This window comes from Hibiscus syriacus, unplaced genomic scaffold (assembly GCF_006381635.1).
Source record: "Hibiscus syriacus cultivar Baekdansim isolate YM2019G1 unplaced genomic scaffold, ASM638163v2 tig00110911_pilon, whole genome shotgun sequence".
In the NCBI taxonomy this organism is placed as follows: Eukaryota; Viridiplantae; Streptophyta; class Magnoliopsida; order Malvales; family Malvaceae; genus Hibiscus; species Hibiscus syriacus.
Window position 1 is genome coordinate 545,412 of NW_024062910.1, and position 72,089 is coordinate 617,500.

The 72,089-nt window shown below is 33.8% G+C and overlaps 1 long non-coding RNA gene across 1 annotated transcript; it reads right to left on the reverse strand.

The window, feature by feature from the left end:
* Positions 1-113: 113 nt before the first annotated feature.
* Positions 114-1,051, reverse strand: LOC120146336. The gene is made up of 3 exons (XR_005518210.1): positions 894-1,051; positions 779-819; positions 114-275 (listed from the first exon to the last, which is right to left on the reverse strand). It is a non-coding gene; the product is annotated as an uncharacterized LOC120146336 (long non-coding RNA).
* Positions 1,052-72,089: the final 71,038 nt, after the last annotated feature.

Genomic DNA, 72,089 nt, shown 5'->3' on the forward strand with positions numbered 1-72,089 from the left:
TTTTATCAAAACCTAACTAATAATATATAAATACATAAATAGACTATTTTGTAATTATTTCAAGGTGACAAGGAGGGACATTCTCAATAAAATCGAACATGATTTGGCTGAGCAAGAGAAAAAAATTGATTCAACTTGAAACTTGAATTTTATTAAAAAAAAACTTGATCAATCTGTAGATGCTCGATTTTGTCCGGGGCTAGGCTTTAAGAAGAACCTAAACCAGCTGGATGCCCAATCCAATGATCTAGTAGAGCAAGCCACATGATGTTTCCCTTTAAAATAGAAATGGTTATGGGAAGTTAAGAAAACTGTAAAGGGATAAGGAGGGTCGGTTTTAAAAATAACCACTGGAAACTAAGGGGATATATCAGCAACCCATGACCATTATCAACGGTGGGGGGTGATAGGAAGAAAATATCAAGCATCAGAGAAAAAAAACGAAGAGGAATCATCACAGATTATCAATCATCACAAAAAATTACACAAAGGGGGGCAGTTTTTTTTAAAAAAAATTGGTTTTTAGAAAACCACTGTAAACGAAAAGAAAAGGGGGCCTGTTGGTTCTTTTTACAGGGAAGAAAAAACATTGTACAGGGGGGATTTTTCAAAGGAAACAGTGGAACTCCATTTTTCATTGAATCAAAGCAACGCATAGTATCAAAAGGGTATTTATTTTCAATTTCAGTTCTCAATTGCTTTAAATATTTTCTTGTATGTTCATATGCTTTGATCCAAAACCAATTCAAAATCATAAGGAGTTAGTTTAAACGCTTACCTTAGTTGTCTCGTTGTACCTCTTGGTCGTTCAAGTCTACACTGTCAAAATAAAAGGGTGTGTAGTTGAAATAAGTTCATTGTAAAATAAGAAGAAGAGGGTCTTGATAGTTCACCTTACAATATGTCGGGGTTTGGAGTCGAACTTATTGGCTTTAGAAGTTGGGGGTCGATTTGGTGAGTCTTAGTCTCGTATTTGTGGTCTAGAGAGAAAACTAAGGAATTTGAGTTGGTTTAGGACTTTATCGGTGAAGGAATGGCGGTCGTCGGGTGTGTAAATTATCTGGCCGAGAGGGGACGAGATGGAAAGTGGAAAGAGAAGAACGGAGAGGAAGATGGGAGCTAAGTACTGTGCACATGTTCCACGCGTGAGGCTTAATTTATTTATGTTTAATTTAGTTTAGGTTTAATTTGTTTAGGAATTATATTAAATAGTTTGGGTTCTGCGTGAGTTAGTGTAGCTGGTAGGTTAGTTTTCATTTTAAGTTTCATGTTAATTTTTTTGGTAAATTAGTATTTAGTCCTCATAGGTTTAGCTTTTATTTATACTTTAGTCACCTTTAGTTCTGCTTTCAATTCTGTCATTTGTAATTGTCCTGATTCGTTGTTTTCCAACTTTTGTTTTAGTTGTATTTTTAGGTTATTTATGTTAGATCCTCTATTTTATGTGTGTTTTTTTTAGTCCCTGGTTTATTTTTATTTGTATGTTGAATTTTACATTTATTTAATTTAGTCATTTTAATATGTATATATATTTTAAATTTAGTTTAGCATGTCATGTCTTTATTTTATTGAATCACATTTGGTACATTATAGGTTAATATACAAGATTTATAATTTTAATTTAGAAACATATGTGCATAATTTTTTGCATGTCACGTTGTATGATATTTTTAATTTTGTTTAGTTAATTTTGGCACGACATCCTTTTTTGCACAATTTGCATGGTAACCTCATTTGCATAACTCGACCTATTACATAATCGGACTAAGGGTAATATCCTTTTAATTTAAAATTGTCTTGAGTGGCCTGTCTTAACTAATTAGATGGCCGTTGTGACCATTTTAAGTTAAAAGTGTATCCCGAAAGTGAAACCAAAAAAATTGATTAGTCACCTAAAATTTGGGAACAAAAGAAAAGGAAATGTTCGTTTATTTAAATTTATCGAGAAAAGGTTGTTATAGTTTTTAAGATATGGTCTCGATATTTGTAAATAATCGAACATTATTATCTTTCAAAACTTGGTAATTTTAATTTAATTTATTTGAGTGCTTTTGAATGTTTTTTTTAAATTTTACATCTTTGTTTTATGGGATCAAAGTCACATTAAATTCGAATTTAAAGTTCATTGCAAAGACGTTAATTAATTAGGTACCGATTTTAGGGCGTTGTGGGGGTGTTAATCATTTCCTACACGTAACCGACTCTCGAACTCAGATTTTGGTAACGCAGACCTCAATTTATTGTTTTAATTAAAATTAATTTTTATTTAAAATGACAAAGCATTTTGTGTGCTCAATCACACCCTAATCAAGATTGGTGGCGACTCTTCAAACCTTATTTTTCGAGCGTAAGGAAATCAAAATTTTCGAAATGAGAGGTCTTTTAAATCGTATTTACTTTTTAAATTAAAAAGAGATAATTTAGAATTAATGTGGTTTTCACTTTCTCACCTTTTGAGAAAAAAATCATTTCGACACAATCTGACTAGATTAAGTCGAAACTCATCGAGTATAATATCTTTTATAACATGGTAAACCCAACCTAAAATATTTGATGGGTCCGTAAGTGTTACATACGAATCGTTAGAGTGACCCATAAGTCAAAACTTCAATTTCTTTATTCAGTTAAACAAGTTAGTAAACCAAAATAAATTTTAAAAACATAAATATTGTAACCTCTAGACCCGAACTAGAAATTACAATCGAATCATAAAGATCACATTGGTCTGAAGTGACCCTATAAAAACACATATTCAAAAAATCATTTTTGAAACTCTTATCAGATAAAGTAACATATATAAACTTATAGCAAAGTTAAAAGAAGGTTGAAAATCATTATTTAATATAAAATTGAGACCAAACGTCTTATTTGTCAAACTAGCCATATATTTGGATAATCTAAAAGGGAAAAACAAAAAGGTGTGAGCTATAGAGTTTAGTATGTCCTCTAAGTGTAATCAAGTATCAACATAAAACATAAATGTTTCAATCAACATGACATAACATACACATAATAGTCAAGTAAACTAATAAATCTAACTAATCATCATAGACACCATAACAAGAGGTTCTCATAACCTTGTGTCTCCTTACAACCATACAAGATGAGGACGTTACTCTCCGAAGAGGAATCCTAAACCTCCAAAGAAGAACTCAAAATAGAAAATATGATGAGGACTAACCCTCTAAGTGTAATCAAGTATCAACATAAAACATAAATGTTTCAATCAACATGACATAACATACACATAATAGTCAAGTAAACTAATAAATCTAACTAATCATCATCTGGACACCATAACAAGAGGTTCTCATACCTTGTGTCTCCTTACAACCATACAAGATGAGGACGTTACTCTCCGAAGAGGAATCCTAAACCTCCAAAGAGAACTCAAAATAGAAAATGATGAGGACTAACCCTCTGAAAATGATACCGAGTTAAACTCTAAAATGTAACTTAAAACAAAAAAATAAGATTTGGACCTTACCCTCCGAAAAGGAACCCGAATTAACATCTAAATAGGAACTCAAAACATGAATCTTCCATCATCATCTCAAACCGTTCCAAAGTACATAAATAAGACTTGATTCATACATAAGCATAACGTAATTTAGGAATTAAGTATTCAAACATATAAAACTAGAAAATATATCATGCTTTTAACCAGAAACATATAATAAATATTACATACATATGTTGTCACGCACTCAAGGTGATCCATGAAAAGTAAATCTACATGATTACATTAAAACATAAGTGTAGCATTAGTATAGGAACACAACTAGTAGCTAAACAATGCACTTTTCATGTTCGATAGTACTATGTCCTACATTGTGGGAACTAAGCACCAAGATATATAAGGAACCACTAATTCAATTAAGAATACTCATACGCGACAACGTACAAAGTTGAATTAGGCTGAATGGAAGTGGTACTGATCTGTTGGGAGCGGAATAAAATACAATCTAAAGTAATGTGAGATGCAAAATAAAGCTTTTGAGTTAGAATTTGACTAAACAAACTACATAAATGAACCCAACATGTTAAAATGCAAAATCAATTGTCCACAGAGAAAGCCAATGATCAACGATCAAAGTCAATGAAAAAATCATCAAAGTCAATGGTCAATTAGTTTGAGTCAAGTCAACGAGTCAAACCAAGCCGAGTTAGTTTTTGATGAATTCATTGGTCCATCAAGAAACTTTAGGCCAAGTGTGGCTTGTTTGGGCTTGGATTGAGTAAGAAATGTGATAAAAAAGGGTAATTTTTATTTGGGGCCAAAGGATGAGGACCATGGAAGTGATTTACCCCTAAAGTATTTTAAAGTTTATCTCCCATTATTTGCTCATGTCACACATTAAGAATAGGGAATTCTTTTTGTCTTCTTCTTTATCTTTCTCTCATTTATTCTCTCACACTTTCCTCTTATGATTTCGCCAAATGGGCAAGCTTTATAGTCTTCTATCCCTTGTTCGAGATTGAGTTGGTAAGAATCATAATCTCCACCCCTAAAGCTTTAATTCAAACCTTCCATCTCAAGGTTCGCCATGATAGCCATGGTGGGGGGTTTAGAGGGTTTTGAGTTTTAAGACTTTAGGATGTTTCTACTTCTTTTAAGTTCCTAAATGAGTTAGTAATTCATTATTTTCTTGTGATTAGTGAAAGAAGTTGGAGAAAGCTACAAATGCAAGAACAAGGAGAAGCTTGTGATTAGGTGAGCTTGAGGTGTTTTCCAGCAGCTTAGGATCAAGTAACACACCTCTAACTCATCTATAATGCTTATAGATCACTATGAGTAGGTTGTTTACTTGCATGAGTGCATGGGGGCATAATGGATGCATTTATGTTCAGGGGAAATATGATGTTTTGATGTTACTATTACATGAAAATGTCATAATGATCCCTCCTATACTCTCATAAGTTTGAAATAATGTTTGAAGGCCTTATAAGGGTTTTGGGTATGAGTTGAAATGACTTATTCATGAAAAATAGAGTTTTTTTAGGTATGGGATATGTACTAGATGAATAGTATCGATAATGTTCGTCTGAAAGGCTAAGTCAAGAGGTTTTGGTCAAGTAGTATTGATGTAATATTTATAAAGTATCGATACTATTCACTGGGTATCGGTACCAAAGGCATGGTATCCATACCAAGGGGTTGATTTCAAATTCTAAAATGCAAAATTGGTATTGATACTTAGAGCTATATCAATACCACCGAAGGGAAGTATCGATACTCTAGTTAAGGGTATCGATACTGAGGTGAATTTCCCAAACATCAAATTTAAATTTGGTATGGATACTCAAAGGAGTATAAATAACTTTAGAGAGAAGTACCGATTGTAACACCCATTTCCCGTATACATTACAGAATACGAGTCCAAAATGCTACATAATATTTCCAAACCATTCCTTATTTAGAAATTAGTAAAATTTTGTTTCTTTTAAAAATCCTTTAACTAATATTAATGATCATAAAGTATTTCATCTTAGTATCAGCTAAAATCTCTTTTACTAGAATATAAATCAGCAAAACATTATTCATAAACAGTAAAAATAAGTATCATTCATTTAAAACCAGATTTAAACATATAGTTCTAAGTATCATAAAAAGATGCCAACTAGTACTATCAATATTAAAAATGATGTTATACTAATTCTGGAACAGATTTAATCTTCAAAAGTTGATGTTGGGCCTAGCTCCTTACTCCAAACGCTTTTCTTTTCCTATGCGTAAAAATCATCACACACTAAGTATACACTTAGTGAGGCATTAAGTTCTATTAATACTAGTAACATTAATAAAATAATAATAGTACCGAAACATAATTATATCAAAATATAGCGTATGTATAAATTATAAAACATCATATAAGAATTTATCTATGATTCAAAGATTCATTATAAAATATTTAACATCAAACCAGAGTTCTCAAAAAACTTTATTTTCAATTCAAATCGACCAGACTATTTCACTTCCACTTCATTTTCAAATAAGCCTTCACTTTATTCATATCATAGCCTAATGTAAACCAATGAGAATGCAAGGTATGTAAATCAGACGAGCATATACATATAATGAACAAGTACTATAGAACACTATATCTATGTGCCAATAATAAGGAATACATCCCACCAACATCGCATATGTGCAGGAACCAATATCACTTACAAGCCATAAATGTATTTCGGGTTTACTTTAGCACCACCGTTACATAAGTAACGCCACATACGTGCTAATTAACATATAACTGATAGTAGCACCACCGTTACATAAGTGACGTCACATACGTGCTAAATGCTCCATCTCTATGGCATGCCAATTATACCTATTACTCTCAATGCATTTACAATGGGCATTTTCATCAAATTATATATCATTCGTTTATCAGGATCTCTTTAAGTATCAACAAGATCAAGTATCATATAACAGTACAGTGGGCAGTTCATACCCGAAATCATTTTAAAAAATCATTTAGTAAAATAACATAAAATATAGTAAATGATTTGAAATCATTTTTTCCTTTCAAATCATTTGAGGTTAACTTATCGCAAGTCTTCCTTATGTCATACTTATAATTGTGTAAGTAAAATGTTCTCACCTGATAATGGCTCACTAGAAATCCTATTATCGATATTCCTCTATTCTTGTACTTTTCCTTTGTTTTTGGGTCACTTTAAACTTGGTTTTTTATCATGATCTACACAAGAATTGTTTATACATCACATACATTTCATAGCGTAAATTAGTATCATACTAACATAGGCACAATCTAATAATAAAATTCATAAAACTTCTATTGATACTTATTCGATTCTATATACAATTCAAAACATCAATGTTACCATAACGCTTAAACATATAACTTCAATCCTCCCATCATTCATGTCAACTCATAGTTCAAATAATCATTTTAAATTCCGCCATTTAACCATTAAAATGAATTCTTTTAGAGTTCATCTCAACATTTTCAATTTATCAAAATGGTCCCATACCATTTTACTTTAAATCCAAGCATCCAAAACATAATCAAGCATTCTAATATACATTTAAACAATACTACAACTTCATACCAATTTCCATTTCAAACTCATATTTCCTTCTTTTTATAATTTGGTCCATTAACCTTTATAAGCTCCCAATTGGTCCAAACAACTTTCTAAAGCTTACATAATCATACATTCATCATGGTTAACTTCAAAATAAATTTCACAATTTTTCCCTATTTAATTCATCTTGGACGAATATAACAAGTCAATTAAGGCTTGATTCCAACTTGATTCAAGCATGAATTCAATTTCCAAACATCATTTCCACTCATTTACAATCAATTCCATATCAATATCAATTTAAACAACCAACTTCATCATAAACCCTAGTTTGGCCAAATATGATATATGAATTTCTAAATAGTTTCATTCATCATACAAGCATGGAAATGATTCTAGAACATCAATTCAATCATAATCAAACCTTAAATCATCAAAACCTTAAATCATCTTCATCCATCCAATTCAAGAACTTAAGGTTTTAAGCATGGAAAACATGAACTAATGGTACCAAATGATAGAGAATTTCATGGAGATCAATTTTGTATTTCATGATTTCATACAAATTTCTAAGAAATTAGCTTGAAAATAAAAAAATTTCTCCATACCTTGTGAAGCTCACGGCCAAAGGGAGAAAGATGAAGAAAATCCTTGATTTTTTCTTAACAAAAATATAAGCTTAATTTTTTCATCTTTTAATTATACAATAAACTAAAATTCATTTAATGTTAATGACCATTTTAACCTTAAAATCTAAAGCTACACATCTTTCTACATGTCAATTTGTTCATCTAATGGTAAAAAGTAAATCAATAAGTTAGTAGTTACTAACTTTGCCCTTGGAAATTTCCAAAATTGCAATCTTGCCATTTTGCATCTAACGGTCCAAATTAAACATGGAAAATCAACTCAAATATAATCCATAATAAATCCTTAAAATTGAAAGTTATGGAAATAAAATTATTAACCTTCCTTTATCATCCCTAAAAATATCTCAAAAATCCGATTCGATCCGATTATCCAGATTTTTCTCAAACTTTATCGCTTTATAACTTTTAATACAAAATTCGTACGAAAAATCTGAAACTTACGAAAACTTCATTCTTGGGGGTAAACTATTCATTTAGGGACCAAATTGAATTTTTATTTAATTTTGGATCTAAATTCATAAAGTATAAAAACTAGAGGACCTATGATGTAATTATACCATTTTTTAAAAATGTTGGGTTAAAAAACCCCAAAACCAAAAACTTTCTAATTTTAGAAAGTTTAAACCCCTTTCTCTCTCTTTAACTTTTCCTCTTTTAGAAAAAATTCTTCAATCGACGTTTCATCACTGACCGTTGCTCCATTTTCAACACCTCTCATACCATCGTGTTCCTTGCATTGTCCCGAATCCACAAGTATCCACCTTGTCTTTGTTGCCATCGGCATGTAAGGGGTAAGGAAGAACAAGTTTTCAACATTTTGAAATCAAGCTCTTTACAGTTCACCGTTCTGAACTGAGCTTGATAGGTGTCTCAAAACTCCTTAAATCGAGCATAATTTTTTTTTAAAATTCTGACTCCCGAAAAGCGTCACCTCTACACGTGGGGCTTATCCCTGCCTGGTAGGCTTCTAGAAATGGGTCGACTCGACCTGCTTGTGGACTCGTCTACCCAAGTTGCCTACCTGATCTGACCCGACCCGCTTTACCTACTCAGCCCAACCCAAATTGGTATAATCTGAATCAAGTTGAACCAATCCAATCTGAACCGAAGCGGTCTAATCCAAACTGAAACGGTCAACCGTTGACCACCATTGACTTTTTTCAAAAACCTCAATCTCTATGTTTTCCGACATCTTTAGTTTGATTATGTCTGTTTTGCCAAATTTAGATCTGAAAGCCCTGAATCGATCCCGTTAGCCCAAAAATGCTTAGTATTTTTAGCATTTTTGCTTATTTATTTGAGATTTGAATATGGATTAGATTCAAAAATATATTTTTATGAAGATACTTCTGTTTCTCCCGATCGAGGGTCGATTAGATTCGGTGATTCTCGTCCATCAGATCTGTACTATCCACGTTCTTCGAGAGTTACTCATAAGTTTTTGAAAATTATTTAAATAGAGGTTATTATTATTCATATTATGATTCTGATATAGATTTTTCGATTCGTAGGATCTAGCATTGCCACTGATCATGATCGGCAGACCAAATAGTAGGCTTCCTTATCGGACTACTCAGACGGGTACAAGTGTGTTTTCTGATGGTGTTACATTACTATTTTAAACTACATATCTGAATTGTTTTGGATTTCTAATGATATTAAATATTTTAAAACATTATACATGATTTTCTGAATACTGTTTATCTAATATCTGTGAGTTACTGTATATTTATGATATGATCTTTGGTTACTGTATTTTTGTATCTGATTTCTGAATATGGAATATTTTTATGTTTCAATGAATTGAACTACCATTTTAACTCAAAAACATACATATTTATTACTATCATGGGGGTATTATTGGAGGAAGTATCTCAGGCCTAGTTTATGACTTAAGACCTTACCACATGCTTCTCTGCTTTGTGCACAAGATAAGTCCTTACTGCATGTCCTTATGTTATACGTATAAGGCTATTATTGGGTGTACATGTGGGTGTATGGTTCTAGGAAACCTACACATTCTTGTGATCGGATGGGGGTAGTGTTTATATTTTTAAAATATGTTTGATGAACTGATTTGTACTAAAGTATTTTATTTGTATGTTTTTATACACCATAAGAAGCACACTGGGCTTTTTAGCTCATTCTATAAATTTTAACCTTTCCAGATAGTAGCAAACAACAGAGTAGTAGACTTGGCATCAGGAGGACCAACTACTCCTCATTTTTGTACCACTGTATTTCCTTATATGCCTTTTTTTTATACTCTTGTGACACGTGATTTTACTATTGTTTTGATATATATGTATTACTGATATTTCATTATGTATATGTTTTATATAGTTTTTTCGATATATGTATATATATGTTTATCGTATGAACCTTTATGATGGTTAGTTTTATATTATACTGCTTTCTGGATTTTAATGTTGTTTTAAATATGAAAAGAACTTCTGAATACGACATGTAGCTGCCTAGATTTGGTCATAACGTCCAGGTCAGGTATAGGGGGTTACACTTGGTGGTATCAGAGCTTTCGATTTTAAACCCTCAGACAGTGGATGAGTCATAAATCTTGATTTTCAAGATATTTTTGATATTTTGCAAAAATTGTGTCACCTTACTTTATGAGTTTTAAATATATTTGAGATTCTTGATATCAGTCTAAATTAGTTTCAGATTTTTTCTGTAGAGCCTTGTAGATTTATTTGATGAGTACTGCTAAAGGTCGTAGGCTAAGATGTGGCCATGATCAAGGGCGGGCGACTCGACTTTCTGTTATGATAGATGATACGATGTTACCTCGATATCATCTTGTTTCGCATGTACATTATTCTATTTCCAAAAATGATCCGATTACACCTACGAATGACCCTCCTGTAACTGAGGACGAGGATATTGATTTGGATGAAGATGCCATTAATAGAGCTGTATTTCATATGTTTTGAAGAGCTGCTAGAGTCCCTAGTAATATGTCTGCGATCGAGATTTCGATGTCTTTGGTAGCTGTTGGAGTAGTTCTGTTCGAGGGCATTATTGGTCGACCTCCGACAGACGTTAAGTATTTGATGGAGGACACATAGAGGACTATGGATGAGATGGATTTGAGGTTTGAGAAGAAGTTAAAGGGGGTCATAGCCATGATGAAGAAAGAGAGTTATAGATGGTGCCAATCAATTTCCAATGGTAGTTTAGAGACTCAATTGACCAGAGATGTTTTCAAGGAACGTTTTTGGAGTCGCTGTCGGAGAGATATCTGCAGGAACGACGCCAAGAGTTTCAAAATTTAGAGCTGGGTGATATGTTTGTTATGGATTATGAGATTAAGTTCATCGGATTGAGTGGCCATGCTACTCGACTTGTTGACGCTGAGTTGGATCAATGTTTGAGATTCGATAATGGACTCATGTATGAGAGCAGGAGTCGAGTTGCTACGCAGTAGGAGAAGAACTTTGATGCCTTGGTTGAGATAGCCAAGACCGTTGAGAAGATAAAGCAAGTGGGTATGGAGTGCATGAGGTAGAGATTAAGAACGAGATTGATTCAGAAGGCCTCCTGGTTCTATTGACTCTTCTATATGCCCAGTAAGAGAGGTAGGGGGTAAGTCTTTTCAGAGAGGTGGTACGATTGTCAGGCATGTGGTATCAGGTTCTTCAGTTGTTTCACCTTCTAGTCAAGGTGGTTCTTTTGGGTTACAACCTTTGCCGACTTGTGAGCATTATGGGAGACATCACTTTGGTGAGTGCAGGAAGAATTTGGGTACATGTTTTATATGTGTTTTTGGTGACCATCTCTTGAGTGATTATCCATAGCCAACACCTACATTTTAAACTCCGGATCGTAGTCAAAGTATAGTTCAGACTAGAATAAGGGGTCATACTCAGGAGAGAGTATATGGATTGGCTATTAGAGGATAACTTTCTCAAAGTAGGGGTCTAGCCAGGTCTGATGCCAGACAACCTGGGCTGGTTTACACTACTAAACATCGACATGATTGCGATGAGCTTGATGTTATTGCATGTACTATTACTATTCATTCAGTTCTATACTTTGCATTATTTGATAATGGTTCTACCTATTCTTACTTATCACATCTATATCTGGGGGTCTTAATATTCTGGTTGAGAATACCAAGAGTTCGGTGACAGTTCAGAGTCTCGTATGTCAATCTATAGTTGGACAATATTAATAGAGGATGTTACATAGAGGTCTATAGGGAGATCATTTTGACCAACCTGATGGAGTTACCTCTGGAGGAGTTTGACTTGATTACTGGCATGGACTGGTTGAACAAGCATTGAGTTAATCTCGATTGTGATACCAAAAGAGTTGTTCTGAAGACTCTTGTTAACCGAAAGATTATGATGATTATGGAATATCGTGGTTTCTTCACGAATGTTTTGTTTGCTTTGGCAGCTGAGAGGATAATCAAAAAGGCTTCTGAGGTGTTTTTTTGCTTATATTCTGGATACTAGGTGTTCTCGATCTGACATTAAAGGAATTCATACCGTTAGGGAGTTTCCTGATGTATTCCCTAAAGAGTTGCTTAGATTGCCACTGGATAGAGAAGTTGAGTTTGAGATTGAAGTCTATATCGGTTCTACCCTGATTTCAATAGATCCTTATCGTATGACCCCTAAGGAACTTAAGGAACCGAAAGTCTAACTCGAAAGTCTAACTCGATGAGTTGTTCGATAAAGGATTTATTCCCCAATTTTTAATCGTAGGTAGCCCCTATTCTCTTTGTTAAGAAGAAATATAGGACATTGAGACTTTATTGATTATAGGAAACTAAATAACCTATGATGCCATTTGTGTTAAATAATACCCCTATTTTTTATGGATCTGATGAATCGGATGTTTCGAACCTATCTGGACCAGTTCATGGTTATGTTCATTGACGACCTATTATTGTATTCTCAAACTGAAGTAGAGCATGATAAGCACTTGAGATTGTTCTGCAGACTTTGAGGGAACACAAGTTATATGCCAAGTTGAGCAAGTGTGAGTTGGCTCAGTGAAGTGACCTTTCTAGGGCATATCATTTCTATTGAGGGTATTCGGGTGGATCTGAGTAAAGTGGAGGCTATTCTGATCTGGAAGAAACCCAAGAAATTCTTAGAGATCTGTAGTTTCTTAAGGTTAGTTGGTTATTACTGTCGTTTCATCGAGGGGTTATCTAGTATTAGAACCTCTCTGACAAAACTGTTGAGGAAGGATGTTACATTTGTCTGGTCTGAGAACAAAGAGCTAGCTTTAAGAACTAAATATTGTTCTGCCTCAACCCCAATATCGATTTAGCCTGAGTCTAGGAAGGATTTTCTGTCTATAGTGATGCTTCTCACTCTAGATTAGGATGTGTTTGATGAAATATGGGAAGGTTGTCTCTTTGGCGTCACATTAATTAAAGTCGAATGAGTGTAATTATCATACTTATGATTTGGAGTTAGGTTCTATAGTCTTTGCTTTGAAGATCTGAAAACACTATCTCTATAGAGAAAAGTGTTATATATATACCGATCATAAGAGTCTAAAGTATCTGCTTACTTAGAAGAGTTGAATTTGAGACAAGGTTGCTGGTTAGAGCTTCTAAAGGACATGATTGTGAGATAGAACATCATCCGGGTAAGGCCAATGTGGTGGCTGACTCCTTGAGTTGTAAGCGATATATGATTTGAGAGCTTGTTTGCTAGCTTTAGTTTGTTTGATAATGGCAGTATGTTGGCAAAGTTACATGTTAAACCAACTTTGGCCTATGAGATTAAGGGAAACATCTCCGTCATATCTCATTGCTTACCATTATGAGTAGGTTGAGCAGGGATCGAGTTCAGAGTATATTTTTTATCATGATGGTATTCTGTGCTTTCATGACCGTTACTGTGTCCTTAAAGATGATGAGTTGCGATGGGCTATTCTTCAACAGGCTCATAGAGTCCTTATGCTATGTATCCTGGCGGGGAGAATTTTTTCAAGAATCTCAAGAAATGTTATTATTAGGTTGGTATGAAGAGGGATATTTCAGATTTTGTGGTGAAGTGTCTGACTTTTAGCATGTTAAAGCAGAGTATCAATATTCATCTAGACTGTTAAAGTCTATTAAGATCCTGAGTGGAATTAGGAGCGTATTATGATGGACTTCGTTACCGGTCTTCCTTTACTCCTTTCAAAAAGGAGTTTATTTGGTGATTTTTGATTGACTCACCAAGTTAACTCACTTTATTCTTGTTCGAGTTAATTATTCTCTGGACAAGATGGCTAGATTGTATATCTCTGAGATCGTTAGACTCCATGGTGTCATTGTCTACTTCGACTGAGATCTGAGGTTCAGTTCTAGGTTATGGAATGCTCTACATGACGCTCTGGGTACTCGCTTGAATTTTAGTACATTTTTCCACCCGCAGACTGATAGTCATCAGAGTGTGATTCAAGTGCTGGAGGATATGTTAGGGGGTTATGTGATGATTTTCGTGGTAGTTGGAAAGATTTCTTGCCCTTAGTCGAGTTTGCTTATAATAATAGTTATCAGCAAGTATTACATGGCGCCATATGAGGCTCTATATGGGCATCGATGTCGTACTCATATCTATTGGATAGAGTTGCATGATAGGAAGACTTTGGGTCTAGAGTTAGTATGACATACTGAGGATACTGTCAAAGTGATCCGTGATTGCCTGAGATAGGCGTTTGATAGGCAAAAATCCTATGCAGATCAGAGGAGAAATATTAAGTTAGAGGTTGGAGATCAATTTTTTCTGTAGGTGTCTCCGTAGAAGGTGCTAAATTTGGAGCAATGGTAAGTTAAGTCCGAGATTATTGGTCGTATCATATTCTGAAGAGTCAGACCTATTGCTTGTCGGCTTGAGTTTCCTCCCAGTTCAGTCGTATTCATGATGTTTTCCATGTATCGATGTTGAGGCGATATCGTCCATATCCAAATCACATAATTCAGGTCAATGACGTAAGTTGAAACTTGATTTGTCATTATGAGGAGGGGCTTGTTTAGATTATAGATCAGGATGAGAGAGTCTTCGGAACAAGTGTATTTCAATGGTTAAAGTTCAGTGGAGTAACTGTGGCCCATATAGCTACCTGAGAGACATTGGAGTCGATGAATACTCAGTTTCCACATCTGTTTACACCAGGTAAATTTTGAGGACAATTTTCTTTTAAGGGGAGAGTTGTCACACCCCGATTTAGGGCCTAAATTTTTATAAAAATTAATTTTAGGGACTAAATTAAAATTTTAATTAAATTTGAGGACCAAAGTGAATTTTTAATTATTCAGATCTAAATTTAGAAAGTATAAAAAACTGAAGGGCCTATGGGTGTAATTATACCATTTTTCAAAAATATTGGGATTAAAAAACCTCATAACCATAAACTTTCCATTCCTGAAAAGTTTAAACCCCTTTTATCTTTTTTTTCCAACTTTTCCTTTTTTTGCAAGAATTCTTCAATCGAGGTTTTGTCGCCAACCGTTGCTCCATTTTTTACACCTCCTATATCATCGTGTTCCTTACATCATCCTGAGTCCACTATGTTCACTTTTTCTCCATTGTTGTCAGCATGTGAATGGGTGGGACAGAACAAATTTTGACGTTACAAAATTGAGCTCTCTACTGTTCACCATTGTGAACCAAACTTGATAAGTATCTAAAACTCATAACCCACTCAACGTAATCCAAATCGGCCAAACCGAACTGAATCAAACCGATCCAACACGAATTGAATTGGGTCAACCGTTGACCAACCGCTGACTGTTGACCACTATTGACTTTCTCTGAAAACCTCCATCTTGAGCTCTCTGTCGTTCACCGTTGTGAACCGAGGTTGGTAAGTGTCTCAAAACTCCTGACCCGCTTGATTCGTTCAACCCAACCCAAATTTGCCTAACCAAATCAAACTGAACTAATCCAGCCCGAACCGAACCAGGTCAACCATTGATCGTTGATCGACCGTTGATTATTGACTACCGTTGACTTCTTCTAAAAACCTCCAACTGAATTTTTTGACATATTGATTCTAATTTTGTGATGTTTTGTCAACTTTTGACCCAAAAGCCTTGAATCGATCCCGTTAACTCGAAAATTTTTAGTATTATTTTAGCATTTTTTCTTATTTATTTGAGATTTGAATATGAAATTGAATTGAGAATATATTTTTATGAAGGAACTTGTGTTTCTCCCGACCAGGGTCGATTAGATCCGTGCTTCCTGTCCTTCAAAACTGCATGATTTATGTTCTTTGAGAGTTACTCGTAGGTTTCCGTAAATTATTCAAATAGAGGTTATTATTCATTTAGGATTCTGATATATATTTTTTGATTCAGGGATCTAGTGTTGCCACTAATCGTGATCGACAGACCTAGTAGTAGGCTTACTTATCAGACTACTAAGATGACTACATATGTGTTTCCTGATAGTGTTACATTATTGTTTTAAACTATATATCTGAAATGTTTTAGATTTCTAATGATACTAATACTTTTACGACATGATACCTGATTTTTTTAATAATATTTATATGATATCTGATTTACCGTATATTTCTGTTATGATCTTTAGTTACTGTATTTCTGTATCCAAATTCTGAATGGATTATTTTCATGTTTTAATGAATTAAACTATCATTTTCATTCGAATACATACATATTTATTATTTCATGGGAGTATTATTGGAGGAAGTATCTTAGGCCTAGTCTATGACTTGTAAGACCTTACTGCATGCTCCTATATTTTGTGCACAGTGTAAGTCTTACACCAGGTCCCTATGCTATACATACAAGGCCTTTACCAAGTGTGTATGTGGGTGTATGTTTGGGGAACCTACACATTATGGTGATCGGGTGGGGTAGTGTATATTTTTAAATCATGTTTGATGAACTAATTTTCCTAAATTTTATCTGTATGTTTTTTATACACCACAATAAGCACACTGACCTTTTTAGCTAATTTGTAATCTTAACATTTCATATAGTAGCAGACAGTAGACTAGCAGACATGGCATTAGGATTACTGACTACTTCTCATTTTTGTACCACTATATAGACCTATATGCCCTTTTTGTTATACTTTGGTGACACGTGATTTTGCTACTGTTTTGATATATTTGTATTATCGTTTTGTTATGTAAAAGTTTTATACGGGTTTGTTCGATATGTGTATATATATGTTTTCATATGAACTTTTATGATGGTTAATTTCATATTATATTGTTATATAGATTTTAACAATGTTTTAAATATGAAAAGAACTTCTGAATATTATATATGACTGCCTAGATTTGGTAATAACTAGGCCGTGTCTAGGGGGTTACAGAATCTTATCCATTTCATGAGGTAGCACTATCTGATAAGCTACTGGTATAAATCTTTTCAAAATCTCATATGGACCAATGAATATAAGACTTACCTTTCCTTTTCATCTAAATCGTAAAATGTTTTTCCAATGTGGCACTTTAAGGAACACCTTGTCACCGACCTGATATTCCATTTCCTTCCTCTTTAAATCTGAATAAGATTTGTCGATCGGATGCAATCTTAACATTCTCATTTATAATCTTTACTTTATCTTCCACTTCATTAATCATATTAGGTCCAATTATGTATAAATCCTTAAGTTCATACCAATTTAAGGGCGTTTGACATTTCCTTCCATATAAGGCTTTATAAAGAGCCATCTTGATACTTGACTGATAACTATTTATAAGCGAACTCTTCTAAAGGCAGATACTTTTCCCATGATCCTTTAAATTCAATTATGCATGCCCTTAACATATCTTCCAAAATCATAATAGTTCTCTCTGACTACCCCTCTGTCTAAGGTGGAAATCAGTACTAAAGTTAAGTAGAGTTCCCAAGACTTTATGCAAAGACTTCCAAAATCTATGCATAGGGTAGTCATACACGAATGTGACATGTACTCCATGTAGTTGAACATCTTCTTATTACAATTCAACATACTTATCCATAGGGTAGTCAACTCGAACTGAGATAAAGTGTGTTAACTTAGTTAATCTTTTCAAAATCACCAAATTGAATCTTTTTTATTGGGTGTCAAAAGTAGACCTATTACGAAGTCCATAGTAACTCTTTCCCATTTCTACTGAGGAATAGAAATATGTTGCAATAATCAGGATGTCACTTGATGTTTTCTTTCACTGCTGAAATGTCAAGAATTTAGAAACTCGGTTATAACCCTTTTCATACCTGGACATCAATATCGACTTTCTAAGTCATGATATATCTTCTCAGCTCTCCAATTAGCACGCTATACTCTTTTAATGATAGTCGTACATCTAAAGCTCTTAAGGAAGAAAATGTATTTTGACTTAAAGCATCAACTACAATGTTAGCCTTTCCTGGATGATAATCAATGATTACATCATAATCTTTAAGAACTCAATCCATATTCTTTGTCTCAAGTTCAACTCTATTTGCATCAATAGATACTTTAGACTTTATAATCGGTGTAGATGTAACATCTTTCACCATATAGGTAATGATGCCATATTTTCAAGGAAAACATCACTACTGCCAATTTCAATCATAGTAGGATAATTTCTTTCATGAGTCTTAAGTTTCCTTAAGCATAAGCCACTACATTTCCTTCTTGCAACAATACGCATCCCAACATTATGAGATGCATCGCTATGTACCACAAATCTTTTCCCGATTCTGGTTGTACTATAACTTGAGCTTCTGTTAAAATCTTCTTTAGCATCTTGAAGCTTTCTTAGAACTTTTCAGTCCAAATGAACGGAAAATATTTCCTTAATAGCTTGGTAAGTGGAGAGGCAATCATAGAGAAGTTATTCACGAACCTTTGATAATAACTAGCAAGTCCCAAGAAACTTTGAACTTCAGAAGCATTCTTTGAAATTCTCCACTCAACAATATCTTATACTTTCTTGGGATCTACTCTTATTCCCTATGTTGAAATAACATGGCTAAGAAAAGCAACTTCCGACAATCAGAATTCTCACTTTGACAGCTTGGCATAAATCTTTTTATTTCTAAGAGTCTGAATAACAATGTGAAGATGAGCATCGTGATCTTCCCTTGTCTTGGAGTAGACTAGAATATCATCAATAAATACAACTATAGTTTGGTCCAAATATGGTTGAAATACTCGATTCATCAAATCCATAATGTTGTAAGAGCATTTGTTAATCCAAACGGCATCCCCATAAACGTAATGGCCATATCGAGTCCAAAAGCCATTTTAGGGATATACTCCTCTTTTATATTTAACTGATGGTAACCTGATTGAATATCGATCTTAGAAACACTGATGTGCCTTTAAACTGATCAAAGAGATCGTCAATCCTTGGAAGAGGTATTTATTCTTCATTCACCTTATTCAATTGACTATGTATAGACCTACCTATTTTTCACATACAATACAGGTGCACCCCACGATGACACACTCGGTCTTATAAAACCCCATGCTCATAATTATCTCAAATTCCTCGAAAGGTAATTCCATTAAATTTTTCGGAAACTTAATTCCCTGAATAATTAACGGGCAATCTCTACAAATACGATTTATCTAAGCACTCTAGCTAAAGGGTTAGTTGCTATATATTCTCTAGTTGAATTCCTCTTTCTTTAATTAACTAGTTCTTATGTAATAGTGCATAGATCCAGGATCAATTAAAACAAATAAAAGTTTGCAAAAAATAAAATAAATGTGCATACGATGATTTTGGGTCATCTTGGTCTTCATCAATTTTGATATTGTATACTTTAGTGGTGTACGAAAATCTGGAAGAGAATATTCTGATGGTCCACTCTTAGCCTTTCCTTTTTCTTTCTGAGAAACAGTGGTAGATCTCTCAGTCTGAATTGGTTATTCAATAATCATGGGTCAATCTCGTATAAATGACCAATCTTTCCACAATGAAGTATGCCCACGTAACAACTTGATATAATTCTGGATATGATCTACCGCAGATATCACATAATTGAGATTCATTTTGGGATGATCTACCAGTACCAACAACAAATGTCTAAGATTGCTTTGACTTCACAAAATTTGCTCCTCTACAATTTGATGCAGTAGATTCAATATATTCACATACCAGGGATCTGAACTTCGACCTCGCTTATATTGAGATGGAGCTGAAAATGCTCATGATCTTTTTGTTGATTGAATTCTCTGTTCAACCATCTTCTCAGTCTGAACTCCTCAATTGCTTGGCTCGATTCACTACTTGGAAAATAGACATATTCAAGGCTAACATAAAATCCTTAGTTTCTCGGTCATAATCCTTCAATAAACCAATCACATCGAGTCTTCTCATCATGGATCAACTCTACTGTAAATGGCTCAACTTGTTGAACTCACACTAATATTCATAAATAGTTTGGTTTCTTGCTTTAGATTAAGGAATTGCTACTTTATCTATCAAATAAATTGATCTCCAATGTACTTGTTCTTACATTCTTCTTGAAAGAATTACCATGTCACCTATTCAGGAAAAGAATGCATTGTAGATTTCATCCACCATATACGAGCCTGACCTCAGAGAAAAAACACAGCTCCACCTAATTTCTCTGTATCAGTGTAGTGGAAACCATCTAACATAATCTTCATATCATTTAACCAAAGATCTACTTCCACTAGCCCCTAGTCAGACTCACCTTTGAATTCAAGAGCTCCCAGACTTTTTAATTCTTTAGTAATCAACACTCGAGGAGCCAGAGGAGCAGGCAGTTGCAAACGTGACAGAATTGCATTCAAAATTTGAAAGAATATCCCTTGATCTTGCACATGTACTCCTTGTTGTGTCGGTGCTCCACCTTATTTGGATTGAACAAGAGGCTCATGATTAACTTCGTTACTATCAAGTTCCTTTCAGTACCTCTTGTTCGTCACTCATCGCGATCCCTCAGCCTTAGACATCTAAAAAACATATTCAATTTATATTACTAAGGAGCAACATCAATCAAATCGCAATCATTTTTCCATTCAAAACATTACTCAATTTAGGCCTAGAATCAGCTAAACATGTAACTCTGATACCAATAATTGTAATACTCATTTCCCATATACGTTACTGAATATGAGTTCAAGATGCTACATAATATTTCCAAAATAGTTCTTATTCAGAAATTAGTAAAATTGTTATTTGTTTTAAAAATCCTTAACTATTATCAAAGATCATAAAGTATTTCATCTTAGTATCAACTAAAATCTCTTTACTAGAATATAAATTAGCAAAACCATTATTCATAAACTAATAATAAGTATCATCTATTTAAAACTAGATTTAAACATATCTAGTTCTAAGTATCATAACCACATAGTATACATGCCAACTAGTACTATCAATCAAAAAGATGTCATACTGATTCTGGAGAAGATCTGATCTTAAAAAGTCGATGATGGGCCTAGCTCCTTACTCCAAATGCTTTTCTTTTCCTACGCGTGGAAATCATCACACGCTAGTATACTCAGTGAGCATTAAGTTTACTAATACTAATAATATTATTAAAATAATAACAGTAACAAAACATAATTATATCAAATATAGGGTATGTATAATTAAAAAACATCATATAAGAATTTATCTATGATTCAAAGATCGTTATAAAAAATTTAACATCAAACCAGAGTTCTCAATAAAACTTATTTTCAATTCAAATTGATCAGACTATTCACTTCCACTTCATTTCAAATAAGACTTTCAATTTATTCATGTCATAGCCCAATGTAAACCAATGAGAATGCAAGGTATGCGTGTCAGAAGAGCATATACATATAATGCACAAGTACTGTATAACACAATCAATGTGCCAATAATAAGGAATACATCGCACCAACAACACATACATGTATGTATTAATATCACTCACGTGCCATAAATGTATTCCGGATGTACTTTAGAACCACCGTTAACGTCAAATACGTGCTAAGTACCATATAACTGATAGTAGAACCACTGTTACATAAGTAACTCATATATGTTCTAAGTAATATGCAACTTCTAGTAACACTACCATCGCATAAGACACATCACATATGTGCTAAATGCCACCTTTATGGCATGCAAATTATATCTATGACTCTCAATGCATTTATAATGGGCATTTTCATCAAATTATATATCATTCATTTATTAGATATCTTCAAGTATAACCAAGATCAAGTATCATATAACAACACAATGGGAAATTCATACCCGAAATCATTTAAAAATCATTCAGTAAAATAAACATAAAATATAGTAAACGATTTGAAATCATTTTTCCTTTTAAATCATTAGAGGTTGATTATCGCATGTCTTCCTCATGTCATTATAACAGTGTAAGTAAAATGCACTAATCTGATAATTCCTTACTAGAAATCCTATTATCGATATTCATCTATTCTTGTAGTTATTACTTGTTTTTGAGTCGCTTTGAGCTTTCTTTTTATCATGATCTACATAATCATCATTTATACATCACATATATTTCAAAGCATAAATTAATATCCTACTAACATAGGTACAATCTAATAATAAAATTCATAAAACTTCTATTGATACTTATTCAATTCTATATCCACTTCAAAATCAATGTTAACTATAACACTTAAACATATAACTTCAATCCTCCCATCATTCATGTCAACTCATTGTTCAAATAATCATTTTAAATTCAACCATTTAACCATTAAAATGAACTTTTAGAGTTCACCTCAACATTTTCAATTTATTCAAAATGATCCCTTGCCATTTTACTTCAAATCCAAGCATCCAAAAACATAACCAAGCCTTCTAATAATATATTTAAACATTACTCTACAAGTTCATACCAATTTCCATTTCAAACTCACATTTCCTTATTTTTACAATTTGACCCCTTAACCTTTAAGCTTCCAAATTGGTCCAAACAACTTCTAAGGCTTGCATAATCATCCATTCGTCATGTCTAACTTCAAAATTTATCACCATTTTTCCCTATTTAATTCATCTTGGCCGACTAAAACAAGTCACCTAAGGCTTGTTTTCCAACTTGATTCAAGCATGAATTTAACTTCCAAGCATCATTTCCACCCATTTACAATCAATTCCATATCAATTTCAATTTAAACAACCAACTTCTTCATAAACCCTAGGGTGGTCGAATATGATATATGAATTTCTAAATAGTTTCATTCACCATACAAGCATGGAAATGATTCTCCAACATTAACTAATTCATAATCAATCCTTAAATCATCAAAACCTAACATCCCTTCATCCATCCAATTCAACAACTTAAGGTTTTAAGCATGGAACACATGAACTAATGATATCAAATGATAGAGAATTTCATGGAGATCAATTTTGTATTTCATGCTTTCATACAACTTTATAAGAAATTAGCTTGAAAATCAAAAAGAAATATTTTTCCATACCTTGTGATGCTCACGACCAAAGGGAAAAAGATTGAAGAAAATTCTTGATTTTTTTCGTAACAAAAATCTAAGCTTAATTTGCCGTCTTTTAATATAAAATGAATTAAAAATTCCTTTAATGCTAAATAACTATTTTACCCTTGAAATCTAAAGATCCACTTCTTTCCACATGTCAATTTTCATCTAATGGTAAAAAATAAACAAATAAGTTAGTAGTTACGAACTTTACCCTTGAAAATTTCCAAAATTACAATCTTGCCATTTTTCACCAAATGGACTAAATTGAACATGAAATCAACTTAAATCCAATGATCCATATTAAATCCTTTAAATATAAGTCATGGAAATGAAATTATTAACCTTGCTTATCATCCCTCCAAATATCTCAAAAATCTGATTCGATTATCTGAATTTTTTCTCAAATTTTATCGCTTTATAGCTTTTAATTCAAAATCCATACAAAAAATATTAAACCCATGAAAACTTAATTCTAGGGGGTAAACTATTCATTAAAAGGACCAGATTACATAACTTTTGAAATTTACAACTTGGCCCCTAAACATTTTCCTAACTTTATACTTTGTCACTAAACTTTCAAAATTTTCATTTTGGCCGCTTGTCAAAATTTGGGACATTACAATTTCTCCCCTCTTAATAAAATTTATCCTCAAATTTGAATACGAACCTGATACGATAAGTTGAGGAAACTACTTCCCCATATCTTCTTTTCTTTTCCATGTAGCTTCTTTGACTTTATGATTTCTCTAAAGAACTTTAACTAAATGAATCATCTTCTTCCTAAGTTATTTGAATCCATGTTCTAGTATCTTCACTGATTCTTCCTCGTAAGTTAGATCCAATTGAATTTTGATTTCCTCCAGAGTTATGACATGCGAAGGATCTTAACGATATCTTCGAAGCATCGATACGTAAAACATATTGTCACACCCTGATTTAGGGACTAATTTTTTTAAATTAATTCCAGAGACTAAATTGAATTTTTAATTAAATTTAGGGACCAAAGTGAATTTTTAATTAAATTTGAATCAAATTTTATAAAGTATAAAAAACTAGAGGACATATGGTATAATTATACCATTTTTCAAAAATGTTGGGTTTAAAAACCCAAAAATAAAAAACTTTCTTTTTCTGGAAAGTTTAAACCCCTTCTCTTTATCCCTTTAACCTTTCCTCTCTAAGCAGGAATTCTTCAATCGACATTTCATTGCTGATCGTTGCTTTGTTTTCAACACCTCTCATACCATCGTGTTCCTTGCGTTGTCTCGAGTCCATCAATGTCCATCTTGTCTCCGTTGCAGTCGGTGTGTGAAAGGTGAGGATGAACAATTTTTTAACATTGCGAAATCGAGCTCTCCGCTGTTCACCGTTGTGAACCGACCTTGGTAAGTGTCTCAAAACTCCTTAAATCGAGCATATAAATTTATTCAAAATTTTTATGACTCTTTAAGGCCCCACATGTGCCCCCACGCGCCGCCCCTACACGTGGGCCTTGTCCATCGCCTGGTGGGCTTCTAGAAACGGGTCGAATCGACTCGCTTATCGACCCATCTACTCGACCCATATGACCCGCTCAGCCCAACCCAAATCGACCCAACGGAACCGAACCAAATTGATCCAATGTGAATCAAATCGAACCTGTCTAATCTAAACCGATGCGGTATAATCTGAACCGAAATAAGTCAACCATTTACCGTTGACCGACCATTGACTGTTGACCGACCGTTGACTATTGACAACTGTTGAATTTTTTTAAAAACCTTGAACTTTATGTTTTTCGATGCCTTGAGTATGATGGTCCGTTTTGCCAAATTCTGAAGCCCTGAATGTGTGTTAACCCAGAAATGCTTAGTATTTTTAGCATTTTTGCTTATTTATTTGAGATTTAATATGAAATTGATTCAAGAATATATTTGTATATAGATACTTGTGCTTCTACCGACCAAGGATTGATTAGATCTGGTGCTTCCCGTCTATCAGATCTTCACGATCCGTGTTCTTCGAAAGTTACTCATAAGTTTTCGTAAATTGTTTAAATAGTGGTTATTATTATTCATATTAGGATTCTAATATATATTATCTTATTCGTAGGATCTAGCATTGTCGCTGATCATGATCAAGACTCAGTAGTCGACTTCCTTATCGGATTTCTCAGACAGGTACAGGTGTGTTTCTTGATGGGTGTTACATTATTTTAAAACCTATCTGAATTGTTTTAGATTTCTAATGATATTAAATATTTTACGACATGATACTTGATTTTATTAATAATGTTTATCTGATATCTGATTTACCGTATATTTTTATATGATATTGGTTATTATATTTTTGTATCTGATTTCTGAATATTGAATATTGTCATGTATTAATGAATTAAAACTATCATTTTCACTCAAATACATACATGTTATTACTATCATGGGGGTTTTATTGGAGGAAGTATCTCAGGCCTAGTTTATGACATGTAAGACCTTACCGTAGGCTCCTCTGCATTGTGCACAAGGTAAGTCCTTACCGCAGTCCTTATGTTGTACGTATAAGGCCCTTATTAGGTGTATATGTGGGGTGTATGGTTCTGGGGAACCTACACATTCTGGTGATTGGATGAGGGTAGTGTTCATATTTTAAAACATGTTTGATGAACTGATTTTACTTAAGTATTTATTCATATGTTTTTATACACCGCAAGGAGCAACACTGGGATTTTTAGCTCATTCTGTAAATATTAACCTTTTCAGATAATAACAAAATAGACTAGCAGACTTGGCATCAGGAGGACCGACCACTCCTCATTTTTTACCATTGTATATTTCTATATGCATTTTTATACTTTGGTGACACATGATTGCTACTATTTTGATATATCTGTATTACTGGTATTTTGTTCTATTTATGTTTTATATGATTTTTTATATATGTATATATATGTTTATCATATGAACCTTTATATGGTTAGTTTCATATATATTGTTATATAGATTTTAACATTGTTTTAAATATGAAAAGAACTTCTGAATATGATACGAGACCACCTAAATTTTGTCATAATATCTAGGTCGGGTCTAGGGGGTTACAATTTGTGGTATTAGAGCTTTCAGTTTTAAACACTCGACGGTGGATGAGTCCTAAATCTGGATTTTCAAGATATTTTCGATATTTTCAAAAATTGTGTCACCTTCTTTGTGAGTTTTAAATATTCGAGATTTTGGATGTCAGTCTAACTTAGGTTCAAATTAGTTAGTAGAGCCTTGGATTTATCCGATGAGTGTTACTAGAGGTCGTAGGCCAAGCCTTGGTCCTGATTGAGGGTGAGCAACTCGATCTTCTATTACGATAGACGATCTGATGTCACCTCGAGATCCTCTTGTTCCGCATGTAGATTCGTCTTTTCCAGAGATGATATGGTTACATCTACAAGAGACCCTCCCGTCACTAAGGATGAGGACATTGATTTGGATGAGGATGCCATTAATAGATTTGTATGTCATATGTTCCAAAGATGCTAGAGTCACTGGTATATGTCTTTGGTCGAGATTTTGATGTCTTTGGTAGCTGTTGGGAGTAGTTCCGTTCGAGGGCATTATTGGTGGACTCCGACTAACACAAAGTTGGTTGGGGATACAGAGAGGATTATAGATGAAATGGATTTAGCCTGAGAAGAAGTTAAAATGGGCCACATCCATGCTAAAGAATAGAGTTATAGATGGTGTGGTTGATTTACGATAGCAGTTCAGGGAATCAGTTGACTTGGGATCTTTTTTAAGGCACGATTTTGGATCCGCTACATCGAAGAGAGATACCTGCATGAGCGTGCCAAGAGTTAAGAATTTGGAGTAGGGGATGTTTGTTATGGATTATGAGATTGAGTTCATCAGATTGACTCTATGTTATTGGACTTGGGATTTTTTAAGGCAACGTTTTTGGATCCGCTACATCGAAGAGAGATACCTGCATGAGCGATGCCAAGAGTTAAGAATTGGAGTAGGGGATGTTGTTATGGATTATGAGATTGAGTTCATCAGATTGACTCGCTATGTTATTGGACTATTGGCACTGAGTTGGATCGGTGTTTGAGATTAGAGAATAGACTCAGGTATGAGATCAAGAGTCAGGTTGCTACCAGCGAGAGAGGAACTTTGATACTTTGGTAGAGGTCCAAGATCACTGAGAAGATAGAGCGAGTGGGTAAAGAGTGCACAAAAGATTGATCAAGGTCTAGACCGATTCACGAGGCTTTTGGTTCTATTGACTCTTCTATATGCCCCAGCAAGAGAGGCAAGGGGTGAGTCTTTTCAGAGGGTGGTGCAGTTCCAAGCCTGTGGTGTCAGTTCTTCAGTTGTTTTTATCTTTTAGTTAAGGTGGTTCTTTTGGGTTGCAACCTTTGCTGACTTATGAGTATTATGGAGACTTCACTTTGGTGAGTTCAGGAAGAGGTTGGGTGCATGTTTTAGATATGGTTCTGGTGACCATCTCTTGAGGGATTATACATAGCCATCTCTTACAGTTCAGACACCACTCGTACTCTCGCTTGTGCTCATAGTACAGTTCAGACTCTGGCAGGGGGTCATAATCAGGAGAGAGTATCAACAAGATCAAGTATATATAACAGTACAGTGGGCAGTTCATACTCAAAATCATTTAAATATTCATTCAGTAAATAACATAAAATATAATAAATGATTTAAAATCATTTTCCTTTCAAATCATTTAAGGTTGACTTATTCCAAGTCTTCCCATGTCATACCTATAATAGTGTAAGTAAAATGCACTCACCAAATAATGCCTTACTAGAATCCTATTATCGAGATTCCTCTATTCTTACTTTTTCCTTTTTTTGAGTCTCTTGAGCTAGCTTTTATAACGATCTACACAAGCATCATTTACATCACATGCATTTCAAAGCGTAAATTAGTATCTACTAACATAGGCATAATCTAATAATAAATTAATAAAAATTATTGATACTTATTCGATGCTATATCCACTTCAAAACGTCAATGTTCACCATAGCACTCAAACATATAACTTCAATCCTCCCATCATTCATATCAACTCATAGTTCAAATAATTATTTAAATTCCATATTTTTAACCATTAAAATGAATTCTTTTAGAGTCAACTCAACATTCCAATTATCAAATGTCCCCTTGCCATTTTACTTCAAATCCAAGCATCCAAAAGCATAATCAAACATTCTAATAATATATTTAAACATTACTCTACAACCTCATACAATTTCCATTTCAAAATCACATTTCCTTCTTTTTACAATTTGGCCCATTAACCTGTACAATCTTCCAAATTGGTCCAAACAACTTTATAATTCTTGCATAATCATCCATTCATCATGTCTAACTTTAAAATAATTTTTCACAAAATTTTCCCTATTTAATTCATTTGGCCTATTATAACAAGTCACCTAAGGCTTGATTTCCAACTTGATCAAGCATGAATTCAACTTCCAAAAAGCATCCAAAAGCATAATCAAACATTCTAATAATATATTTAAACATTACTCTACAACCTCATACCAATTTCCATTTCAAAATCACATTTCCTTCTTTTTACAATTTGGCCCATTAACCTTTACAATCTTCCAAATTGGTCCAAACAACTTTATAATTCTTGCATAATCATCCATTCATCATGTCTAACTTTAAAATAATTTTTCACAAAATTTTCCCTATTTAATTCATCTTGGCCTATTATAACAAGTCACCTAAGGCTTGATTTCCAACTTGATTCAAGCATGAATTCAACTTCCAAATATCATTTCCACTCATTTACAATCAATTCCATATCAATTTCAATTTAAACAACCAACTTCATCATACCCTAGGTTGACCAAATATGATATATAAATTTCTAAATAGTTTCATTCCACATACAAGCATGGAAATGATTCTCCAATATCAACACATCATAATAAAGCCTTAAATCATCAAAACTAACATCCCCATCATCCATCCAATTCAAGAAATTAATGTTTTAAGCATGGAAAACATGATATATATATATATATATATATATATATAATATATAAATTCTAAATAGTTTCATTCCTCATACAAGCATGGAAATGATTGTCCAATATCAACAACATCATAATAAAGCATTAAATCATCAAAACTAACATCCCCTTCATCCATCCAATTCAAGAACTTAATGTTTTAAGCATGGAAACATGAACTAATGGTACCAAATGATAGAGGATTTCATGGAGATCAATATTGTATTTGATGATTTCATCCAAATTACAAAGAAATTTGCTTGAAAATCAAAAAAAATTTTTTCTCCATACCTTGTGAAGCTTACGACCAAAGGGAGAAAGATAAAGAATTTTTTTATTTTTCCTTAACAAAAATCTAAGCTTAATTTGCCATCTTTTAATTATAAAATGAATTAAAAATTTATTTAAAGTTAAATAACCATTTTTCCCTTGAAATATATAGCTACAAATCTTGCAACATGTCAATTTGTTCATCTAATGGTCAAAAGTAAACCAATAAGTTAGTAGTTATTAACTTTTCTCTTGGAAATTTCTAAAATAACAATCTTGCCATTTTTCATCCAACAGTCCAAATTAAACACGAAAAATCAACTTAAATCCAATGATGCATATTAAATAATTTAAATTTAAGTCGTGGAAATGAAATTATTAACCTTGCTTTACATCCTTCAAAATATCTCAAAAATGATTTTATCTGATTATCCGGATTTTTCTCAAACTTTATCGCTTTATAGCTTTTAATACAGTCCGTACAAAAAATCTGAAATCCAAGTAAATTTCATTCTTGGTGGTAACCTATTCATTTACGGGATGGATTATGTAACTTTTTAAAATTACACTTTATAAAATTACACTTTAGTCCTTGAACTTTTTCCAAGTTTATACTTTGGTCACTAAACTTTCAAAAGTTTCATTATGGTCACTAGTTAAGAAATTTAGATATTACATCGATACTCCATTAGGGGGATCAATACAAGAAGTTTATTTTAAAACATCAAGATGATAAATTGTATCAGTACTCGGGATAGGTATCGATACTCAAGGGTTGGTATCGATACTATATGGTCAAGTATTGATACCATCGAAAAGAAAAAGGTTAGGAGCTTTGTTTTTCCTAGGGATCAAGTGAGAGGTCTAAAGGCGTGAAATCCTATGTATAAATCCTTGCAAGTGGAAATATCAAATAATTGTATGATAGACTTGTGCCTTTGTTTGATGCTCGATGATCGATGAGGACACCCGAGTTACTTGTATATGACGATCGTCTAGTTATTTGAGGAATATCTAAATATATCAAATTTAGTTCTCTGATGCTCCATGACCCAGATGTTGAATATGATGAAAACAATTTCGTTTCTTTGTATATCACTCAGAAAATCTACAAGAATAAGTATTTTAACTAGACTCCAATACAAAGAGTTTTACTCTTAAAAAGAGTTCTATAACTATACAAGACTAACCTATTTAAAATTTAAACTGAGGATAAAAATAATGTAAACTAATTAGATTTATCTATAGGAAATAACAATTCCAGCAACATTATCTTATTTATAGCTCACATTATCTCTTAAGCTGGGAGTATACATTGTATAATCCCTGTTTGAATGTGAATTCATCAAAATTACTCTTGGCAGTGCTTTAGTAAGCACATCAGCTAGTTGTTCCTTGGTAGAAAATAATATATATATGCAATTCCACAATTGACTTTTCTGAGATAAAATTCCTATCAATTTCCACATGTTTAGTTCTGTCATGATGAACAAGATTCTTAGCAGTCATGATAATAGCTTGATTGTCAATCAAATCTAAATTTTCCATCTTGACTTAGCTTCAACTCCTAAAGTATCCTTAGCAACTACATTCCCTCACACATTCCAAGTGCTAAAGCTATATATTCGACTTTAGCACTACTTCTAGAAACAACAGATTGTTTCTTCTTTTCCATGTTACCAAATTTCCCCACACAAATGTACAGTAACCACTGGTAGACCTATTCCAGTTAGCTCCCCATCCCGACTTGCATTCGTAAATACCTTCATTGTTTTGTCTTTAGATTTTCTAAAAATTAGGCCATGACTAGGGGTTAATTTCAAATACCTTAGGATTTATGGGCAGTCTTAATGCTCTTCTCTAGGATTACATGTGTGGCTAACAACATTAATAGGAAAAGCTATATTCAGTTGAGTTAATGAAAGTATATAAACTTTCCAACCAACCTTTGAAATTGTTCATTGTTCACTAGAGGTCTCATTCTCCTTCTTAAACTTTAAGCTTGTTTCTATTGGGGTTTTAGTAGGCTTCTAACCCATCATTTCAGTCTAAGAAAAAAGATCTATAACATATTTCCTTTGGTATTACAAGCCCCTTGCTCGACTTTGCTACCTCTATACCTAAGAAATATCTCAAATTTCCCAAGTATTTGATTTCAAATTCATTGTTTAGAAGCCTTTTTAACCTGTCAATCTCACTAACATTATAATCAACAACTACAATGTCATCACATACACATAAAAATAACCCTTTGTTGGTTAGGAGATATTTTAATAAATGTATGATCTTCTTGGCATTTCTTATAGTTTACAATAACATTGTAAGCCCTAAAATTGTCTTCAAACATGGAGGAACCTTTATGTACACCTCTTCTTCTAAACATCCATTTAAGAAGGCACTTTTGATTTCCAGTTGATGAAGATCCCAATCTTTATTAATGGCCTATCTTAGTAAAACTCTCATTGTATTAAGCTTAGCTACCGGTTCAAAATTCTCCTTGTAGTCGATTCTAAAAGTTCGAGTAAAATATTTCCACAAGCCTAGCTTTATACCTTTTAATGCTACCATTCGGGTTATATTTAACAACAAACACCCATTTACAGTCTACGGGCTTTTACCCTTACGGTAAATTTGTCAATACACATGTCATTCTTTCTAGTGCTCCAATTTCTTCCTCGACAACCTTCTTCATTTAGGATCTTGTAGAGTCTCTTCGATGGTTGTTGGGATTTGCACTTTCAATTGGTTGTAAAAGCTTTAAAAGATAGCAAAAAATTTACATAAGCAACAAATATTTGAATATGATGCTTAGTACACTCTCTTACACACTTCCTCTTAGCAATAGATGACTCATCATAATTAAACCATTTATATGATCTGTGAAGATTCAGTACCTCCATATTTTCTATAGGCAAATGACTCCGTATCAATTCCCAGCAAATATCTATAGTAAAGTGGCATATGAAATATATTGTTCCTTGTTATAACACTTAGAGTCTTGGTAGATGGTGAGTATTTGAGGAGCTAGTGAAAGATAAAGGGTTTGTAGGAGACATGACAAAAGGATTTGTAGGAATAATTGTAATATCCCCAAAATTCATCTAGTGACCAAAATGTAAATTTTGAAAGTTTAGTGGCCAAAGTATAAGCTTAGGACCAACATGTAATTTTAAACGTTATGTAATCTGGTCCAGTAAATGAATAATTTACACCCAAATGACATTTTTTTTGGGATTCAGATTTTCGTGCGGATTTTGTATTAAAGCTATAAAGCGATAAAGTTTCGGGGAAATCGGATAATCGGATCGAATTGAATTTTGAGTACTTTGAAGGATGTTAAGGCAAGGGTAATATCATTCCATGTCTTAATATTGGTAATTTACAATTTAATTAATTTTTATTTTCTTTATTTAATAAAGAAAGATGAAAAAAATCAAGAGATTTCTTCATCTTCTCCAAGCCTGTCCGTGAGATCCATGAAGGTAAGAAAAAAATCGTTTTGATTTTTCAAGAATTACTGTAGTAGTTTTTATACAAATGCCGCTATAAACTAGTAATTTAGTGGCCTTTTTATATAACACGTCTATATACTCATACTTTTGTGGCGGTTTTATACAAACGCTGCTATAAACTCGTACTTTAGTGGTGTTTTTTACACAAATGCCGCTATAGACTCATACTTTAGTGGCATTTTTATACAAACGCCGCTATAGACTCGTACTTTAGTGGCATTTTTATACAAATGCCGCTATAGACTCGTACTTTGTGGTGTTTGTGTTTAGAAACGTCGCTATAGACCATACTTTAGTGGCGTTTACATAAAAAAATACCGCTACTGAACACTACTTTACATATCGGGATCCAAATTCTAATTTTATTCGTACCTGATCTTCCTTTGAATATGTAAGAAATCTGACTCGCATCACGCCGTCGTCACCAGTCCGATCACCAACTGGCGACCATCAGGTATGTCACCGATTTCTTTCCTTCCATATTATATTTGTCGCTTCTTTAATATCCTGGTGCAAGCGGTCTTCAATGGTGATGTTTCTTTTCTGGAATTGAAATGTGAAGAATGCAAATTATGGGAATTTCATGCTGTAATTACCCATTTGGGATTTGCTGAAACTTTCTATTTTTTTTTTATCAATCTTGTCTTCATAATATATCCCTATAGATTAATTATCGAGTCTGTTTTCTGCTATCTTTAAGGAATACAAAATTGTTGGTTTGATTCTATAAATGAGAATTAAGAGTTTAAGTGTCCCTTTTTGTTGCCTTTTATTTATTTTTTGGGTAGAAATCAGAATTTACTTTGTTAGACAGAGTTGTTTCAATTTGATAGTTGGCTAATGTGTAAATGTTGTCGTTGTTGGTGACCTTTTTTATGTTATACAATGTGATTTTCCTCTTTCTTTTCCAGGCGTATGCTTTGTTCTCATTCGACACTGTCCAAGAACACGTATAGAAAGATCAATAGGTGGTGGCAGAATTGTTATGGCTGTAACTGGTTCGGCTTGTCGATTGGTGGGCAGGAGTTAAGGTGTTAATGAGCTCCTTTATTTTGTTGTTTAAAGTCATGTTCTTAATCACTTAATGTTCTTTTTTGGGCATTTTATAATTTATCCTTAATACTACAAATGTCGTGAACAAATAATTATCCTTAATACTAATAGAAGTGTTGTAATTACAAAGACTCGTGTGCTTAAAATGTAATGTAATAAAGGAAATAAATTGAGAGAAATAAAAGAAGGAAAGAGATGAGGCGAGGGGTTAGGTATAAATAGGGTTCCATTACAAACGAGTGAATTTTGGTTATTATGAAATCTCTAATTTCTTTTTTTTCTGTTGTAAATGAATGAAATTTCTTGAAACAAAACCCTAATTCCATTGATTCAGTTTGGGCCTCGAAATACATCTCCCATCCATTTTATCTCTTCGCATCCAACTCTCTCATCCTTTTATCTTTCGATCTCTATCGTTCGATCCATCTTCTTCCCTTTCCATTCAACCCATGTATCTCCCATTCTTCTCATTCCCCTCTTTCATTTCTGTCTTTTTCAACTTTTTTATATCAGTAATTCAGTTTAGGATTTTTTGTGTGATTGATCATGTCGGAGGATCTTCTCTTTGTATGTTTAAAATTTCTATCGAATCTGCATTCTTCCGTCGAAAGAATCGTGTTTTTCTTCCGCTCTTAGGGTTGTTTTAGTGATTTCTCGATTGAATTGGATTCTTCGAATGCTTGTTCTTGATTAAGGGAATTAGATTCGGTTGAAATGTGTTGTCTGGATGTATGTGTTATTATTCAGGGAAATAGAATACAATATTTTTTATCTTCTCTTTTAACCTGAAACTCGGGCTTTTCAGAAATATTTTTCAAAAGCTAGAGGCGTCGATTATAGTGTCTTTTCTGGTAACTTTGGTTGCGGCAAAGAATTGGTTTTTATGTGATTAAATCTAGAAAACACGGGGTGCTAGTCTTCTCTTTATCTATGAATTCTTTCTAGTTTGAGTGGATTTAACTTATCCCTTGTGACATAATATTTTTTTGCTTTTCTCCCCTTTCTGGATTTAAGAATTAATCTTTTATAGGAAGATTGCTATGTCATGTGATTCATACAGAATCAATTATCTGTATCATGTGTTGGGCTGATTAGCAAGAGTTAGGAACTAGCTGTAAGAGTTAGGTTGGTGGAGTAATCTTGAAAATCATTTCATAATTTTTTTTATCTAAATAGAGATCATATTATGCCAAACAACGAATTTAAAATTAGTGAAGATCAAAGATAAAAAATTCGCGACATAGCAAACAAACAAACAGACACACAAAAATATGCATATTGCTGAGACTGTGTTATGATGAGAGTAACCTATTGTATAAGTTGGAGCAATTGCCAGAATACATTCGTTAGAAGAAACCATGGCCGTAAGGGTTTTCTGAAACCATATTCACTCATTGTGTAGTTCTCAAATTTTATTTTTTACATGCCTTCTTTAACTTAGTACCAGTTATACACTTGTGGTCTATGAACAAGATTATAAATTTCAATCATATCAGGCTAGGGTCCTTGAATCAATTTACTTGTTGGAGATTTGGATATCACCACTTTTATTCGTGAAAACTACAAATTGTGCGAATCAAAATCAAAATGAGATAACCACTGCTCTTGTTGTGTATTGTCTACTTAAATCTTCCACACATATTTGATTTTGTTAATGAGCTACTTAGATGAAACTATCACTAATACTAGACAATTTCAATGGGTTTGGGAGGACGTGGATGAAGATATTTATGAGAATTGATATGACATAATAATATAGTAAGATTTTATATCTTAATTTATTTTTTATAATATTATAACTTATAACATGTCCTTCAATATATTAATTAATAGTAATATTTTCACTAGAATTGTTTTTTGTTTATTACAGATATCATGCCCAGGAGAAAATTAAGTGATATGCGGATTGTTCGAGCTTCTCAAGAGGAGGAAAAAACAAATAATGAGGAATTGACTAGTGTTGGTTCTTCGGAAGTTCCAATGACTGTTGAAAAAGTTGTAGAAATTTAAGGTAATGTTAGATATTTTCTTTAATTGCTGGTTAGTTTTGAAAACTTACATTGAATTATTTCTTATTTAGTTTAAATGGTCGAACACGCAAGACTAGAGGACATACAACATTGAAGGAATTATACAAACTTCCTCCTGGGAATAATGCGAAAGTTTTAAGAAACGATGTCGGTCAACCTATTGGCCTATAAGCACATCTTCTATCTGGTTACTTAGGCATGGTGTGAAATGCCAAATAGTAACAAAAATTAGGCTTTGGATTTTGTTAAGGTAATAATGTCATTATAATAGATAATTCATAACAGTTCAATAGTAATTTATATTTACTTTGAACACTTATTATTTGTAGGAGAAATTTTCTTTAGAGGCCTCAGACGATTATTTGAAGATAGTGTTAGGGAAGAAATTGAGAGACCACAAGAGTTCTTTAAAAAAGAAATACTTCAAGAATGATCTCAGACTTGAAGAGAAGTTACAAACTGTCGCACCTGGAATGCTCAGGTATCAATGGGAAGATTCAGTTAGGTTTTGGAGTTCAAAGAAAAGACATGTATGATGTATTTTTCAGAAATAATATGTCATTATAATATTGACTTTATAAGTACAAATTTAAAATTGTAGAACCGAGAGTATGTTGGTGTTGCTAGCAGACAAAAACAAAAGTTTATTCACACAGCTGGATCGAAGAGCTTTGCTTGTATAGCTAATGATGAGGTATTATTGATTATTCACATAGTGATTTACAGTTGGCAGCATATAGTAACAAAAATTATTTATATGATTAATTAATTTTTACAAGACTGAATTTTAATTCAACATTGTAGGAAAATACATCTAGTTGTAAAGTTGGACGAATAAAGCTCTATGACATGACACATACAAAAAGGATGACACTCCTATAACTGATGAAGCTGTAGAAATTACGGTACATTTATTAGACACTAGATTTGAATTATGTTATATTTATATATATAGTATTAAATTCTTATTTAAAATAATTATTGAATTGATTATTAGGAAAAATTGAGAGATCAAAGGGCGGAGTATGAAGTTACGACTTCGAGTCATGGTATTGTTAATGTGGATAAATCGAAAATCAAGTTATCAATGAAGTTTTGGGTCCGAAAAGATATGGTCGGGTTCGCTGTCAAGGATCATTCGTTACTCCCATAAAATATTTTGGATCCAGTTCATCTCAGTACATGTCTTCACAGAGTCAGTATTCTCAATTAGAAATTAGTCGTTTAAAAGAACAGTTAGCTGAAATAGATCAAAAAGTTGCTCAAATGGAAGATGAATATAAAGCGAGGGAAGCAAAGAGATAAGCAAAATATCATAAAAAATGTGAAGATTTTAAAAATCAACTTGAAGTTATGATGCAGGTAATACAAAAAAAAATCAACCCTAGAGTTTGTAATACCCCAATTTAGGGGGTTAAAATTAAGAAATTATAAAGTATTAGATTTAATTGGTATATTGGATGAAAATTAAGGATTAAATTGAAAAATCGTATAGTTTGCAAACCATTTTAAGAAGTACAGGAAGTTCAATGGCTAAACTCATAGTTTAACCATTTTTCTTTATGAGAGAATTTATAAACTCTCTCCCCGTATTGCAGATGGCATTTTTCCCAGTTTTCCTCCGCCTTTGAACTCCATCTACTCGCCGTCCGACCTCCGATTGACGAACTAAAACCACCATCGTGTTTGTTGTCGACCGATGAACAAAACCCCTCAAACCTTTCGTTATGAATCGTCGTCGTTCGTCGTTAATTTCAGTCGGAAGTATCGTCAGTTTTAACTCAATTTCAGTTAGTTTTTCATCAATTCACGACGATCCAACCATCCGTTTTTGACACCTCCCGCATCATCGTGTTCCTTGCATCATTTCGAGTCCACCGTGTCCTCCGTTTCTCTGTCGTCGCCGGCGAGTGGAGGGGTGAGAGAGTCAAAGTTTTCGATGTTTTGGAATCAAGCTCTCCGCCGTTCAAAATTGTGAACTGAGCTTGGTAAGTGTCTCAAAATGCCTTAAAATAATTTTTAGGATTTTTTCCGGGAATTTTATGACACCGTATCACTGTTCACGCGTAGTACGCGCCGCCACTGCACGTAGGGGGTGCTAATTTTGTAATTAATTTCTATTAGGGTGATATTTGTGTAAAATCCGGGTGCTAGTTTTGTAAATATTTTTTTAAAGGTGGCTAAATTTGTAATTAATTTTTGTTAGGGTGATATTTTTGTAAAACGATCGACTGTTGCCGTTAACCTGCATTAACCATTGACAGGCGTTGACCACTGTTGACCAGGACTTTGACCGGCGTTGACCAAAACTTTGACCGGCGTTGACCAGGCATTGAACGACCTTTGACTTTGACCGGGTATATCTATTCTGATGTTTTTCGACGTCTTGAAGTCATTTTTTGGGTCTGTTTCGCCAAATTCAAACTCGGTAAGCTATTTTTGACTGATTTATCACCCGATTCGATCCGTTTTTCGTAATTAAACTCCGTTTTGTATATAATTTCTATTGATATGAATATGAGGAACTATTGAAAGTTGATTTCATGATCGAGGGCGTTTAAATAGAATTTAATGGTTGATCAGTATGGCACAAAAATCGAGGTAATACATTACTACCTCTTTATGCTTTATAGAACATGTTGGTATTGGTAAATGCATGAATGGAAATGTTTGGTCTCATATGTGTAATTAATGAAGTTCTACACGCGATACGAATGTGGTAGAAAGTAGGTAACTGAATATGGCTCAGATAACTATTATAAGAATTGGAGGACAGTTGGAATTAAATTACAAGTTCTTGAATTAAGTGATAAAGGAATCAACCATGGATATGTATATTATAATTTATCTCATTAAAGGTACTTGGATGATAAATTATGAGAATATTTTGATTAAGTAAAATTACGAAAATACCCCTATGTTGTAAAATAATAAGAATTGTTCCTGGAAGTTGATTAATAACTCTGAAAAGACTTATCGATCTGGTGAAACTACTGATGTGTAAAGAAATGCTAGTTTTGCTTAGAAAATTTGGATAACCGTTTTTTTAACCGCAAGAGGATTTCAGCAAGATTCTAGAAGTCTGTTAAGGAATCATTTCAAGATTAGAGAATATTATGAAATTAATTTAACCATAGGATTTTTAAATTATAGTTATTTTCTTAAAGAGTTAATACCAAAACTATTTGGTTAAGAAATTACGAAAATGCTCTTGAAAGGTAAAAATAGTCCGAGTTGACCTGGAATGAGAAAGTACTTTAAGGATTTGTACTTAACTAGATAAATTACGGATTTAATTGCTAAGATCATGTCTTTGTACAGAAAAATTCATGATATTCCGTTTGTAAAATCTGAGAAGACACTTAACCCAAAAATATCCGAGTTATGAGTAAATACCTAAAGAACAATTTATCGGGGGTGTTCTTTTGTCAGAATTATTCGAAAGGACTGAAATAAATGATAAGTTTGAATTTGATAATAAAATCGGACTAAAGGAAATGATTGTAATACATTGATCTATAAAATGACCAGAATATCCTTGGAATGGAAATGACTCAAGAATATCACCAAGCTCAGGAATGATTGGATATCCTCGAGCTCTGAAATGAATGGAATAGAACTGAACAACAAAATGACCAAAATACCCTTATGGCCTAGACTAAGTAGATCTTTTGGATTATTTAAGGAATCCAAGTAAATATGGGTGTTGTAATACTCTTAAAGTTATGGAACACAACTTAAGTGAGCCGATCAACCATAATGACATGTCAGTACCTGAATGATATATATATCACATGAATGAGTGTACGTCTACTCAAGTTTGGCTCGATGATAATTTTGGAAGTATTCAGCTCAGCTCAACTCTAAATCACATTCAACACTAAGGATTGGATATTTGTTCGACAAATCAACCACAAAGACCAAATTGAATTGAATAGATGTACAATATGTATCCGAAATTCAGAAACGTCTGAATTACACTGGAAAACCCCGAAATAACTAGAATAGACTTGACTACTAAACGAATTAAGTAACCTCAAGGACTAAGGATTAAATGAGTGATTTGGATGAGTCTGGAAACGTTAATGAACATACATGATGTAATGTTCTTATGGATCATGATCTACAAATCAAGCACGTCAGTATTTCATGATATAGTGGAAGCGTGAACATGAAATAAAGGCATTGGAAGATTTATTCAGCGATGATTCCGAAGATAATATATGGACTAGAATTTGTGGTATTAAAGTGTAAATACCCTGTAAGGACAATGAATTGATCAGTCGACAAGCATTAATTCTGGAGATATTCATTTGAAGTTGTTTGATAATGAAATCAATCGACATAGACTGTAAATGTCCTGAACCTTTATTTTTTCCTTATCAGCTCAAGTCATATTCTGAATAACTGATGATTATGTCAGTTATTGAACTCTTCCAATAGTGATTATAAATTCCGATATTCTATCGGTATACTGAAGATTCGTGTTCCTCTACCTGTTAAGATTATCCAATATCTTTGAATAATATCTGTAAATTCTGGTGTGTTCCCTACTCACATGAATATTTTATCTGATTTTCGATTTGAATTCTGATCTGATACTTGACATGGATTCTGATCTGACATGGATTCTGATCTGATACTTGACTTGGATTCTAATCTGATACTTGACCTGGATTTTGATATGATACTTGACATGAATAATGTTTTGATTTTTGATATTCGTTTACGGACAGAACATGTTTTATTGGGGGTATTGTTGGAGGAAGAATACTTGCAGGTTCCTCTGCTTTGTGCTCACAGACTTACTGGACGTGACGGGGTCGTATGGTTGTAGGGAACCTACACATTTTGTACGTGACGGATGGGGGCATATGTATATATGTTTTAAAAGAATCTGTATCTTTTTACTGGTTTTACGGGAACAAATTAGATAACCTATTCTGATCTCCTGAACTTAGTAATCCGAAATATTTCTCTGATCTAAAAGCTTATTTTCCGTTACGCCTGAAATATCAGTAGGATCCCCGCTCAGCCTAAAAATCTGTAGATATCTAAACCAGTAAGGTAATATATGTTTATCTGTATCTGAATGTTCTTCAGCATCATCTGGTAGTTCTGTATTACTAAGCTTTCCGAAGCTCACTCTATTACTCACCATTGCAGGTTAAAAGAATTGTACCAGTGTAGCTATCGATATCAATAAGGGAGTTCTTTCGGCGTTGCTTACAGAGAATGATACATGTGATTAGGGGGCATGTATTTGTATTTTGTTTTATAAACGAGTCTGAAAATATGTTTTATTTCTAAATACTATTAAATGATTTTATGAGTTACATGTTTTGATAAAAAGTTTTAAATTTTCCGTTATTTTTACAGTGGGTCACTCTGGTGGCCCTAATATGACACTCCAGATCGGATCAGGTTACTCTTATTGGTCTGAGGGGGTAACATTTAGTGGTATGAGAGCTATGGTTCAGTCAAATTTTTTTTCAAGATAGACCGACTGGTCAAACTTCAAAAGATGTCTGATCAGTACATGCCCCTAGACGACAATTGTACCTCTCTGAGTCGGAACTCCATGGCTGACTCCCTATCTGTAACGAGTAAACCGAAGTTTCTATCCGTTAATGCTACACTTGTAAAAAAACGAATACCAGTAACATCACGAGTCATTTGAGAGTTATTCATCTGAGAGATTTTGACTCGACTCCGAAAATGAAATTGGGATATGCTACTGCTCTATGAGCCTATTCTCATGACCAAAACTGAATTGATTACTCAAGGAAATTTTCGTTCAGAATTGAAATGAGGGAGAGTTATGATAAGAATGTGTACTCAACTGGTTAAGAATTAGTGGAGGATCAGTATTTCTAAAAAAACTACTTGAAGATATGGAACAATTGATAGAATTTTTCATTTTTTGCAATTCTGTGACTTGAATGAATTTCGAGGATGAAATTCTTTTAAGGAGGGGAGAATTGTAACACCCTAATTTAGGGGTTACAATTAAGAAATTATAAATTACTGGATTTAATTGGTATATTGGATGAAAATTGAGGATTAAATTAAAAAATCGTATAATTTGCAGACCATTTTAAGAAGTGTAGGAAGTTCAGTGGCTAAACTCATAGTTTAACCATTTTTCTTTAGGAGAGAATTATAAACTCTCTCCCCGTGTTGCAGATGGCATTTTTCCCAGTTTTCCTCCTCTATCAACCCTACTTTGAACTCCGATCTACTCGTCGTCCGACCTCCAATCGACGAACCAAAACCACCATCGTGTTCGTTTTCGATCGATGAACAAAACCCCTCAAACCTTTCGTCGTGAATCATCGTCGTTCGTCGTTAATTTCAATCGGAACTATCATCGGTTTTAACTCAATTTCAGTTAGTTTTTCATCGATTCATGATGATCTGACCATCCGTTTTAGACACCTCCCGCATCATCATGTTCCTTGCATCTTTCTGAGTCCACCAGTGTCCTCCATTTCTCCGTCGTCGCCGACGAGTGGAGGGGTGAGAAAGTCAAAGTTTTTGATGTTTTAGAATTGAGCACTCTGCCGTTCCAAATTGTGAACCGAGCTTGGTAAGTGTCTCAAAATGCCTTAAAATAATTTTTAGGATTTTTTTCGGGACTTTTCTGACACCGTATCACTATGCGCCGCCACTGTGCATAGGGATGCTAATTTTGTAATTAATTTTTGTTAGGGTGATATTTGTGTAAAATTTGAGTGCTAGTTTTGTAAATATTTTTGAATGTGGCTAAATTTGTAATTAATTTTTGTTAGGGTGATATTTGTGTAAAACGATCGACTGTTGACCGTTTACCGACGTTGACCAGGCATTGAACAATCTTTGAATTTGACCGGGTATACCTATTCTGACGTTTTTCGATGTCCTGAATTTGTTTTTGGGGTCCGTTTTGCCAAATTCAAACCCGGTAAGCTATTTTTGACTGATTTATCACCCGATTCAATCAATTTTTCGTAATTAAGCTCTGTTTTTATGTAATTTCTGTTGATATGCATCTAAGGAATTACTGGAAGTTGATTTCAAGATCGAGGGCGTTCAAATGGAATTTAATGGTTGATCAGTATGGCACAAAAAATGAGGTAATACATTACTACCTCTTTATGCTTTATAGAACATGTTCGTATTGGTAAATGCATGAATGGAAATGTTTGGTCTCATATGTGTAATTAATGAACTTCTACACTCGATACGAATGCGGTAGAAAGTAGGTAACTGAATATGGCTCAGATGATTATTTTAAGAATTGGACGACAGTTGGAATTAAATTAAAAGTTCTGGAATTAAGTGATAAAGGAATCAACCATGGATATGTAGATTATAAATTTATCTCATTAAAGGTACTTGGATGATAAATTATGAGAATATTTCGATTAAGTAAAATTATGAAAATACCCCTATGTTGTAAAAAGATAAGAATTATTTCTGGAAGTTGATTAATTACTCTGAAAAGACTTATTGATCTGGTGAAACTACTGATGTGCATAAGAATGCTAGTTTTGCTTAGAAAATTTGGATAACCGTTTTTTAACCCCAAGAGGATTTGGGCAAGATTCTAGAAGTCTGTTAAGGAATCATTTCAAGATTAGAGAATGTTTTGAAAGAAAATTAACCATAGGATCTTTAAATTAGAATTATTTTCATAAAGAGTTAATACCAAAACTATTTGGTTAAGAAATTATGAAAATGCCCTTGAAAGGTAAAAATAGTCAGAGTTGACCCGGAATGAGAAAGTACTTTGAGGATTTGTACTTAACCCGATAAATTACGGATTTAATTTTTAAGATCCTGTCTTTGTACAGAAAAATTCATGATATTCTGTTTGTAAAATCTGAGAAGACACTTGACCCGAAAATATCTTAGTTATGAGTAAATACCTGAAGAACAATTTATCGGGGGTGTTCTTTTGTCATAATTGTTCGAAAGGACTGAAATAAATGAGAAGTTTGAATTTGATAATAAGATCGGACTGAAGGAAATGATTGTAATACAATGGATCTATAAAATAACCAGAATATCCCTGGAATAGAAATGACTCAAGAATATCTCCAAGCTCATGAATAATTGGATATCCTCGAGCTCTGAAATGAATAGAATAAAACTGAATACAAAAATGACCAAAATACCCTTATGGCCTAAACTAAGTATATGTTTTGGATTAATTAAGGAATCCAAGTAAATATGGGTGTTGTAATACCCTTAAAAGTTATGGAACACAACTTAAGTGAGCCGATCAACCTTAATGACATGTCAGTACCTGAATGATATAGATATCACGTGAATGAGTGTATGTCTACTCAAGTTTGAATCGATGATAATTTTGGAAGTATTCAGCTCAACTAAACTCTAAATCACATTCAACACTAAGGATTGGATATTTGTTCGACAAATCAACCACAAAGACCAAATTAAATTGAATATAAGTAAAATATGTATCCGAAATTCAAAAACATCTGAATTACACTGAAAACCCCCAAAATAACTGGAATAGAGTTGACTGCTAAATGAATTAAGTAACCTCAAGGACTAAGGATTAAATGAGTGATTTGGATGAGTCTGGAAACGTTAATGAACATAAATGATGTAATTTTCTTATGGATCATGATCTACAAATCAAGCACGTCAGCATTTCATGATATAGTGGAAGCGTGAACATGAAATAAAGACATTGGAAGATTTATTCAAACGATGATTCCGAAGATAATATATAGACTAGAATTTGTGGTATTAAAGTGTAAATACCCTGTAAGGACAATGAATTGATCAGTCGACAAGCATTAATTCTGGGAGATATTCATCTGAAGTTGTTTGATAATGGAATCAATCGACATAGACTGTAAATGTCCTGAACCTTCATTTTTTCCTTATCAGCTCAAGTCATATTCTGAATAACTGATGATTCCGTCAGTTATTGAACTCTTCTAATAGTGATTTTGAATTTTGATATTCTATCGGTATAGTAAAGATTCGTGTTCCTCTACCTGTTAAGATTATCCAATAACTTTGAATAATATCTATAAATTCTGGCATGTTCTCTACTCACATGAATATTTTATCTTATTTTCGATTTGAATTCTGATCTGATACTTGACATGGATTCTGATCTGATATCTGACATGGATTATGATCTGATACTTGACTTGGATTCTGATATGATACTTGACTTGGATTTTGATATGATACTTGACATGAATTATGTTTTGATTTTTGATATATCCGTTTACGGACAAAACATGTTTTATTGGGGTGTATTGTTGGAGGAAGAATACTTGCAGGTTCCTCGATTTTGTGCTCAGGGTCTTACTGGACGTGATGGGGTTGTATGGTTCTAGGGAACCTAGACATTTTGTACGTGACGGATGGGGGTATACGTATATATGTTTGAAAAGAATATATGTATCTTTTTACTGGTTTTACGTGAACACACTAGATAACCTATTTTAATCTCCTGAACTTAGTCTTCCGAAATATTTCTCTGATCTGAAAGCTCATTGTCCGTTACCCCTGAAATATCAATAGGATCCCCGCTCAGCCTAAAAATTTGTAGATATATGAACCAGTAAGGAAATATATGTTTATCTGTATCTGTACATTCTTTAGCATCATCTGGTAGTTCTATATTACTGAGCTTTCCGAAGCTCACTCTATTACTCACCATTGCAGGTTAAAAGAATTGTACCAATGCAGCTATCGATATCAATAAGGGAATTCTTCCGGCGTTGCTTGCAGAGAATGATACATGTGATTAGGGGGCATGTAATTGTATTTTGTTTTATATACGAGTCTGAAAATCTATTTTATTTCTAAATATTGATAAATAATTTTATGAGTTACATGTTTTGATAAAAAGTTTTAAATTTTTCGCTATTTTTACAGTGGGTCGCTCCGGTGGCCCTAATGTGACAATCCAGATCGGATCAGGTTACTCTTATCGGTCTGAGGGGGTTACAGAGTCCACCATCTTAGACGTTATTTTAGATATATGCTTTGTTTATTCCCTTTAACAATATTGAACTACATTATATTTTACGTTAATGTAAACTTTGATTTATTATTATAGAGTTCAATTTGGTTGTCATGGATTTAAATTTTGTTGTTATGGATGTCAAGTTTATTGGATAATGTTACAGGTTAAAAATTTAAATTTGGGTAACAAAAGAGCAAAAAACAACATCTGGAAAATCAGTGTTAATTAACAGCGTTTGTATAACAAACGCCACTAAATACATACTCAATATCGGTGTTTTAGAAAAAAATGACACTAAAGTTCCAGATCTTTTGCGGCATTTATACCAAAATTGCCAATATAGTCATAGTCAATAGCGGCGTTTTACATTTCACTATATGTCATTTACCTTCACCAGCGTTTTTGGGAAAATGTTGTTATATGTTAGAACATTTAGCTGCGTTTTTTACAAATGCCACAAAATAAAAGATATATAGCGACCTTTTTAAAAAAAACTGCTAAATATCATAACCTTTAGCGGCGCTTTTCCACAAACGCCGCTAAAATCATAACCATTAGTGGCGTTTGTTATTCACAAACACTGCTAGCTTTTACGGCATTAGTTTTAGTAGCATTTTTACGGTGTTTTTTGGTGCCTTTTGTTCATGAATTTCATGTCTAAAACCTCATGTTCTTGAATTGGATGGATGAAGGTTTTGATTAATTAAGGATGGATTATGATGTAGTTGATGTTGGAGAATCATTTCCATGCTTTTATGACGATTGAAACTACCTAAAAATGCTTATATCATAATCGGCCATGCTAGGGTTTATGATGAAATTGGTTGTTTGATTTGAAATTGATATGGAATTGATTGTAAAAGATTGGAAATGATGTTTAGAAGTTGAATTCATGCTTGAATCAAGTTTGAAATCAAGTCCAAGTTGTTATGGTAGTTTCAGCCAAGATGAAATAAATAGGAAAATTTTGTGGAAAATTATTTTGAGGACAGAATTGATGAATGGATGATTATGTAAGATTTAGAAAGTTATTTTTGGTAGTTTTTAAAAGTTTTAGTACCAAAGTGCAAGTTGTAAAAATTGGTGAAGAAATTAATGATGCAAAACAATGAAAATTGTTTAGATTTTGAATTTGGTATTAAGTTTGTAAAATCACCAGAAATTTTATAAAAATGATTCAGAGGTGATTTTTATACCATTGTGTTCATATGTAAATATAGTTCTGTTTAAAACAAACAGATATTGATTTTGAAGTGAATGCTAAAAGATATGATTTTTTCGATCGATTATAGGTTAGAAAACAGAGCAGTAGATTCTGCTCAAAACAAACTCTGGAAATTAGATTAGAAAATTCACTATAAATTGTACAAGTTGAATTAGAAGGATTTATTTATATGGTTAGATTTGTATTCGGACCAAACAGAACAAACAGAATTAAATTCTAGTGTGTAGATTAATACAGAATAATGATTCTTTAAGCGTAATACAAGTTGTCAGAATATGGATAGAATTGAAGTGGAAATGGATTAGAAGTTGAAGAGTAATGTTTAAATGTATTATTAGAATGTTTGATTATATTTTGGATTCTTGGAATTGAAGTCAAATGGCAAATGATCATTTGGAATAAATTGGAAATGTTGAGAAGAATTCTAAAAGAATTCATTTTAATGGTTACATGGTGGAATTTGAAATGATTAATTGAGTTATGAGTTGACATGAATGATAAGAGGATTGAATTTATATTTTAAGTGTAATAGTTAGCATTGACGTTTTAAAATGGATTTAGTATCGAATAAGTATCGATAGAATTTTATGAATTTTATTACTAGATTTTGTCTATGATAGTAAGATACTAATATATGCTTTGGAATGTATGTGATGTGTAAATGATGAACATCAAGATCGTGATCAAAATCAAGATCAAAGAAAGCTTTAAAACGCTAAGTAAGGTTACTAGTGAGGCATTTCCAGGTGACTGCATTTTACTTAAATTATTATAAGTAACACATGAGGAAGACTTGCGATGAGTCAACTTCGAATGATTTAAAAAGAAAATGATTTTAATTTGTTTTATTATATTTCATATTATTATTTGTTTAATGGTTTCTTATGAATAATTTTGGGTATGAACTCCCAATGCATTTTTAAATGATATTTGATATGTTGTATTTATGAATACTTTGATATTTAAATGATATGTGATTTTATGGAGAAACATATTATATGTGCATTGATAAATATATATTATACAATACTTTATTTTGTTAATAATTAAAAAGATTATGATAAGTGAATGATATATGATACTTGATTATGATGATGTTCGAAATATTCTGATAAGTGAATGATATAACTTTAATGAAAATGCCCATTGTAAATGTATTGAGAGTCATTGGTTTAGAGGTGGAGCATTTAGCACGTTTGACGTCTGTGTGACGGTGGTGCTACTATTAATGATAAATAGCACATCTGACGTCTGTGTCACGGGGGTGATACTCTTCGTAGTACCTAGCACGTCTGACGTTACTTATGTAACGATGGTGTTGCTTATGTATATGTTCATCTTACTCGCATACCTTGCATTCTCAGTGGTTTATATTGGGCTATGAAATGAAAAGTTGATTACTATATGCTACGAAATGAAAGTGAATGATACAGGCTATGAAATGAGAAAAATTGAAAGGTACAGGATTGATCTGAAATGAAAATGTACTAGTTGATTGATTTAATTAAAAATGAGTTATAAGGCAGTAAAAGTGCAAATTGTTTATAAGGTAGTTAAATTGTATATATACATTTGCATGTGATTTCAGTACTATGTATTATCATTTATCATACAATGGATTGTGATATGAAATGATATATGAACATACATGTTGATTAATATGATTGAATGAAGAGCTTTTATTGAGAACTTGGTTAGACATTGAATATTTTATATATAGTTTGATGAATTACAAATCAATTTTAATATAATGCTTTCGTATTGTATATATACTATGTTTTTCTATACATATGTTTCAATTTTATTATTATTAGAATTATGTTGCCTCACTAAGTGTATACTTAACGTGTGATGATTTTCACACGTTGGAAACGAAGAACGTTCGGAGTAAAGAGTTAGGCCCAACATCAGCTTTTGAAAATAAGATCCGCTCCAGAATCAATATGGCATCTTTTTAAATGTTGATAGTACTAGTTGACATGTATACTAACTGGTTATGATACTTAAGATAGTTATGTTTGAATTTGGTTTTGATGGATAGTATTTATTATTACTGTTTATAAATAAAGGTTTGTTGATTAATATTTTAGTTAAGTGAATTTAATTGCTATCGAGATGAAATATTTTATGATTATTCATACTAGCTGAATAATTTTTTAAAAGAAACAAAATTTTACTGATTTTCGAATAAGGACTATATTGAAAGAATTATGTGCAATCTTGGACTAGTATGTTGTAACGTATATGGGGAATGAGTGTTACAAGAATTTATTTGAATTTCTAGTGTAGGAGCTGACATAGTGTTTAAAGGTGCTGATACTAAGATAAAAAGATATGAATATGACCAATTAATAGGCTGGTTATACTCAAAGGGCTTGAAAGGCTGAAATGCATCTAATGACTACCCTTGGATTGCATCCTCAAAATATAGTTCATTTTCAAAACAGGTTACATCCATAGAAATGTATGTTTTATGAGATAAAGGCAAGTAACAATTGTAGCCCTTCTTTAGAGAAGAATATCTCAAAAAATTAACCGACTAAATCGTGGATCTAACTTAGACCAAGAAGGACTTTTGTTGTGAATAAAAACCGTACACCCAAACACTCACAAATGAAGAGTAAAAGACATATGTTTAAAAGTAGGTTATTGATCTAAAAAGACAGACCTTGGTGTTTTGAAGTTTAAAACCTTACTAGGCATTCAATTAATCAAGTATGTAGCAGTCAAAAGAGCCTCGCCCCATAAATAAGTAGGAACATTTGAAGAAAACAACAAAGCCTTGGTGACTTCTAACAAATGTATATTCTTTCTTTCTGCAACCCCATTCTATTGAGGAGTATCAACATAAGAACTAATTTGAACAATACCATTCTCTCGAAGTAGTGAAGTACTCTCCCCCATTATCAGATTGAAGTATTTGAATCTGACTTTTAAATCGATTTTCAATCATAATGTAAATTTTTAAAAAAATAAATTCAGTCTTCAGACTTCTCTTTCATTAAATAAGTCAAAGTAGTACGAATATGATCATCAATAAAAGTAATAAACCAATGACAACCATTAATATTCTTTTCCTTAGAAGGGTCACAAATGTCACTGTGGATGAGAGAAAATGGTCTAAAAGGTTTATAAGGAGATGTCAAATATGAAGATTTAGTATGCTTGGCTAGTTTCCAGATAGAGTGCTGAAAAATTGAGGCTTTTTATTAATAAATAAAGTTGGAAACAATTTTTCCAAATAATAAAAACTAGGATAACCTAACCTAGTATGTGGAGTATGAAGAACATAGAGTCCATTAGATAGCATAGCATTTCCAATTATCTTCCCTGAGTCAATTGCCTGCAATTCAACACTATCATCAATAAACTTAGTAACACACTTCAAATATCTAGCTAATTTACTGACTGAAAGTAAATTGCAAGTCAAATTTGGGACATAAAGCACATCATGTAAAACTAGATCTTTATTGAGAACAACTAAACCACTTCATGTAATAGTTGAGAAAGAACCATATATATTTTGAATAGAGGATCGGTGAGACGAGTTTTCAAACTCACAAATCAATTCTTAGCTGGCGGTCATGTGATTGGAGGCGCCAAAATCGATTATCCATGTTGGTTTACTATTTTCAGTGAGTAGGACAGCAGAAAAAGACCTACCTTGTGGAGAATCATGAGCTTTCAAAATAAGATTGGAGGTGTCTGTCCCATTAAGCTGTCCAAACAGCTTCTGTAAATCCTAAACTTCTTGTTGTAAAGCTACTGGTATTATCAATAGAAACCATATTTGACTGAGGCTCATTGGAAAATCTATTGAAGGAAGGCTTCCAATATACTGGTTTGCCATGAAGCTTCCAACAATGGTCTCGAAGGTGCCCTGTTTTCCTACAATAATCACACCAAGGCTTTCCCTTCTTTTGTCGGGTTGTGGAGGAAGAATGAGTGAGCAAGGCTGAGCCATCACCAGAAACTAAATCATTCAACATAAGTGTATGCCTACTCTATTCACGTCTAACCTCTGAAAACACTTTTTGAATTGAGTGAAGGGGTTTGGTAGCAAGAATTTATCCACGAACTACATCTAACTCATTGTTTAAGCCATTTATGATATGTAAAACTCTCTTCAAGGCTATGATCCTTTTGTAAAAGGATGCATCATTTGGAGTTTCCCAAACATTCGCATCATACAAGTCAATTTGTTTCCAATATCGAGTCATGGTGTTATAATAAAGAGTAACACTCATGGCTTCTTGTTTAAGATTCGATGCTTTGTTTTGTATCTCAAATAATTCAAATATATTATCTGAACTATAATATGTCTTTAAGAACACACCAAATTTCATGCGTTGTTGCATAGAGAAGAAAATTATCTCTTACAGTAGGTGCCATCCAGTTTACCAACCAGGACATCACCAGTCCATTTTCCCTTACCCATGTTTCATATCCTGTAGCTGTGCTGGTAGGTTTAGTGATCTCCCTCGAGATGTACCCCAACTTTCCTCGTCCAGTGATAAAAAGCTTCACGGATTGGGACCATCGAAGATAATTGTGCCCTAACCTAATTGCTGAATTTAATGACTCGAAAAAAAATCATCATAACCAAAATTAGGTTCTGTGATAGAATTGGTGTGAGAAGAAAATGAATTAGTCATTATGTTAGGTTTAGAATGTGAAACCTAATCTGATACCATGTTGAATATGATGAAAACAGATCCGACTTCTTTGTATATCACTCAAAAAATATACAAGAATGAGCCTTTTAAATAAACTCCAGTAGAAAGTTTTACTCTTGAAAAAAGTCCTATAGCTATACAATACTAACCTGTTTAAAATTTAAACTAAAGATAAGGATAATTTAAACTAATTAGATTTATCTACAAGAAACAACAAACTCTAACAGCCTTATCTTATTTACAACTCACACCGGACACATCTCAAGTACTCTAGAGGAGTAGACTAGTTGGGTAAGATATTCATGTTATGTGACCCAGATCTCACCCAAGGTACTTGGCAGCGAGTGCTATTTAAAAGTAAGACATTGATGATACATAACTGAGGTCTTACCCAAGGTACCTTTCGTAAGTAAATAGGGGTGTAAGTACTGTGATGCTAATGTTACCCCAAACTATACCATGATGCTTACTTGTGATATATGTTTGATATACCATTGTTCTCATGACTATACCTGTTAGCATGCTCATATGGTGAATGTATGTAATATAGTAGATTTATTTGTGTGGAATTGAGTTTGTGAGCTTAACGTTTGAAATTTGTTTCTGTGTGTAGGTATTTAGGTGCCGGGTCGAGGAGCTCATAACCAGATCTTGGATTCCAGACTTGATCAAGTATCAAAGTACGTCTCTAGTATTTTAGTGGGCATGTATTATTCATAGACCTTTTGTATATTTGACTCATAAATCTACTTTTTATAAACTCAATATATTTTAAGATGTATTATTGGGAGATCCTCATTTTGTAAACAAGATACTACATGTGTTTTGAGCTATGGATTTTTATGGTTTTTAATTATGAACATAATGAATGATTTCAAAAAAAATGTTTAGTAACATCAGTGGTTCCTGTAATATTCAAATCCTTTAAATTTTGGGTCTGATCGAATTAGAGTGTTACAAGGGCGATTCAAGTTGTGATCTAAATTAGATCATCAGATTGGGTCTAAACCGGGCTTGGGTTCACTAGTACCATAGGCCTAAGTTGGGTATTGGGCCCTAGTGTAGGCTTGAGCCTCTTACGAATGGGCCAAGGTTTGATGCAAGGTTAGATAGGCTCGGAAGGTTCTGGCAACAATTAATGAGCCATTTGATACGCTAAACTGACATATTGGTTTTACACACCTTGAATTAGTAGCTTGGTCAAGATATGCCCATTAAATAGGTTTGTAAGGTGTACAGACAAAAGGATTGATCAGTTTATTAGGCCACCGTGATGTTGGGTTGGTTTGAGGCCTACCTGATTAGGATTTTATAATGTCTTTAGGATAGGAAACACTGATGATAGTTGCCCATTCTGCTCAAGATGAACATATAGTTGAAGAGTATGAAAATTGGTGGTTGCAAAGTTGGTCTCTAATAAGTTCACTGATGGAAACATGGTTATGAAGGTTTTCTTGCCGATTTGGGGCCTAGGGAAGTTGACAAATATTGCTAGCTTGAAATCGAACTTTTTTCTTTTCAAGTTCACTTCCGTGGAAGAGAAGATGGCTATACTACGTTCCACCCCGTAGAGCTGTAATAGAGAACTGCTTGCTCTATGCGACTATGATCCAACACTTAGCTTTGAAGAATATAGTTTTTCTAACCTGCAAACATGGATCCGTATTTTCAATGTCCCGTTAGGACGGATGACTCGTTAGATGGGAGAAAAGATGGGTGACAATATTGGGAGGGTCCTGGTAGTTGATCTGTGGGAAGGTGAGGCTTGACTCGGTGACTTCCTTCGACTATGGGTGGAGATTTAGAGTGACTTATGTCTCCGATGATGTATTAACATAGGCATAAAACTAATCACCGGTTAAGGATTTACCCTATAAAGTACGAACGGTTGCCTTTGAGTTGTAGTTGATTGGTCATAGCATCAAAAAAGCTGAAGAATCAAAGACCCAACCAAAACGAGGAATGACTCAAAGTGCGCCCGATCAAAGAACTAAGATACCTTGAGAAGGAAAAGCATAATTTTTGTTGAGAAAATCTCGAGGATTTCACCCATTGGCAGTAGTGCTTATTTTGACACTCGGGACAAAGTGTTCACCCTATTTTTACCCGACCTTATTACTATTATTTGTACTTAACATTAGTATTATTATTAACATTATTATTATTAAGTCCAATTGACCCAATACAAACAAAGCCCACAAAAGGACCCAACACATACAAGGTTTCATCATATTCCAACCAGCCACAACACCCTTGTCGTCAGATCTGGAGTGATCTAATGGCTCAGATTGAGGCAAACTAGGGTTTTATCCTTAGCTCCAACCACTGCTTTTCCTTGGTCGTTGGATCTAAACCCCATCCAACGGTCCATATTAAAATAAACTAGGATTTCACCCTATTGCAAGTTGCCGCCATCGCCAAACCCAAAATCCAGTCACGCCGATCATCAAGCTGACGCCAAAATCAAGCCTAGACAGATCGCTGAAAATCTGGGGATATTAATACGACATAGCCGATCGAATCCTCCCTGTCAACTTTGTATGCCTCGTTACCAACCATGCAACAGAGAACAAAAAAGTTGTCAAGAAATTGTAAAGGTGTTTCCTTTTTTTTCCATTCCATGTTTGACTGAGGGGACACATAAAACCCCCCAAGAAGACAAGTGTAGTATTCGAATATAGCAATCCACAAAATAAAAAAAAGATCCAAAAATCAAATCAAGGAAAATCTCTAAGGTATTTTTGAAGTACTTTTTTGCCTTTTTTCTTGATTCGGTGTGCATGAATGTGAAATAAGAAAAGCTCTAGGAAGAGTGGAGAAGAGCCCTATACCTTGGTGGAGCAACCCCCGCCGATGGGAGTGTAGTTGCGTCGAGGAGGTAAGACCTCCATTGGCCTTTTTGGCTGTTTGAGTGAGGATATGGTCTAGGTTTAGGTCTCAGTTTAGAGCAGAAAAGGGGGTGTTCATCCGGTCTTGGCTTGTTGGGAGTCGTCGGTCACCTTTGGTGGTGGCCCGTGAAAGGAATACCACCAAAGCACAACGATGTTGAAGGTTTCGTGGCATTTTCTGTCGAAGGAAAAGAGACAGGAGGAGAGTTGTTAGAGGCAGTTTGGTTTGAGTGTGGATTTTGGGGGTTGCTCGTCTCATGGTCTTCGTTTGGCGAGGGAGAAGGCCGTCGATGCTCGGTAATCGGAGCATTTTCTTTATGGCCTTGAGGGGCGGCCAACGTGAGGGTTAGAGAGGTTTGGGGGATTTTTTGGGCTGAATTTCTCAAATAATGAATTTTTTTTTGTTCAAATAACGTACTCTCGAAATTATTTCATGAGTGGTAAACCCGAAGACACATTGTAGTCCAAGCGACTTACATATAAATTTGGGGGAGACGCATGGACTGCAATGCATCTCCCATATTTTTTCACCAATGTAAATGTACAAAGGGTAAATTACACAATTAATCATTCAACTTTATTCTCTCTCCAAATTCACTCACTGTACTTTTATTTTTTTCAATTTAATCACTCAGCTGTTATTTTACTCCTATTTTGATCACTCTACAATGACATGGATTGTTTTACTCATATTTTGATCCCTCTACAATGACATGGATTGTTTTACTCCTATTTTGATAACTCAATTGAGAATGGCTTAATTGGTCTTTATATATGACGAAATTAAATTATTTATTCAGTATTAATAAGATATTGTTGTATAAGTTATAATATCATTGCAGTATTATGTATCACTAAGTAATTACTTAACGTGTGTTTATTTCACACGTAGGTAAAGGCAAGGATTAGTTGCGTAAGGAGTGTAGTAGTAGCAACAACTTTCATCAATTAAAGGTTGACTCATTAGCAATATTATGAGAATCTTATTCAATTTAAGAACTTAGTTGGCATGCAATTAAACTATGACAAATATTTTGGAATGTAATTAAGTGATAGTTTTGGTATGTTACTTTCAAAAATATCATATTTTGTAGTTGATCAAATTGAAACAAATTTTTACAGGTTTTAAAATGACAAACATTTTTATAATGTAACCTCTGTATCTTGTATACGGAAAGGTATATGTGATATGGGTGTTACATTTATTGGTATCAAAGCTACAGGTTTAGTAGATTCTCGGTCGAAACTGAGTTCAATTGAAATGAGAAAAATGGGATTACATGCCATTAAGATTGTCAAGGTTATTGATATGGTGTCATTAAAGTTTAATTAATACTCCTTACTAATTGAAATGTTATTATTATGTATTTTATAATATATGTCAGAATCGTCTAACTCTCGTAGAGCGGGGGAACAAGAGATGAGAGAAGTAACTGGTAGCGAAAGTTACGAAGCTAATAGTGAGCAACCGGTTTCATCTGAAAATGCTAGTGCACCTGCACATCAAGAGATGTTGGTACCAGAGTATGGAGCTTTTATGCAAGCTCTCAACGCTATGTTGACTCGTTTTCAACCTCCTTCACCTCCTCCTACTCCACTAACACCTAGAATGTTGATCCCAAAGGAGCTGAAGAGGTTTGGAAGCTCTAGAGTTTCGAGGAGATGAAGGTGAGGGTCCTATGGAGACCGATATGTGGGTAAATGATGTGATGTTAATGCTTGAAAGCCTGCAATGCTCAGATCAGGAAAAGTTGGGAGGTATTGTATCTTTACTTAGAGGATCAGCTCGAGTATGATGGCCCAACACTACGATGTATGCACCACCGGATCAAGTCATTTGGCAATTCTTCCCAGAAGAATTTAAGGACAAGTATGTGAGTGAACAGTTCAGACGGGAAATGCTGTTAAAGTTCCTAAATTTGAAACAAGATGATCGAACAGTACACGAGTATGAAGCTGAGTATAATAAGTTAAGTTGTTTTGCTACGGAAGTAGTTCCAAATAATAAGGCCCAACGCAATTGGTTTATTGAGGGGTTGAGGCCAAAATTAAAAGAAATGATGTTGGCTTTGAGTTTGCCTAACTTGTAAGAAGTGATTAACCGAGCCAAAGCTATCGAGAGAGCACAAGAGGAGACATTAGCAGCGGAACATAGTTTTCAGATGGGGAAAAGGGTTGGAACGCCTTCAACTCCCCATTATGTTAAGAGAGTCAAGGGCTCAAGTTTGAGAGATTCAGATAAAGAGGGTTCTGAAACAATTTCATAGAAAATAAAACAGTCTCATTCGGTGGCTGCTAGCTCAGGTAGAGCAGTTAGAGAAAGAATAGTATGTCATACATGTGAAAGAGTGCATCGGGGAGTATGCATACTTATTAGTGGAGCTTGCTTCCAATGTGATGAGATTGGTCACTTTGCCCGAAATTGTCCAAAAAAATCTGGGAACAATTTAGTGCAATCTGAAAGAGTTGTGGCAACCTCTAATATAAATAAAGGAAGTGGAAGATCAAGGGGATGAGATGAATCATTGCAGCGATAAGAGACTCGGGGAGTCGCTAGAATCTATAATATTATGACCAATAAGGATCGAGATGATCCAGAAATTTTAACAGGTACTTTTCATCTTTAGATGAACCTGTTTTGGTATTAGTTAACCCTTGATCTATGCACTCATACACTAGTACAAGGTTGGCTAGAGCTAGATGAATCTCTTTAGAACAAATCTTGAGTAAAATGATAGCCGTAAACCTTAATGGGTCATGGTAAAAGTATGTGTGGAAAGGTAGTAGGCAATTAATAAAGATTCCAAGGACTATGTTCTGGGTGAATCCTATGGAATTACAAATTGATGAGTTAAGATCATTGCTTAAAGTGACATTGATAATGATTGTGAAGAGAATAAGGTTTGGATAATGTAATAGATACTTAAATAAGAAAAGTAGAATTGTCTGATAATTTCATCAAATTTGGAAATTAGAGATGTCTTTTTAGATCAATATATTAGGTTACCTCTAGATCGAGAGATGAAATTCAAGGTAGTTGGTTATTACAGTATTGAGCATGTTTCTATGATTTAGTATCACAAGAATCAAGAGAAAATTATCTACGTGTGATTTAGAGTCGGCAGTAGTCGAGTTGCCTCAAAATATTTGACATCATTATCGATATAGTGAGTGATACTATAGTGGTGCTAATCACACGAGCCTTAAATACTTGTGGAAATTGAAGAGAGTGAACATGAGACAGAAAAGATGTTCAGAACCTCTAAAGGTGTATGAGGTGAACATTGATTATATTAAAAAAGAAAGATGAATTTTTTTTGAATAAGAATGTTATAAGTAGAAAATGAAGAATTGAGGATTTTTGGAGGTCAGGTTAGACAAATGTTCGTAGTATTGTGGGAGACTTTATACGACTGAAGCACTATTAGAGGAAAAGTTTAATATCAAGTATTTTCTAAATTGTTTCAATCAATCTTGATTTATGAATGGAAAATGGGTTATGGGGATATAGAGATTCGATTAGAAGTGAATTATGAAAAAGAATCAATGCATATCTGGATTAGAGAAAGTCAAAAAACGTGTAATAAAACGATTCATATGGTTGAGGTATTGTGGTAAGCGCATAAAGTCTTTAAATTTGATGACGAATTTTCTTAAGGGGAAGAATTGTAATACCCCAAATAGTAGGTCAATGACTAATTTGAAAGGAAATAAAGTTTGGAGGATTAAATTAAGTAATTGGTAAAGAATAAGAAATGACTTAAATAAGAACAAATTGTAAGAGATAGATTATTGAAAGGGCATTTTGGTCTTTTAGGTGAAATAAAATTAAAACCCAATTAAATTAGGGATTTACGAAAAAGAGGAAAGTGAAAACACTTATTTTATCTTCTTCTTATTCTTCTTCGTGGTTTTCTCTCCTCTATAGCTCCACAAGATCAGAACCAAGCTCCCGAAAAAACCAAAACTAAGTGCAAAGGTAAAGTACCAGAGTAATCAGCCTTACCTTTTGGATACATAACAGGATAGTCAGGTGAGTGCATTTAATTATGTGCGTACATGCTACAATAGTAATAGTGTAGAAATTATTAATGTATGTATGATTATTACCAAATGGCACTAGTGTGTAAAATACTAAGAAATTTATACTAAGTGTACGAATTTCCGTATGGGCACTATGAGTGCAAAATAAGAAATTAATATAAATTGTATGAATTTTCGTATGGGAAATATATGTGAAATTGTCAAAAGTTTAGAATAAGAAAGTAAATTGTCGTAATTGTAGTGGATAAGTAATCCATGTAAATGATAGTAAAATTGTAGTATTAATGCATTGGACTTATGGGTATAAATCATAGAATGTATAATGATTGAAGAGGTTAATTGATATTGAATGATTATTATAGTAGAGACTGCTCTAAAATAAAGGATTGTGAGGCCTAACTGTGCTTATGACAAGAAGGTGTCATATAAGCCAGTTAGATGAAAGGCTAAGTACCTTTGAGGCCTAACTGTACTTATGGCAGAAAGGTGTCATATAAGCCAGTTAGATGAAAGGCTAAGTGTCTTTGAGGCCTAACTGTGCTTATGACAGAAAGATGTCATATATGCCAGTTAGATGAAAGGCAAAGTGCTTTTGAGGCCTAACTGTGCTTATGACAGAAATGTATCATATAAGCCAGTTAGATGAAAGGCTAAGTGCCTTTAAGGCCTAACTGTGCTTATGAGAGAAAGGTGTCATATAAGCCAGTTAGATGAAAGGCTAAGTGCCTTTGAGGCCTAACTGTGCAATTGGTAGAAAGGTACTAATTATTCCAGTTAGATGAACAGTTTAATACCGTTGAGTAAAAGAATAATGGACTAACTGTGCAATTGGTAGAAAGATACCAATTATGCCTATTAGATGAATGGTTTAATATCGTTGAGTAAAAGAATAATAGTCTAACTGTGCAACTGGTAGAAAGGTACCAATTATGCCAGTTAGATGAATGTTTTAATACCGTTGAGTAAATGAATAATAGACTAACTGTGCAATTGATAGAAAGGTGTCAATTATGTTAGTTAGATGAACGTTTTAATATCGTTGAGTAAAAGAATAATGGCCTAACTGTGCAATTGGTAGAAAGATACCAATTATACCAGTTAGATGAACGGTTTAATACCGTTGAGTAAAAGAATCATAGCCTAACTGTGCAATGGGTAGAAATGTACCAATTATGCCAGTTAGATGAACGGTTTAATACCGTTGAGTAAAATAATAATAGCCTAAATGTGCAATTGGTATAAAGGTACCAATTATGCCAATTAGATTAACAGTTTAATACCGTTGAGTAAAGGAATAATGGCCTAACTATGCAATTGGTAGAAGGGTGCCAATTATGTCAGTTAGATGAACGGTTAAACACGGTTGAGCAAAAACGAAAGGTTAAACAGTGTTGAATGAAAGAATGATGGATTAGCTGTGCATTTGACAGAAAATTGTCAAATATGCAAGTTAAATGAAAAGCCAAATACTTTGGGGTAGAAGAATAAAGAAATTGAAATGTGATATGAATGATATATAAGTGATATTAAGGGATGATATGTGTGTGTGTGTGTGTGTGTGTGTATAAGGTACAACAATGCATAACTAGTATGAAGGGTTGTTATAAAGGAAAACATAAACAAAACATAATGGGCATGAAAGGATACCCAAATGAAAATATAAAAGATACATGATCAATTAGCACCTTAGTGCAATACATGTATAGTACTTTCACATTTAATGTATACAGGGAAAATAAAGAATAAATGGGGGGAAATATACAAAAGGATAAGTAAGATAGGTATAATATGAATAATTTCCATGATGGCATGAAAGAATTATGGTTGAACTGAGATTGACTTAAATGGTCTTTATAAATGATGAAATTAAATTATTTATTCAATATTCATAAGATATTGATGTATAAGTTGTAATATCTTCAGTATTATGTCTCACTAAGTAATTACTTAACGTGTGTTTATTTCACGCATAGGTAAATGCAATGATTAGTTGCGTAAGGAGTATAGCAGTAGCAACAGCTTTCATCAATTAAAGGTTGACTCATCAATAATATTATGACAATCTTATTTAATTTAAGAACTTAGTTGGAATGTGATTAAACTATGAAAAATATTTTGGAATGTAATTAAGTGATAGTTTTAGTATGTTGCTTTCAGAAATATCATATTTTGTAGTTGAACAAATTGAAACAAATTTTTACGTGTTTTAAAATGACAAACATTTTTATAAAGTAATGTGACCTATATATGTTGTATACGGAAAGGTATACATGATATGGGTGTTACAGCTGGTACACCCCATGTTGTAGCGGGAAAAAATAGTTTGACAATCTCCTCCAAAGATCCAAGTACGATGAAAAATCAAGAAGAAGGTTTCGAAATATTACCTTGTTTCATCTGGAAAATTTTAATTCGAAATTGCATAGGTGTGTTATGAAATTGATTTCTTACACACGATGTGGATTCTAAGTCACCACGACCTCTACTCAGTCCACCTAGTTGGAACAAACAATTTTGATTCTCTCATTGTTAGAGAATTTTAACACCGAAAGACATATTTTGGTTGCTAGACCTTATGTTTTTATATAGTTTTTAAAAACCTAATTTAATGAAAATTAGATTTTATCATATATATATTATCTTAAATTGAATATTATCTTTTGAAAAAATTTGATAATTACAATAATTATCTTTCTTTTAAATATAAAATCTATCTCAACTCATATTAGGTTCTATCAAATAAATATTTATATTTTAGTAAAGTTTGATAATTTCAATAATTATTTCTCTTTTAAATATATAAAATTATTTCAACTCAGATATTATTTTATCATATATATATATATTAATTGAGATTAATAATTACAATAAATATTTCTCTTTTAAATATATAAATATATTTCAACTCAGAAAAGATTTTATCATAAAAATATATATGTTAATAAAGTTTGATATTTATAATATATATATATATATATATTTCAACTGAGATTAGATTCTATTTTATAAATATATATTTAATAAAGTTTGATAATTAGAATAAATATCTCCTTTTTAAATATTTATATTTATATTTACAATAATTATAATAATTATTTATAGTTATAATAATTATAATATTAAATAATTATAATAATTTTGTTTTAGTTAAAATATTTTTTTGACAAGAAAATGGACCTCATTAAAATCCCCTTTAAGCCTAGCAGGGGAAAATAGTACTATAAACATATATTGCCTTAAACCAATATCAATTAATATAACCATAAAAATTATCTCGGGACAAACCGAGTCAAAATAAAACGAGTTCCTAGAACGAAGAGCCTAGGAGGCCAACTCACGGGCCATAATGTTACAATCTCGAGGAATATAGTGAACCACATAACCCTCATGACTAGCCAAAACCAGACAAGTGTCTCGAAGGTGATACTTAAAGTTAGAGCTGGGTATACGGGCTACCCCATTTAGCCCGCGGGTTTTGACGGTGCGGGCTTAAACGGAGCGGTTTAAAAAGCCTGCATTCATAAACGGTTTTGAATTTTAAGTCCCGCGGCCCATCCATTTAACCCGCGGGCTAAACGAGCTTACCTGCGGCCCGTTAAATAACAATAATTTTAAATGCTTTAAATGCAATAAAAAATAATGTTCTAACTTGCCACACCTTTAAAAAAGATCCAGAAACTTGTATAGGAAGGTAGCACCATCAAAATAATAAATAGTATTTAAATTTTATTTTAAATAGCCGGAAATGATTATAAAATAATATTTTTTTAATTTTTTTAATCATTAATATATATATATAACGATATAATTACTTAAACTCAAATTAAAAAAAATATTTACTTATATCACCAAATTGAAAAACAAATAAAACAATAACCACATTATACTTTTATAAAACACAATTATTCAAGGCTATAATATGAAGACACAGAAGTGTCTGCAAGCATAAATTCAAACATAAAAATTCAACAAAGTCAAACATTATACAAATCTAACAAAAAGTTGTCAAGTGGTCCTAATAATTGTATTTTATGTATACTTTAGAGAAAGACAAACATAATATGAAAATATAAAATAAAATACTTATAGTATAAGAGTACATTTGAAAGATACGGTTATATTAAAATTGATAAAATATAAGTCATTAATTTGTTAAAATATATTTATTTTGTAAAAACCTTTAAAAATCTTTAAAAGTTGAAAAGTATCTTTTCAATTTTTTCTTTTACTTTTCTTTCTTATTTTTAATCCAAATATTACGTGTCATGTGATATATTAGAATATCACTTAACTTTTTATAATCAAAGAATGAAATAGATAATATACTTCATGGAAAAAAATAAAGGTCAAAATTAAATAAAAAAAATCTTTAAATACCAAAGTGATAATGATGTAAATTTTATAAGACTAAAATACTATATAAATCTTTTAATTTTAATTTTTTAAAATGAAGAATAATTTGATACATTGTAAATGAAAAAAAATCAAGCAGCGGTAGAATTATGACAAACGCCATAATAAATTTAAGAACTACAATGGTTATAAGTAACATCATATTTATAAGTAATTTATTTTCTTTTTCTATAAAATTCTTTAAGTTTATTTTCTTTAAAATTTTATAAATTTTGAATTAAGCGGGCTATTACGGGCTTCGCGGGCTACCCGCGGTTATACCCATTAAACCTGTGAGTTTAACGGTCCGGAATAAAAAGCCCGCAATTTAAACGAGCTTTAGTTTTTGAGGTTCGAAGCCCGCACAAGCCGCGGGTTAAATGGGTAGCCCGCGGGCCTTTGCCCATATACCCAGCTCTACTTAAAGTAGACAAATCAGACACTGTACGGGTGACCTTATTGACCAACAAAGCAAAATCAGTACCAATAATTAGGGATGGACATGAGTCGGGTTGGGTCGGGTTGGATTGGGTCCGGTTTTTGGTCTACCCGACCCGACCCGAGAACAAGAGAGCCTCCGCCCGAGACCCGACCCTACCCGATCAAAACAAGGTTTCACCCGACCCGACCCGAATATATGACATAGAAACCCGACCCGAAATAATAAAAAAATTTATTTTTATTCAATAAAAATAGTGACTTAATTGAAAAAAATTATATATAGAGGGGTATTATTGTAATTATCCCTAAATATATAGGGTAAAATTATATTTTTTTTGGGTCGGGTCAAGTTAGATTTTTTTCACCCTAAACCCGAACCTGTGCCTCGACCCGAATTTATTTTAGAAAAATCCGATCTGATTGGGTCGGGTCGGGTTTAAATGCCCATCCCTACCAATAATCACCTGGGTCCAAGAATTGTCCTACGCCAAACGAAGACCCGCAATAAAAGCATGAATCTCTGCCACCCCCGCCTCTCCACACCCTGGTGATACCGACACTAGTCCCCCTAAAACCTGGCCAGAAGAGTCACAGGCTACTACCCTAACTGCCGCCAAACGAGTGAAAGAGTCAAAGGCACCATCCACATTGATTTTGATAACTCCCAGAGCTGGAGGCCGCCAAGCTGTCGCCATGAGAGGGGGATGGGAAACTTGGCCAAAAGAAAAATGAGATCGAGTACAAGTGCCATCAGCAACCCGAGCTTGCGTAAACTCTTGATGCAAGAGTTCTGCGTTTATAGCTAATATCCAAGGGGTTGAAATGTGTTCACATGGGATGACAAAGAATTACGTTAGGCACTCCATATCCATCGTGATCAGTAATGTCTCAAACCACAATAAGGGAGACACTGTCAGACAAGATACATTAGCAGCGAAAAAACCTGCCACAAGAAGCTTGTCCTTTGTATACCAACAATCTCGTAAAACATGAACGATAGTTTCATCAGCCTTATGGCACAAAAATTCCATCACCAATGCCCTCTGCCCTAAGTCGTAAACCAATAGGGAGACCACCATGAGCAACACGCCAGGAAAAGATCTGAACTTTGGGTAGGACTGGTAATCTTGAAATCAACGTCCACACTTGGGAAGAGCCCTCAAACCTCGAAGCTCAACGATGAAGCCACCATACCCCGAACTCACAGAATAGCTTCCAGAATCATGATAGCCCCAAATCAATGGTTCATCCGTAACCGACGCTATTGTAGTTGAAAGAATAAGCTCAGCATCAGAAGGAATAAAATGGGCTCGCACCTTAGCCTCTTCTCAAATTAAAGAAGCATGAAGCATTAAGTCACGTCCACACGTTGGATGATGTAGCGAGGCAGAATAATCACCGATTAATGTGACGAGCTTTGACCCACTCCATTTATCCGTGATTAAGTTCAAAGAATTGTATATGCCAATATGCCAATAAAGGCAACCACAAAGAGCCTAAATTGGTTTGTGGATTCCATTCATTTTGCGTGCAATACTCGGGAAAGAAAGTTCGGGTTGTAGCCAGCCGCCAAACCTATTTACCAACCAATGCCATGTTAAAAGAAGCAAAGTCTCGAATACCAAGTCCCCCATGACGTTTAGGCGAGCAAATGGTATCACAGGCTATCATTGGCCACCCAAGACTTGAAGCCTTCCTAGACCACTAGTATTGATGCATAGCAGTTGTTATGAAGGAGATGTTGTGGTAGAAGATAAAAAGATGTGGCATATTGTGGCAACGCTTGAGCGACTGATTTGAGGAATACCTCATACCCCCAAATGACAACAGCCGCTTCATCCAACCTGTAATCCGAGTGAGCAATTTATCTTTTAAATAACCAAAAGTTTGAGTCTTCTTTTTAACGATATGGAGAGGAACTCCCAGGTAGTGACCCAATGTATCAACAGCCCTAATGCCAATCAGAGCTGTCATCCTTTGACGATGAGCAGCAACCGTAGAAGGACTAAAATAAATAACAGACTTATCTAAATTCACACTCTGGCCAGATACAACAGCATAAACAGATAAGATTTCCTTACTATAACCTGCTTCCACCATAGAATTTTTCAGAAATATCAGGCTATCATGAGCAAAATGCAAATAGGAGACTCTAGGGCCATTCTGACTGGCCCAAATTCCTTTAATCAAACCATCCATTTGAGCTTTATGAAATAAAGCGGACAATCCCTGAGTAAGAAACAGAAATAGAAAGGGGGACAAAGGATCACCCTGATGAAGTCCAGGACTCGGAATGAACTCACAAGTGAGATAACTGTTGAAACGAGTGGTAAATGTTAGAAATGTAACACAAGTCATAATCAGAGAAACAAAATCAGCATTAAGCCCATATGCAACATCATATTGTATAGGAAACTCCATTTAAACCTATCGTAAGCTTTTTCAATGTCCAGTTTAAGCACATCACCTTTGTTAGGTAAATTTTTAGCCGAATTCATGTAATGCAAAAGTTCATGAGCAACCAAAATATTATCAGAAATTGGTCAACCTGGCAAGAAAGCTGCCTGATTGTCGCTAATACAAGTGGCCATGATCAGTTTTAAACGATTCACTAGAACCTTGAAAATAACTTTGTACACCACTGAACACAGACTAATAGGTCTAAGCCACCTCATGTATTGCGGATCAGCAACTTTAGGAATCAGGACCAAAATCGTTTTATTAACTTCAGACATATGTAGTCCCTTTCTACTTAAATTAAATTGCAAAAATCGGAAATTGAGCAAAAATATGGGACCCAGCAATTTTAAGCTGAAACATATCCAAATAATCCTGGGAAAATAGTCAATATTCAATTTCAAAATGAGACAATCAGCGTGTATCCAAAGGACACTTTACTCAAACTGAAGCGTGCTCCAATAGAACTCAAACTGTCTACCGTGCCAAAACTCGTGGCCCACACGCGCCACCTATTACAACTTGCGTTCCATCTACGGCCCTGCAGGCTGACGACTAAACTAAGTGGCAGGGTCGGGGTTAGGACGTTGGAAGTTCTTGCAAATTCTTAAAAAGAGGCCCTTAGTAAAAATTGCAAAGCTTGAATGCAATATATACAGGGAGATTGGTAATATTACTAACTCAAATCCTAACGGTGTGGGATAAGAAGATCATGAATATGAGCTCATTTCTCGTAAAGTGGAGTTAGACCCCAAAAAATTGAGATTTTTATTTAATAAATCTATTTTGTTTGGGGCCCTTGCTATTCCGGGGACTGTTCCGTCGCGCAAGTTGTGCTGCCTCTAGCCTCGCCTCTGCTAAGTGGAGAGACCAATGAAGAAAGACGATAATTCTAAAACTACAACAAAAGTGTTTTGTAGCGGCATTTTTAGTGGCGTTTTAAGGGCAAACGCCACAAAATTTAAGCATGTAGCAGCGTTTACAATACAAACGCCACAAAATGATACTTTAGCGGCGTTTTTTCAACAAACGCCATAATAGAGTGGTAATTTAGCGGCATTTGTAGCTCAAACACCGGAATAGAGTTGTTTATAGTGGCATTTTTTCAACCTACGTCGTAATAGAGTAGTAATTTAGCGGCGTTTTTGTACAAATGTCGGAATAGGGTTGTTTATAGTGGCATTTGTTCAACAAACGACGCTATGGAGAAGTAATTTAGCGGCGTTTATCAAACAAATGTCGTAATAGGGTTATTTATAGTGGCGTTTGTTCAAAAAATGCCGCAATAGAGTATAATTTAGCGGCGTTTGTAGCAAAAACGCCGCAATATGTTGTTTATAATGGTGTTTTTTATAAAAACACCGCAAAAACATGTAATACAGTGGCGTTTGTTTAAAAAATGCCGCAAAAGGGTTAATATATGCTCTACCCTTTCCTCCTGCCCGATCCTTAAAATAATTTCAACGCTACTTCCCTGAAAGGGATTTCTCTGGTATAACAACTGCCCTCACACGATTCCAGGCGACGTCGTCTTCTGTATGTCCTAAAAACGCCACTATTACCAGACAATTAGCGGCGTTTGTATCAAAAAAGCGCCGCTAAATCTCAACACCTATTGCGGCATTTGTGAGAAAATGCCGCTAAATCTCAACACTTATTGCGGCGTTTGTGAGAAAAATGACGCTAAATCTCAATACTTATTGCGGCGTTTGTCATGAAAAACGCCGCTAAATCTCTACACCTATTATGGCGTTTGTGATAAAAACGCCGCTAAATCTCAAAACCTATTGCGTCGTTTGTGAGAAAAATGTCGTTAAATCTCAACACCTATTGCGGCGTTTGTGGGAAAAATGCCGCTAAACATCAAAACCTATTGCGGCGTTTGTACGCCGCTAAATATCAACACCTATTGCGGCATTTGTTCACCTATTGCGGCGTTTTTCATTAACAAACGCCGCGAACTTTAGCAGTGCTATTTTCAGCGGCGCTTTTTGCGGCATTTGTCATAACGCTGCAGCTGTTTTTTGCGGCGCTTAAAAAATGCCGCTATAGGTAAAAAAACACCGTAAAAAGCCAATTTTGCTGTTGTGCATTATGCTCAAAATGACAATATGGTCGAAGAGTTTGGAAAATTGGTGGTTGCAAAGTTGTTCTCTAATAAGCTCATTGATGGAAACAAGGTGGTGAAGGTTTTCCTATTAATTTGGCGCTCAGGGAAGCTGACAATACTGCTAACTTGAAATCGAACTTTTTTCTTTTCAAGTTCACTTCCGTGGAGAAGAAGATGGATATACTACGTCCCACCCCAAGGAGCTTTGATGGATAATTGCTTGCTCTACATATGCGACTATGATCCCACACTTAGCTTTGAAGAATATGATTTTTCTAATCTACAAATATGGATCCGTATTTTCAATGTCCTGTTAGGATGATTGGCCCATGAGATGAGAGAAAAGATGGGTAACACTATTGGGAAGGTCTTGGTAGTGGATATCCGAGAAGGTGAAGGTCGACACGGTGACTTCCTTGACTATGGGTGGAGATTTACAGTGACATACCTCTCCGATAATGTATTAACATAGACAAAAACCTAATAAACAATTAAGAAGTTACCCCATAAAGTATGAATGGTTGCCTTCGTTTTATCATGGATATGGAGTTATTGGTCATAGCATCAAAAAAGATAAAGAATCAAACAGTCAAGGCCAATACGAGGAATGACTCAAAGTGCTCCCGATCAAAGAACTAAGATAACTTAAGAAGGAATGAAGACAAGCATAATTTTTGTTGAGAAAACCTCATGGATTTCCCCCATTGGTAGTAGTGCTTATTTTGACACTCAAGACAAAGGAAAACATTCGATGGTTCCTTAGAACCAAGTGAGGATAGTGTTAAGTCGTAGTATGCAATCAAATATCATAAGAACCGACAATGGAAGCTGTCATAACCATTTTTTTAGGTATATGAATATATATTGTTTTAAAAACGATTATGATTTTTATTTTTGAAAAATTGTGATTTTGGATTAATTGAAAAATATTGAAAAATAAGTCGCCATCGACCTTTGGATTAGGTAGGTCGAATACCCAAAAACGTCTTTTTAAAACAATTTTAAGAAAAATTATTTTTTTAGACAACAGTGGTCTGCGTTATAAGAAAAACTTTTAAGGGTTCGGAAGTCGATTACGTATGTGAAAAATATAAATATTCACAACGCCCGAAAATCGGTACTTAGTCGCTTATATACCGTCGTAATAGTAAAACTTAAAGTTTGAATCAAAAGTAAAATTATGATCTATTTATTGAATATTAGTTAAAATAAAAGAAATACTTCACTTGATAAGAAATCCCTAGATTTGCAATCCTCCATCGGGAAAGCTATCTCACCTATTTCTCATCCGTAAAGAATATTCTATCTTTTGAATTACCACCAAATAATATCGAAATGGATATAAAATAAAATATACTTTATTCATCTAAAACATATATATAATTAATATTAACATAAAAACGTTAACACATTAAACATTATAAAAAAATAAAAAAATGAAATAAAATTTTAAGGTACATAATAAGTAAAGTGAATATCTAATGCATACACAATATCACAAACTAATTGAAATTTATTAAACAATAGTATGACTATTAATCAATATATAGACATTTATATATATATTCTAATATTAACTCATACTAGACAAATATTTAAATAAAGTAAAATAAATAAATAAATAATAATAAAAAACAACAAAAGTAATAAAATATTACACATATATTTAACAAAGGATCTACACAAACCTAAACAAAAATAACAGTGACCAAGCAAGCAAATAACCCAAACAAGTCTTAAACAGTGACTACAAATTACACTAAGAAAAACTTAGGTATCAAATGCGTAAATTACCACTTTCTCTATACTATGAACAAAGGACTAAAAAAAAAGAAAACATACAGTGTAAATTCAGTATTTAAACCAAACAGCAAAACAGTGATCAAAATGTAAACTTTATAAACACAGAGTACAATGTTAAAATTTATAAAATATTACTGCAAGGTGACCAATATATAAACATTACAAATATGTGGTATAAAATACAAAAATAAATAAAATACAATAAATGGCCATATCATAAACATACATAACACAGGAGCCCCGGTTACATAGTTTACCCATGTTGAAATTACAACCCGACCCTCGACCTAAACGATGCTGTTTTGGACTCGGTTTATAAGGCCAAACCTAAGGCCCTTACTCGGTGAACCTCTCATTTCTCATTTGTCTCCCTCTCTCAAAATCCAAAAAACCACAGAAGCTCTCAACCCTCACCCCTCTGCCCGTCCTCAACCGAGGATTAAGACCCCAAAACTCCCCGGCCACCGTAGATCGGTGGCCACGGGGAGCAACATCATCATCCTCTACCTTCTAAACAACCCCACCCCAGGCGAGTCGTGACCCAAAATCCCACTGTGCTTCAAACCCTAACGACCCTAGAAGAGAAAAAAATTTACCTTTGGGATGGTTCTTCCCAGTTCCGATGAGATGAGTAAGGGCTAGGTTTAGCAGGTATTTTCTTTTCTCTCTTTTTCTTCTTTTCTATTTTCTCTCCTTCTTTTTTTTAAAACCCGAATCCTCTCTCTGAATCCAAATCTCCTCTTTTTATCTGATTGTATGCCTCTGTTTGATGTTGTTGTCGAGGAAATAGGATAATGATATCCTATTTCCATTGATGGACTAGATAGGATTTTACTTAGATTTTTTTTCTGATTTTTGTCTGTGCTTTATGCAATTTGATGGATGGCCATCACTGTTTGGCGCAGGACTGTCTACGGCGGCATCAGAGGCTGCCGGGGTGTGGCTCGGCTGGGCAGCTGCAACATCGGCGCGTGATAGTTAGAAGGTTAAAAGGTTGGTGGCTGGAGCTGGAAGGCCAAACGGCTGAGCTGATGATATTCTAGGGTTTCAAACCCTAGGCTCTGTGTGATCTGGACCGTTGGATGGGTCCAGATCCAACGGCCAGAAGTGAGGCGGCTGGAGCAGAGAAGAATAAACCCTAGAGTTAGGGTTTCGTTGGGCTTGGTTTGTAACCAGGAATGGGTTGAGTGATCCGGCTTCAGGGTTGGGCTGCTGGTTTTGTTCTTTGGGCTCCAGAATAGGGCCTACAAAAAATGTAATTTATAATAATAATAATAATAATAATAATAATAATAAAATAAAAATAGATAGAAAAAAAACCCGGACAAAAACGGGTGTTTACAACTGCCCCTCTTTGCATATTCTTGTGTTAACAAGGATAGGGCAAAGACGACAAGACAACACGTTTTTGTCTGGTTCTCCCCTTTTTCCTTAGAAATTGGATTGTTTGTTGTTGGGGACGACACTGCTCATACGCGATGAAGAAGTCTGGCCATCTTTAGGAAGGGTGATAACTCGGTTCCTACGTGATGAGGACGCTGGTTATCTAAGGGTGACACGGCTCCTACGTGATGAGGAGTCTGGTCGTCTAAGGGTAGATGACACGGTTCATACGTGATGAAGAATTCTGGCCATCTTTAGGAAGAGTGATAACTCGATTCCTACGTGATGAGGATGGCTGGTTATCCTAATGTTGACACTCTCCTACGTGTCGAGGAGATCTGGTCAGTTGATGTTGACTGATTCATTGCTTCAATAATGAAATAGGTCTTGAAGATCCTGTAAAAAATGGTCATATGCCATGATTTCATGTTAGAAATATTCCCTAAGGATGATCTAAATGCAAGTTTAAAGGGTTATGCTCAGTTCAATCCTGGCATTTGGAATCTCTCATGCTCTTTGATCGAAATATGTAAAATTTATGCGTTCACATATGTCTGGGTTTTGATTGCGGTTTGCGAGATTCCTACGTCGTCAATGTATTGGTGATTGCGGTTACTTTCTTAACCTCTTGTTGAATATTCCTTGACTTGGTTCCTCTGATCTACCCCGAGAAAGTTTATCTTGCCTTTTT